The sequence below is a fragment of the Pseudorasbora parva genome, chromosome 4 (assembly GCF_024679245.1).
Source record: "Pseudorasbora parva isolate DD20220531a chromosome 4, ASM2467924v1, whole genome shotgun sequence".
NCBI classification, from domain to species: Eukaryota; Metazoa; Chordata; class Actinopteri; order Cypriniformes; family Gobionidae; genus Pseudorasbora; species Pseudorasbora parva.
The window spans coordinates 46418518-46490606 of NC_090175.1; the positions used below are offsets into that span (position 1 = coordinate 46418518).

Below are 72089 nucleotides of genomic sequence, written 5' to 3' on the forward strand. Positions count from 1 at the left end.
ACTGTTTTAGCAAAACAAATAAAAGCTGCATATTTCTGCTAAACCCTGGATAATGCCTTACCAATAGCTATTGTAACTGTGTTACTGTAAATGTTTTGTTTTTGCACACAAGTATTTATTGTCTATAATCGTCGACAAGACGCCACAGATGCGATTGACCATTCCTGTGAGGTTGTTTGTTTTGGGCGCGGATCTGTGTTTCGAAGTTGTTTTTTAATAATGACCCTGATATCATGTTCTGAAGGGCATGGGTCAGTATAAATGTTTTGAGGTGAAGATAAAGGGCTTAGGGTTAGGTTTATAGGGACATTGTGAGGGGAGGGAGAGCATCTGGCCTATCAGGAGGACTCCTAGCCTTCTGGTGCGACGGTCAAATCCCTAACAAGGTTGACCTCAGGCGGCAAATTAAGTTCCATAAATCGGATCAGAGGCCCGCCGTCGCTTTAGTGCCTAGAATATTGTAACACGTAATGGGACAGTCACCAGCTGGATGTACAGTGGGGTTCAAAAGTCTGAAACCAAATTTACATTATGAGATTTTTCCTTCTCATTCTCAAGTTACGTTTAAAATGCATAAACGCACACATATAGGATTCTGTGTTTAATATAATTATTAATATAAAGAACATATTTAGTACAAAAGCACACTGAGAGAAACGTTAGCTTTTGGTATGATGCAATACACAAATAATAACCCAAGCAAGTATGCAGCAACAAACACATTTGTGCCACCCCTAAATGAAAACTTGTTTATTGGCATAATAGGCAAAGGTGAAGGGTCTCTCTCTCTCTCTCTCTCTCTCTCTCTCTCTCTCTCTCTCTCTCTCTCTCTCTCTCTCTCTCTCTCTCTCTCTCTCTCTCTCTCTCTCTCTCTCTCTCTCTCTCTCTCTCTCTCTCTCTCTCTCTCTCTCTCTCTCTCTCTCCCCTCCCTTTGGGGGGTTTAAATTCTGTGTCCTTGTTACCTCTTTCTCTCTCTCTCACACCCTCTGGGAGGTTTAAATTGTTTGTCCTTGCTCTCTCTCGCTCTCTCAGTCATTGGCCTGGCTGTGTTTCTGTATCCCTAATGAGACAGTCCTGTCCTAACCTGACACAGCAACTTACTTCTGGCTAACCACTAATGAGCAATATGAGGTGCTCCACTCGTTTATTTACACCCTCGTTCTCTCTCTCAGTCTCTCTCACCCTTGCACTCTCTCTCTCCAGCATCACAGACCCTGCAGAGGTTTTGGTGTGAGGTCAGAGGGACAGGAAATAAAAGGAAGCTGAATAAATGACAGGGTAAGTGGAAGTACCCCAGCAGTCATTACCCATGAGTCTTCACTGATACAGTCATCTCTGATTGGCCTGCAGAGAACCCACTCACAAAATGACTTCTAGCGTGTTGTGTTGTTTTTTGTTTGGCAAGCACGAGGCAATAACTCATGCGTTTGCTTTGGCTTAGGGCGGAACTTCATTTGACATGTGGGAAAATTAATTTACTTAAGAAATCTACTTCGGGCTGCAGTAAACGCACACAGAGGGCTGTGTTTTGTTGATTGTGGAGTCTAAATGATATTGTCATTATAAGATTGACTTGAACATATTCATCTGTAAATGTGTGTTAGGGTTAGCTTTCTGAAAATGTGTAAGACAATGCATGCAAAAACAGACACTTGCCTTGATTCATTCAGGCTGAATCGCTCACTCTGCGAAATGTAAATATAGAACTCAAACTGGTCTGTCTGTTACTGCAGCTCTTGCTCTCTTTGAATGTTTGCATATTGAAGCTGGGTGAAAATACACTATATGGCCAAAAAGGATGTGGATACTAGCCTGACAATCCAGACCCACTTCAAGATGTTTGAAACTCACCATAGACAGGGCTCAATGCGAGAGGCGGGATAAACGGTTGTCTTTCAAACTCCCTCTGCACGCGATAGGATAGCGCTACCACCAACCAGAGCAACGAAGGTGAAGCAGAGCTAGTTGAAAGATTAAACATTCGCCGTGTCCGGTCGGCTAAACTCCAAACACATCTTCCTGTCAGTGCCTTTCTTTGTTCTTTTCTCAAAGAAAAGCTTAACGTCAAGTCAACTTCATTTATATAGCGCTTTTACAATGACGATTGTTTCAAAGCAGCTTCACAGTGTTAAACAGGACAATATTGCAACAAATTTGATTCGGCTGTACAGTCATTCTGGAGAAAACAGTGATGTCATCAGCTCAATTCAATTTATCATATACCGACAATGTGGGTAGATCAGTAATAAGGTTGATACAGGTAATTTAGTAATACATTTTATTTGGATATTTAGTTGAAAACTTTAGTTAAAATTTTAGCGTCCCCAACTGAGCAAGCCAATCAGGGCAAGCCAATCTCCATCAGGGCATGATGGAGAAAAATAAACCTTGGGAGAAACCAGGCTCAGTCGGGGTGCCAGTTCTCCTCTGGCCTATTATCAAACAGTGTATGATTATTATTCTGGCAACCTTACAGGTCAGAAATCATATTAGATTGGAATATTCGAAAGTTCGGAGTATCACGCCAGAGACGGGTTTATTGAGGATGATGCGTCAATTACACAAAAATATGAATATTTGAAGGATCTGAGTCATCGCGCCAGAGACGTTTTATTTAGGATGTTTAGATTTCTATGTGGATACCCTGATTAATGAGATTTGCTATTCCAGTCATTTTGGTGAAGTCAAATGTTAGCTTTCTATAGCTGCCACATTTTATGGAGGGTCATTTTCTGCTTCAAAGTGCATATATCTTTATTTCTCACAACTTTTTCCCTTTCTTTTTCTGGGTGAGAGTGAACTGTGTCTCAATAATGCAGCTGTGCAGGGAAGTCAAACGGCTGAGGTCAAGAATTTTGTTAAATAATACAGTACATTTTTTTACAGTCAAAACCCTATCGTATACACCCAAAAAACTTGGAATTTATGGCACGTTACATGAGAACACCACAAGCGTATGACGGAAATATAACACCCCTTGCCATAATTGCGAGCTTCAGGTTTAAAAGCAATTATAAAGACATGTAATAAGGTGTTTTCACTTTCACATAGACATGGCAGTGACAACACTTCTACGATAACTGAAGCCTCGCATTTTTCAGGGAGGGAGAATTCAATCGAGGCCTTTTAGCTTGGTCTGTAGCTGGATCTATCTTTTAGAGAGAATAAATCTTTTTGTGGGAGACTTCGAGCTTTGTAATTTTTCAGATCTTATACATGCACCAACAGGTACATAACACATAAAAGAAAAAGGAAAATATGAAAATGTAGCATACGACTCCTGCAATGATGCATTTATTTTACACAGTAAACCTGTGATTGTGTGCAATACTTTTATCACTTTAAATGTACAAAATGTAAATTAGAAAACTTTTTTTATACATATATTTATAAATTTTTTTATTAATTCGGTGATAGTAATGCTGAATTTTCAACATCATTACTCCAAACGCAATGTGTTTTATGCTATTTAGAGTTAGACAGATGTCAGTCTCCGAGCACCGCAACCAAAACATCAAGCCACCTTTTTACAGTTCCTTCTAAACCAAAACGAGCTTATGCTGCATTCACGCCACGACTACTGTGATTTGGAAGAGATAGAAAATAGCATATATCTGCTGAGAATGTGACTGTTCCCTTATGTCCAAAACACAGTCAGTCGCTAGAGCGTCTCTTGAGATCAGAGGAGTGAGGTTTACTCGCACAGTGACTACTAGCTGGCCTCTGTATATATCTTAAAATTATTTCTACAGAAACCATTATACATTTTTTGCAGGATTCTTTGATTCGAAAGAATAACAGCATTTATTTGAATAATATAAATATAAAAAATACATTATAAATGTCTATTGATTCATTAACCCCCTCCATAATATTAATAATAATAATATTAATAATAATAACAATGATATAGTATATGCCATAATATTTGTGTATGAGTTGTTAATATGTATGAAATGTGGTGTTGTTTTTCAGTCTAGAATGGGATGTAACTGACTAAAATTCTAAATAAAAAAAATCATGGCATGTTTTTCAAAGGTTTCAAGTGCTTTATTATTTGTATAAAAGAAAAAAAATATTAAATTGAATTACATCATTACAGCATTCAGCTAGAAGAAAATGCTTGTACACATTACCAGTGCTAACATTAGCTGGGGGATATTGTGCATTTTAGCATGACTGCATTGACCAATTAGCATCCGGGACAAGAACTACCAATTTTGAAATGTGTTTTGAACCAATTCTCAGAATTTTTTGAAAGAACTTGTTTGCTGAATGAGTGCACATGAATCACAGGATAAATATTATTATTATTTCTTTATTTTTTACTAAATTTGAAATCATAATGTTCACATTTTTATTTTAAATTGCCAGCAAAGTTGATATGAATGGTAAATATAGTGAGCATGATGCTGAGCACACACGCACACGCGCACACGCACACACACACACACACACACACACACACACACACACACACACACACACACACACACACACACACACACACACACACACACACAGAGCAGAGGGACAGAGGTGTGTGAACAACAATGCACAAACAAATCCATATACAAACACTTAAGCATTCCACTTACAGTAACTGTGATTCAGCCAAGACACTCAACAGAGCCCAAACCTCAAAAATGTGGCTATAAACTGCTTAAATCTTCTGGATTCAGCCAGATTTATTGAATTGAATTTTTGTGGCCTATTGCAGCTTTTAAAACTTCCTTTTCAATTTCCTAATAAGGTTATGGATAAACTAAAACAACATGTTCATTATCCATCCATCCAAAAATAAAAATTCAGGAAAAATATGTTTTAAAAAATTCCCTATATTCACAATGAAGCATGGACTGGAGAGCTTTGGGTTTTTATTTTTTTAAAATTTTTTTTATAAAAGTTAAAAATTAAATATGAACTGAACATGTTTGAAGTCGTTAACAAAAACTAAAACAACCTTTTCATAATCTGAAATAAAAATAAGGGGAATAAGGATAAATGAGTCATACTAAATACTGTATATATATATATATATATATTCAAGCTACAGACCACACTGAGATTCATATTTTGACTTTTGCATAACCTTTATACTCATCCTTAACTGGATGTGCACAGTTTTAGCAACACAGCGCAGATGCTGCAGAACATTGTGCTCTTACTAGCTGTTTAAGATTGTGTGTTATTATATTACTTCAGGCATTACTGGCTTGTACTTTTAAATTGTATTGTATTGTATTGTATTGCATTGTATTATAAATATACAGCTTATTGCTGTTCTGTGGTTTGGCAGTTTGACACGTGATCCAAAATGCTGAAATCATGTGACATTGGCAATCCGAATCATTGATCGATTCACTGATTCATAACCGTTTGAATCTTTATTTGAGGTTTGAACACAAACGCGGAAGAGAAGACTGATGCTGAATAAAGTCGTAGTTTTTGTTATTTTTCGACCAAAATGTATTTTCGATGCTTCAAGAGATTCTAATCAACCAACTGACGTCACATATGGACTACTTTGATGATGTTTTTATTAGCTTTCTGGACATGGACAGACTGCATATGCTCTCGGACTAAATATAAAATATCTTAAACTGTGTTCTGAAGATGAACGGAGGTCTTACGGGTGTGGAACGACATTAGGGTGAGTCATTAATGACATCAATTTAATTTGTGGGTGAACTAACCCTTTAATGGGAACAGGGGTGTGCTTAAAGGGTACAAACATGTACCTATTAAGCACAGCCTGACTTTTTGCATTTAACGATGTACATCGTAATTTAAAACGCTTTTGTAATATTTTCGCTTTTAACCTAATCTTTTAATGAGTCCTGAGTGTGTTTTAGGCATGATGTGCAATAAACCAATCAGAGTCTCATCTCCCATTCCCTTTAAAAGCCAGTTGTGCTTGCACCATGTCGGATTCACTATTTACATGGTGGCATTTGTGAGCGGAAAGGCACTCCTCCAGAGATGAATCCTTTTATTTTTAATATAATAAAATAAAAATTCTGCTGCTGCATTCGCATCGTGGTGTGTGTGTAATAAGTTGCATTATGTACCTTTCCCTTTGGGCACATATTACTAACGTGCTCTTTAAATAACACAAAAATACTGCGCTATTGATTTTAGACTGGGTTTTTGTTGGTCAATGGCGCAAGTTAATTTTAAATGCCTCAAAATAGCAAGTTGCCAACAATGCGCCTGAAAACACCTTGTTTTTCAGACGAGCATGTCCATGGGCAAAAAGATGGGCATTCTGGATGTGAAAATGCTATCTGTGTCAGGCTGAAACTAGCTCCGGGTATATGATAGGGCCAATCAAGTGGCAACCTCCCCAGTTTTTTTGAAGCCAATACAGAATTGGCATAAACTGCAATTCCTCGACTGGCCGCTAGGGACAGGCTCCAGGAGGCAGCAGAATCTCATTGAGCCCCATATTAAAATGGCCAACTTTACAGCAGAAAAAAACGTTTACAGCCTAGTACAAATTGTGTTGAATTTTTATATAGATATGTATATACTCATTTGTTTACATCATATAAAGCCTTAACGTTCTGCATAATTAAGGGTGTGGTCCATTAAGTGACAGGATAGCTGTTTATCCACTCGCTGTCTGTTAGTCATCACGTCACCTCAGCTCCGCCCACGTCCCGCCTCTTTGTCCATTTTCTGTTATCTGGGCGTGACATGCGATAATGCGCTGCCAAGATGCCATCTTTACTTTAACCTTCAAAACTGCCCTTCAGAATACTATGGGTGACGTCACAGACACTACGTCCATATTTTTTTACAGTCTATGTGGCCAACTGACCGTTCCTAAAGACCCGCTCCTTTAGTTACTGTTGTCATGTCCGACGAGCCATGGCGCTGTCACACCCCACACATTCTCATGTAGAGAACATACATCGCAGAGCAAAGAGGATACTGACAACATGCCGACAGACAGGACAGACCAAGTTACTTTCGATATGAAACAAAGTCTCAACTTTAAAAAAAAGACATTTAAACAATAAATACAGTTTGGGGGATCTTTAATGTGATTGCTGTAGCGCCTCAGTCAAAGCTGCTGTGAACCGATCATCTCTTCCTTCTAGTTCATTGATAAGCATCAAATAAACATGAATGAACACTAAAATAAATGTTGTGTTAACCGCGAAAAGATGTCAATAAACACCGTTTTTCAAGTTCAAGTCCTCCGACATTAAACTAGCCTATTAACTCTCCTGACTGCTTTGTCGGACAAAACAGCAGATTCGACGATGTGATTGGTCAGATCACCTGTCAATCAAACCTGCTGTGAAAGGTGTATTGTGTTCAAACCCACAAAACCATGACACAGACACATGATGTAAAATGCATAGAAATATACAAACATTTGCTATTTTATAACGCCATCCATTCCACATCCATACTTGAGCAAATTCCAATAGTTCTATTTTTTCCCAAAAGTGTGACATCAACAGGAGCTACATCTTCACACATGCATACACACACTCACAAACAAAGGGAAAATAAACAAGAAACAACAGGGGAATAGAGGAAAAAGAATGTGAGAGAAAAATCTGGGAGTCTTGCCTCCTTATGAAAGAACTAAAACTCCAACCACCTCTGACAGCTTTCCACAACGATTACACAACAAACAAAAAAGATACAAGACTTGTCTCTCTATTTAAACCTAATCCACTCATGCAATACTTTCACACACACAGCACATCTTCCTCCGAAAGATCCGATGTATGAAAGCCTGCCTACGTCTGTTAGCCTGACCAAAGCGGAGATTGTGGAGAACAGCAGTTCTGTGGGAGATACGGCAGGGTAGGGCAACCGCTGCGCTACTGTAGTAACTCTCAATCTGTTGAATGCACTTTAAATCATTCCATGCATATATTTGCATAGGAAAGAGAATGCACTGTGATACTGTCACAAAACAACACACACACGATGCAGAGCAGGAGATAAATGTTAACTCATAAACACACATTCATTACAATAACATTTATCAGTACATTTACACTTACCAGATGCTTTCATCCAAAGCAATTTACAGTACCTTCCCAGTAAATTTTATCATGATGGGTTTCCTGGGAATTAAACGCGTGGCTTTGGCATCACTAGCACCAGCTGAGTTACAGGAACATTTAAAATTATGCATTTAGCAGACACTTTATCCACTGTGACTTGCATAGTGTGTGTGTGTGTGTGTGTGTGTGTGTGTGTGTGTGTGTGTGTGTGTGTGTGTGTGTGTGTGTGTGTGTGTGTGTGTGTGTGTGTGTGTGTGTGTGTGTGTGTGTGTGTGTGTGTGTGTGTGTGTGTGTGTGTGTGTGAGACCTGGTAATCCCTACGTTATGGCAAAGATGGCAATATCCGAAATCCTTGTCCTTGTGGGGACATTTTCAGGTCCCCATGAGGAAAACATCTTATAAATCACACAGAAGGAGTTTTTTGAGAAAGTAAAAATGCAGAATGTTTCCTGTGATGGGTAGGTTTAGGGGCAGGGGCAGTGTAAGGGGATAGGATGTACAGTTTGTACAGTATGAAATCCATTACGCCTATGGAAAGTCCCCATAAAACATGGAAACATGACGTGTGCGTGTGTGTGTGTGTGTGTGTGTGTGTGTGTGTGTGTGTGTGTGTGTGTGTGTGTGCTTGTTTTTATTAAATATCAGGACACAAATGTGTATAATGACAATGGGTATGACATGGGTATTACAAGGAGAGGGTGAAATATGTGGACATTACCCATGTCCCCACTTTTCAAAATACTTATAAATCATACAGGATGAGTTTTTCAAATACGATTTGTACGGTATAAAAACCATTACACCTATGTAATGTCCCCACAATTCACAAAAACAAACGTGTGTGTGTGTGTGTGTGTGTGTGTGTGTGTGTGTGTGTGTGTGTGTGTGTGTGTGTGTGTGTGTGTGTGTGTGTGTGTGTGTGTGTGTGTGTGTGTGTGTGTGTGTGTGTGTGTGTGTGAGAGAGAGAGAGAGAGAGAGAGAGAGAGAGAGAGAGAGAGAGAGAGAGAGAGAGAGAGAGAGAGAGAGAGAGAGAGAGAGAGAGAGAGAGAGAGAGAGAGAGAGAGAGAGAGAGAGAGAGAGAGAGAAACACAGGCAGGTATGAAGCGAAGCCTTCAGACACTCATTACACATTAACTTGTACAAACAAGCCTTCTGTTCATTAGAGCATGTTGTCATTTTACTGCACGCACTGATCATTTACAGATGCACATCTGTGTTTTTGTGTCACAGAAATGCTTTATTCTTGTTCATGAATGACTCATACTTTTCTTTCAGCTAATGTTTAGTTGTTTTTCCTTGGGTGTGTTGGGTCTATCGACTATAGTAGTAATAAAAGGAAAGATAATTTAAAAATATTGTTTTGAAAACTCATTTTACTGTGTTAAGGTGGTGAGGTTTGCAAAATTATTGCAACACCATGTTTGTACTCTGAAACATAAGGCAATAATTTTATATTAACCAAGTTTGTAAGTTTTATGTTGTTTTGATATGATATATGATACCTATATGTATATGTATATCTCATAGCATTGTGTGTGCTTATTTTTACAGCCTGAAGAACTTTCTATCCCTCCATCACCATCCACAGTGAGGAAAAAGCACAAGTACAGCCAGACTCTCTCAGCATCTGCATTCAAACATGGAAGACATTCGTTCATCTTCGGAACATAAATTAAGATATTTACTTGGAGAGCTAACCCTACCACTTTAAAGGCCCAGAAAGGTAGGAAAGACATGTGGTTTAACCTTAGTTTTATTTATTTTTTTGTTTATTAATACTTTCTGTGGCCAAAACCAAAATAATAATAATAATGACTTTATTCAACAAATTCTCATTTTTTTTTTTTTTTTTTTTTTAAAGTGGTTATTCTACTGAACATGGCTGGTCATCATTGCACATCTCTTGTATACGCTCTTTCATAGATAACCCGTTTAAAAGCACTAATATAACAACGTATTATTAAATTACTTTATTCTAATTACTTTATATTTATGTAGCCTTTAGATTTAGGCCTATATATTACGTTACTCACGCAACACAATTGGTAAAACATTTAACCTTATGTTTAAGTCGATGTTAAAATCACAAACATTACAATAGACACAAATTCTTGTCTTTTATATCTTATTTTTTATTTATTTTATTTTTTTACAAGAAATCCAGCAGGCCATAGAAACGAGGAGGGACAAGTGCTATCCACTATGTCTCCTTATTTAGCTAAATGCCAAGTACGGTGTTGTTTTCTTGCTTTACATTCCTTGCTTTAGGCAAAAAGCCATGTGATGACTTTGAAACAGAGTAGAATTATAAATTATATTCAAATTATATTATGCATCTGTGGTGAAATTACTAGGTTTTCACATCAATATTTTTTTTTAAGGAGACCAATGCGCTGTCACTTTAATTCAGCGCATCCAGCACAGCAAAAAAAAAAAAAAAAGACTGCACCATATACGCACGGCTCCTGGAATGCATTGACGGACCGCATCCGCATGCAGTGTAAAAGCTGTAATCCGTTAACATGGGTACGGAAAAAAAATATGCACCGGAGTATGTGTAAAACGGCCATTATTCTCCTAAACCTGACTCTAACCTAACAGTCTACTAATTCTCTAATGAGAGTTACCTTGACATGACATTACTTTTTTTGCTCACAGTAGATAATTCTTTTCGAAAGTTACTAGCCACTCAACATTTTCACTGGCCTAAATGTTGACATCAATGTTTACTAGAAAACTGGCCAAGACCTGCATTTTGACATTGTTATGTGTATTTGACTGTTTAAAAGTATTACTTTCAGACCCTGCGACAACATTCATCCATAGCAAATAAATCGATTTAGTGAGGGGAGGCGGGTTTGTGTGTCATCTCAAAACAAGAAAGCACAGCTGGTATCATGTCTCTATTCTGTGGAAAATGATTATAGACCCTTTTCACAGACTGTGATAAAGTGCTTTAATGGTCATCAATAGCGTAAATCCAAAGACTCGTTTTGAAAGTTGTGAAATCCCGGAAATGTGAAAGGGTCCTTTGAGTGTTTTCAGATATTTCAATATCGATAAGCATTGAAAAATCTATATTTTGACAACACTGCATTGCAATTACTTTATTTCAGAAGCCTTTTTAAAAGACTACAATTAAACAAATACACACACATATATATATATATATATATATATATATATATATATATATATATATATATATATATATATATATATATATATATATATATATATATATATATATATATATATATATATATATAATTCATCCTGCTATAGTGGCAAGTGGGAGTGACTGGCAGATGTTAATGTAAAGGTTACTAGAATGTCTAGTGGACTATATAAATAAAGTGTAACCATATGTAATAGTACATGAGAGAGCTGGAAAAGTTCTTTATCTGCCGTTTTTCTGTCATCGCTTGGAGGTATAATTCAATGTCAATTCCAACTGGGATTTAACCTTGCGACCCTCTGATTTTGCTAACACAGAATCCTAAACTTCAGAGTTTCATCTAACACATTTTTCTGCCTTTAAATAAACCATTATTTAATCAGGTTGGTCCCTGTGAGAGTTCAGATGTCTTACAAGAGAGACCTCTGATTTCTGAGATCCACCGCGCAACAGCCTTTACCCTGCAGGAAGCTCTGGTCACCCACAACGCACTGCCTTTTATAGTATTTTAATTTGACAGCGCAGCGGGCAAGTGTTGTAATTTCATTTTGACTGTATAGCAAATTTTTACACTGAGTATGACTAGGTGGAGCTAGAATCAATGTTCAGCGACTGTGCGCTCACCAGCAGGTGTGTGTGAATTAGCTGATGTGTGGGGCCGCAGACTGACTCTGTCGGCACTCTTTCTGTGCTGCTGCTACAGTGCTTATTTCTGCTGCCTGCTCGCTATTCTTGTCCTTGGACAGGCACTGCATCATGGATCTGCTTGTATTTTCTCATGGGATGGCTAAAATACAATGTTCAAAGGTTCGTCTTTCTCCTGGATAGCTCTTTGCCTCTCTGTCCCTCATGTACTCAGTCAAGGTTTGCAAAAACATTGCAAACAACTTAATATTTTTGGAAAAGGGATGACAAGATAGCCACTCATAACTTTAAATCCATTAAAAAATGCAAGTATAAATATAGTACAGGTGACCCGTGCTGGCAAAATTAGTCAGAATGCGCACGGGATAATGTCGAGCTACAGGCAAACCAAGTGGAAAATGCAGATTTTGAGGTTTTCACAAAAAGCAGTTCATTAAGCACTCGTCTAGAGATCCCATTGCTGCAAATAGCAATTAAACATCAACAAAGTATTTTTATTTGTACGTTTTGTGAGAGGAGTACCATTTCTTTGTCCATGAAATGTATTAACTGACAGATCGCATGCACAAAGACCCCTCCGATAATGCAGAATCCCATTATAGTACTGAAGTATATTATCCCATTCCAAAAAAGTTGGGACATAATTGGGAATAAAAAAAGAATGCAATAATTTACAAATCTCATAAACTTATATTTTATTCATAATGTTGAAAGTGATACATTTTGAAATGGCATGCCAAATATTGGCTCATTTTGGAATTCATGAGAGCTACACATTGTAAAATAGTTGGGACAGGTAGCAATAAGAGGCCATAAAAGTTAAATGTACCTATAAGGAACAGCTGGAGGACCAATTTGCAACTTATTAGGTCTATTGGCAACATGATTGAGTATAAAAAGAGCCTCTCAGAGTGGCAGTGTCTCTCAGAACTCAAGATGGACAGAGGATCACCAGTTCCCCCAATGCTGCAGCAAAAAATAGTGGAGCAATATCAGAAAGGTTATTGAAGTTTTGAAGTTCTTTTTTGGAAAACTGGGACGCCATGTCATCTGATTTAAAGAGGACAAGGAGTTGTCAGCGCTCATTTCAGAAGCCTGCATCTCTGATGGTATGGGGTTGCATGAGTGTGTGTAGAATGGGCAGCTTACACATCTAGAAAGGCACCATCAATGCTGAAAGGTATATCCATGTTCTAGATCAATAAATGCTCCCATCCAGACATTGTCTCTTTCAGGAAGACCTTGCATTTTCCAACATGACAATGCCAGATCACATACTGCACAACATCATGGCTGTTTAGAAGAAGGATCCGGGTACTGAAATGGCCAGCCTGCAGTCTAGATCTTTCACCCATAGAAAACATTTGGTGCATCATAAAGAGGAAGATGCGACAAAGAAGAATGAAGACATTTGAGCATTTGAAGCCTGTATTAGACAAGGAGGTGACAACATTCCTATTCCTAAACTTGATCAACTGTCTTACTTGTCTTCTAAGTCCCCAGATGTTTGCAGACAGTTATAAAAAGAAAAGGGGATGCCACGCAGTGGTAAACATGGCCTTGTCCCAACTTTTTTGAGATGTGTTGATGCCATGAAATTTAAAATCATCTTATTTTTTCCTTAAATGTATGTATATTTACTTAACTGACTCTATTGACTTGAAACAGATCAAATGGTCATTTTTTGCCTGATTCAAACTTTTAAGATTTTTTATTTATTTTTTTATAGAGAATGCTAATTTTGCCAGCATGGGACACATACTAGCATTTAAGTTTTAAATTACTGCATTATTTATAATGGTAGTATGTAGACTGGAGTAATGACTGCTAAAAAGTCTATGGGATGTGCTGGAGAAGACTCTACAGAGTGTTTATTTCCATCAAGAGGTGCATACATTTGCATCTGCAAAGTCTCCTTCAGCACATCCAGGGCGGTGTATATTACATTGTAATAATAACTACATGGTAGTAGTTATTATAACCTATTATAACCCTAACCTACATGGTAACTAACCCTAAACAGCTGCCCTTTATCTCAAAAACAACACACACAAAAAACAAATGGGTGTTGAGGTGATTCTTGTACCATCCTAAAGGGTTTTGTTTTGAGATAATGACCAGCTGACTGTGCATTATCCAACTTATTACACAGCTACTTAGCTGATAAATAAATAAATTGACATGAAATATTGATTGAAGTCAAAATGAGAGAAGACAGAGACCGTAGGTTATTCAAGAGACTAGCAAGGACATGTAAAAAGTCTGTACATTATATAGTTTAACAATCATTATGCAAAATTGTTAGACCAGTCAGATATGAGTAGTCAAGAAAGCTGTGTACTCATAAATCATTTATCTATTAGTCTTCAGTGGTTACAAAGGCTTAGGTCTTTCTAGTGTTTGTTTTTTCTTAAGTTTATATTCTCCATTTCTGAAGTTCTTAGATGAGTCTGTTTTCATTTGCTGTTAATAGCGCACTTTCTATTATTAATACAGTGTTTGCTAGGAAAACACTGGATTGAAATCTCTACTTCACAGTAATCTCCATCTGGTGTTATGTAGATAATTTCAGCCTTATGTTTTATGTATGTTTGGTTTTTGTAAACTCTCTTGGCTTTTTAGCAAACTAAAATTAGTTATAACATCTCTTCGAATTCAACCAATAGAGTTTTCAGCACTGGCAGTGATCTTTTGGATGTGTGACCTTTGACCCGCCTGACTTCAACTGCTAATGTCTGCTGCCTTATGCGCGTTCTGAGAATATATTTGAATATAAGTCTCTCTCTCTCTCTCTCTCTCTCTCTCTCTCTCTCTCTCTCTCTCTCTCTCTCTCTCTCTCTCTCTCTCTCTCTCTCTCTCTCTCTCTCTCTCTCTCTCTCTCTCTCTCTCTCTCTCTCTCTCTCTCTCTCTCTCTCACTTATTCTCCGTAGAAATGAAGTCCACCCAGGTGTTCATTAAGGCCTGATCGATTCATCTCTGGCTAAGCTCATATCATATTTCCCTCAGAAAGTGCTCCTGATGAGTGGCATTATTGAATAGTGTAGATCTGAATGAGCAGCAGCAGGAGCCTTTTCTGTTTACAGTACAGCATAATGAATAATGTGATATTGCTTTATAAATATGTGCAAAGCCTAGCTGTGCTAGCTGATATGGGATTCTGTGTGGCAAACCATTGAGTTTCTGTCAATAATGTTGTGGTGGAGAGTAAAACAGGGTCGGATTTGTTTGACTCGTACTCATTGGGAATTGTAGCATTAAATGATGAAGGTATCAATCCTTGCCATAGGGCATTAGTGGTTGTATTCTCTGTTGTTTAGGTTTGTGCTGGTCTTATCTTGGTGTCTATATAATTAGACATGTATCAGTAAGTTGAGGTCTGGTTTTGTTGCTGGAGGTCATCACATTATAGCTCTGAGCTGCTGGAGAATAGAAAGACACTGATAAAAGGAACATACTGAACTGCTGGTGCTCAACAAGGCTGCACTTATTTGATCTGTTTTCTATTTGAATATATTTTAAATTGTAATTTATTCCTGTGATGGCAAAGCTGCATTTTCAACATCATCACTCCAGTCTTTAGTGTCACATTATGCATACATACATAGGCCCAGAGCACAAACGAGAAAATTACACCGAATAAACTGAACAGAAATAAACATACAGTGGCAAGAACAAGTATGTGAACCTCCTGCAGAATCTGTGAAAATGGGAATAATTTTAATATAACCACTTAAACTCTGTGGACCGTGTGCAGGGTCCGGAATGACATTGTCATGTATATACTTTCAATTTTAAATGTCTGTGGAGGAGCTATGACGTCATGTGTATGTGGTACAATTTAAAAGCTGAGAGTCTCTACTTTCTGAAGATATGCATCACTTTGGGATTTGTTTTAGACAAAGTAATGTATTTACATGAAATTACTCTGATGTCATTTCTGACTGGATTTGGCCTACCCAAATTGAAAAGCCTCCCATACACACATACAGTGGTCTAGGTTCAAACTTTTGGTGTCATTTTACAGGAAACCCTTTGAAGTTACATCAAACACTGCTAAAAGTGATAAACATGTAAGTATATGTTGTCTAAGCTGTAATAACCCCACCAAAAAAGTAGGCGCTTTTGGATATTTTTTTATAAATTCAGTTTTTGGTGTGTAACTCGGGCCCTGTGATTAGGACCCTGCAGACAGTTTGAGCTGTTTTCAGCATATCTAATTAATTTAATGACACTGGCATATTGCATTTATATCACTGTATATGGTGGTGGAGGGGGGTAGCAGGGTGGGGGAGGGGGGGTCCTCCCTTTCAGACCCATTTGAATAAATCTTGCATACACATGACACAGACAAACTTCTTTTTTCCACTATTTTCTGGAATTTAATGTAAACAGCCCAAACAGTTCCTAGAGCTCACAGTTACACACTTTCAAAAATTAATTTATATAAAAAAATCAAAAAGCGCCTACTTTTGGGGGGGTTATTACAGCTGTTTTATGTAACTTTAAAGGGTTTTCTGTAAAATGACACCAACATTTTGAACTTAGACGACGGGTGTATGGGAAGTTAAAAATGGCCCTGGAGTTTAAGCGGATAATAAGAGGGATCGTACAAAATGCATGTTATTTTTATTTAGTTTTGTTCTGAATAAGATTTTTTACATAAAATGTTTACATATAGTCCACAAGACACACACAAAATGTGAATTTATAAAAAATGATCCAGTTCAAAAGTTTATGAACCACTGATTGTTAACCAATTCAACTGTGCGATCCACCTGTGGATCCAATATGGCATTATCATTCAATTATTCAAAATATTCTGCAGAGCTGAAGTGTGTGGTCCCACTTTAAATGAAGTGGCCTTAACTGCTATGTAAACCAAGTTCAATATACTTATTCTGTTCATATTGTATTGCATAACACTTTTGTTGATTTTGAGGTGATACAGGTAAAGTTAGGCACAGATGTGGTGGTATGGGAAAGTTTAAAGGGTTAGTTCACCCAAAAATAAAATTTCTGTCAATAATTACTTACCCCCTTTTTTTTGCGCACAAAAACTATTCTCGTCGCTTCATAAAATGATTGTAGAGCCACTGTAGTGAGATGGGCTTTGTAACAACGTCTTTAGTGCCTTTATGGCTCTTGAGAGAGGAAATGACATTGGTGTCAATGAAGGCCTTTCTGAGTCATGAGATTTCAACAAAAAGATCTTAATTTGTGTTCCAAAGTTTTACGGGTGTCGAATGACATGAGGGTGAGTAATTAATGACTGAATTTTCATTTTTGGGTGAACAAACCCTTTAAGGGTAGGGTTAGGTCTAAGGGAAGTGTCAACAGTGTAATTATAAATGTAACTACAGAAATTAATCACAGATGTAATTACATGCAGGTCATTTTTAAAATGTAAGTACAATGTAAAAACTTGTGTTAACAGTTAAAAGTTTAGTACATAGTAGTTACGGCCAGCAAATATAAAGTGGTTCCCTGTGTATTGTTGCCTTGATTAATCCACAGCTGTTTTTTGTTTTTTTTGTTTTTTTGATGGTTGTTCTTGAGTCCCTTGTTTGTCCTGAGCAGTTAAGCCCAATGTTCTTCAGAAATATCTTTCAGATCCTGCAAATCCTTCAGATTTCTCTCTCTCTCTCTCTCTCTCTCTCTCTCTCTCTCTCTCTCTCTCTCTCTCTCTCTCTCTCTCTCTCTCTCTCTCTCTCTCTCTCTCTCTCTCTCTCTCTCTCTCTCTCTCTCTCTCTCTCTCTCCTCTCTCTCTCTGATCTCCACATTCTCCTTAATGCATCATGTTTCCTTCTGGAGCATCGTTGACTGTTTGAACCTTTAATAGTTACTTACAGTCACTGCTGGAAAGGGTTCAAATATGCAGAACATGCTGGAAAACTGAAGGATTTGCAGGAGCTGAAGGAAATAAGGGACTCAAGAACAACCATCACAAAACAAAGTAAAATGGCAATGCATGCATCATCCAGATAACAACTCAAGGGTTCATAAACTTTTAAACAGGGTCATTTTTATAAATTCAGCTTTTTTTGTCTTTTTTTTTTGTTGTCTTGTGGACTATATGTAAACACCTGTATTCAGTATTATTCTTGCCACTTTAACCGAGTACTATTTGTAGGTAATGTAAAAAAAGATCATGCCACAGATGACTCTCTTTTCTTAGAATAGCTTGTTGTGGGTATTGACCTGTGACATATTCTGTGGGACTCTTGTCTTTAAAAAAGTGGGGGAGAGGGAGGGGAATGACACATTATACAGGGCAAATCTGTTCTCCTTCACATTCCTCCCCCTATCATTCCATCACATGCTTTCACGCCGAAGATAGTCTTTCTAGTTAGTGGTTTGTCTTGTGACGAACTCCAGAATGAAAGGAGATAAGAAGAGCTCGACCTCCTACAATCACTTACTTGTTGGGATGATCTTCTCCAGCTCTGGCAGTGTGTGTGTGGCGCAGTCGGGCCCAGAGGAGGGGGCAGGTTGGCTGATAACATGTCTTTGTCTGTGGTCATTCAGTGTTTCGCTGATATCTCTTGACCTCGTTTTTATCTGGGTGCTATGCCTGTCTGACATTTCATGGTTCTGACCCCCTCTTTAACCCCCCCCCCCCATCCCCCTGCCGTGTGACTTGAGAGAAAGCAGACATCTTATTCTTGGTATGTGGAGAATTTTGAAAATGAACATAGTGGTTTCCACTGGTCACCATTACATACTCAAAATTACAGTGATGTGTGCAGACACGCCCGGAGACATAATAGCCAGAACCTCAAACAACACAGGCATGTCCTGAAAGAAATGATCATAAATGTAAATTGGTCACAGTTCATTAAAGGCCATTTCACCATCTCTAAACTTTTTACATCACTAGAATACTTCATTGATACATCTTACACATTTAGAAATACTACATTTTATTTAAAAATGTAGATAACCCTAATAATTATCAATATGCTATAGTTTAAATGTATTTAATTAATTATGTAATTATTTATTAATTCCCTGCATACACTAATTTACATAATAAATTGTGTTTTTAAGTTTAAGAAAGGTGGAAAACCTTTTATAAACGTTGCACAAAAGAAGTCGAACACCGCTCTCTCCGCAATAAATAGTATTTATAAAGCAAACTTGACTGGAAAATGTGCGGTCCTTCACGCAAGCTCTGACCCAGGCTTATGCACAAAAACGGATGAAAGGAGAAATGGCGACACCGGCAGAGGATGGAAGAAACACGTGAAAGTGTGTGAAACTGTAGACTGTTGTGTAAAAGAAATGGCAATACTGCCTCTCATAAATAACATTAAGACTTCACAAAGCATTTGAAACAGAAAAATTGAAACAGAAATGCAAAATAAAGGATGTGTATGTAAGATTGTGGCCAAAACTGGTCAAAAAAGGAAAACTTTTGAACAAGAAAATTCCTCTCTCAAGACCCATAAAGGCACTAAAGACGTCGTTACGAAGTCCATCACTACAGTGGCTCTACAATAATTTTATGAAGCGACGAGAATAGTTTTTGTGCGCAAAAAACCTCCCTAAATAACAACTTATATAGTGATGGCTCGATTTAATAAGGGCCAGCATGTAGGTGTTAAACGACTTCCATTTTTTTAAAGTTGTCACTTATGTGATGAAAGTCGAGTTGACGTCGACTAGTCGCTGATGACCAGAGTATGTGAGTGGAGTGGAGTGGCAGCAATATCCCCTCCACGCTCTTTGCATTCAAGACTCACTCCGCTCCAGCTCCGCTCCGGGTTCACAATTTCCAGCTCCCCACTCCACTCCTCCCTCACTGATATCAGAAACACTGCTCCGTCTTCGCTCCGGGGAAATTTGCGGATAACCGCTAAAGTATTTAAGTAAGCTCTGAAATATTACTATAAAGTTCGGTATATAACCTGCATTAAATTTAAAAAATAATAAAAAATAAACAATAGGTGATTAGAGGCCTTATTTCAACGTGGTTTATTGGAACATTAGTGTGCATTTCTATGTCACGATTAGTCTACTATTTGTTTATTATTTATTAAATACACGCAACTGGCCGAAGAAACCTTTATTAAAATTAAGAAACAATTTGTACAAAGCGAAAGAAAGGCTTTTTACAAAAAGAAAACTTCATATTAAGCTAAATATAACCACCAAAATCATTTCTGACCCACTAGCATCTTTGCACTGATATCATAATCAGATGAAATGTAAAAATAATATTATAATATTTAAACATAAATATGAAAAAAAAAACATTGTTTAATGGCTTCAACAAGTAGCCTATAGTAAGCTACAGATTTATGTCATGTCTAAGCTGGATTTGAACGAACATCCTTTTACCGTGAGCGGTTCATGAGCGCGCGTCTGCGGATTATTGAGCTGAGTCACACCGGCTTCACTCCGCTCATTAGTGAGGTCAGGCTATACCTCGCCCACGTATTAAAAATGGTCGGGTTTAAAACGGGCTCATAATTACAGTTAATGTGTCGGACAGGGCCGGTCTCTCGGGTGCACGGGCTTGGGTAGGGTCGGGCTTGATTTTTTGAGTCGATCTAAGCTCTAGTTCTGGCTAAAAATGTAGTTATTAAGTGCTGGCCGGTTTGCATGAATTGTAGGCTACTCATGATGGAGCGGTAGTGGAGCGCTCTCGGAGCGAGTGAAAACCACAACGCTCCGACTTTTAAAAAATCCGCTCCTCACTCCATTCAAAATCTTGCCGCTCCACTCCTCCCTCCACTCCCACTCCACTCCGCTCACATACTCTGCTGATGACGCCATTAATAGACAAATAAGCCTGAACCTTGAGCTGAGACGCGAACACAGGTTTTCTTGAGCACAGGACAGCTATGGCATATGACACAGCACTGCCCGTAAGGTTATTGGTCCTACATAACAGCTTTTGTTTCAGTTCTTTTGTCTTTTGGTCATTTAGCCTGAATGCCAGTGGAACTTAGCCCCGCCCACAAATGTTTAGGTCGGGCAGTTCGGTCTGGCCTCGCTCCATAGAGGAGTAATTATCCCCGAACAGAAACTGTTCAGACCAATGAAATCATCAGGGTGGGCTTTAGACGATGACGGACAGATGATAAACAGTATCGTAATCAGGCATGTCATCAAAGGGGCTTGGATTATATTTGTTCAAATCTTAAACGGAGAGCTTGTTTGTATCTGCATTCACCTTCACAATTTCTCTCAGAAATGATGATCATGTTAGGTAAGTACTCTGTGTATCATTTAATTATTTTTTTTTTTTTACAACACTGGCAAAGATTGTGTATTCCAGCCTGATTCCAGCGCGCGTGCAGACAGGGTTGCCAAGTTTTTACAACAAAACCTGCCAACTACTAGCCCTAAACAATAGCTTCTCGGGAGGTTCTGCGGAAAAACAATGGTGTTTGGGGGGTAAAATGTGTGTTATTTTGGCAAGATTGCCTCCTAAAATTCGCACTCATGGGTCTATATATCACATAATAGTCGCTTCAACCCGCGGACATAGAAAACAACCCGCGGGGGAAAAAACGCGGATGTGGCAACACAGTGCAGTTGAGCTCTGTTAACGTCGCTTCGTTGCTCTGATTGGTTGTAGATCTATCCAGTCTTTCCTGGTTCGGTTGAAACACGCCCCATAATCACAGCCCAATGGAGCAGTTTCAGACTCATATTCTGACTAGAATTGAGTATGACCACGTCAGGCTAATGGTCATTAATTTCTCACAGATTTCTGCTCGTTCTGAATAAGATACAGATAAAGTAGCACAATAAAGATTACACATATATTAATGCATTAGTGAGTGATTGCATGTGAATTAATTCTACCTGCAGCGTCTCTCTACTAATAGTGAAGCTGTGAGTTTTAATTATCAAGAAATATATGCTAGAACTGATCAGTTTCTAAGCTATTTTATTAATAAAACACAGAACAGTGTTGATACATTTCTGCGGTACTGAATGGTTTTGTGTGAGGCTCGCGCTATCTCCGCGACATGCGATCTGCTATGTGTGTGGGATCGGCTATGTGTGTGCGTTACAATGCAGCACTCATTAGTTTAGCGTGATCGTTAACTTACGTGTACAATAAGCGTGCATTCTCCCGATCAATTTTGAGCATCCAGATGGTATAATCAAACATGTCTCGTGGAGAGCTCTCGGAGTATGCATTTATTTGTCATTTTTAACTGTTGAAAACAGAGCCTGAGTGTCAGGAAATTGCTTATCCTGTTGCGCCCTCTATAGGCCAGCGACTAGTCGACGTCAAGCTTAAAGCGTCATGGCAGAGCATTAAAGTCAACTAGTCGGTGCAACCACTAGTAGGATGTGCGTGAGCATGGTTTTATAAATCTGAATATTTCTGTGCGTACGCACGTCCTACGTTTCATCCGTACACAACTTCTGACGCAAATCCTACTCAAAGTTTTATAAATGTTTTTTTTTCTGTTTCTATTTTAAATATTTATTTATTTATTTATTTATTTATTTATTTATTTATTTATTTATTTATTTATTTATTTATTTATTTATTTATTTATTTATTTATTTATTATTAAAAATAATTTTTATTTTAAATGAAATTCATTTGTGATGGCAAACCTGATCTTCTGTCTTCATTTCAAATGATCCGTCAGAAATCATTCTAATATGCTGATTTGATGATCAAGACAAAAATTTTTTTTTTATTATCAATGTGGAAAAATGTTTGCTGCTCTTTTTTTTCTCCTTTTTTAGGAAACTGTGATACACTACCATTTAATATTAAAATTAAAATTCTTAAAAAAGAAGGAAACCAATACTTTTTATTCAGAAGTAGACATTTAGACATTTAATGTATAAAAAGTTTCAGTAAGTGTGTGTGTGTGTGTGTGTGTGTGTGTGTGTGTGTGTGTGTGTGTGTGTTACAAAAGTTTTATATTTCAAATAATTGCTTTTCTTTTGAATGTTCTTTTCATCAAAGAATCATGTAAACATGACAGTTCTCACAAAAATATTAAGCAGCGAAACATTGATAGTTTTCAACATTGATAATGATGTAAGAAATTATGTTTCTTGAGCAAATCGGCATATTAGAATGATTGTGAAGGATCATGTGACACTAAAGACTGGGGTAATAGTGCTGAAAATTCAACTTTGCCATCACAGGAATAAATGGCCTTTTAAAATACATTAAATAGTAAAGTAAAATTAACAACCACAAGAAGAAGAAGAAAAAAAAACATACTTAATTATTAAAGATCTTATTATTCAGTGGTGTGGATAAACCCCACAGGGATGCTGGTCTAAATGGAGACCGCATCTTTACTTAAAAGGCCTCATTCTGTTATTGTGAGGACTCATTGGGTCCATTTTGTGCAAGTGAAAATAATTTCTTCCATATTTGTCCTCTTAGTAAAAGGAGTGCTTGATGTTTGTCTGTTGCTGATTATTCATGCAGGAGTTTTCAATTCAAAGCCTTGTTTTTACATGCTGATTTTACCCATGACATAAAACTGGTTGTTTTTTTCTTCTCTCTTTTCTAATGGCCAATCAGGAGTACTGGAGAAAAGGCCAGAGATGTTTAATGTTCAAAACAGCTCTCTAATCATAGTCAGTGTGGCAGGACTGAATAAACATCCGCAATCAAAGTCTTTCATACTCGTGCTTATCATTTCGGGCCAAGAAGTAAAAGATGTTCTGAATTGCTTTGAATGAAACTATGAAGCCTGTGAGCTAATGCGTGTTTATATGGAGACCGGGTGAGCTGTCACAAAAGACTGTATCTCAGTAAGTTTTGAGTCCAAAGTCTAATCACAAAAAAAAAAAAAAATAGTTAAAGGGTACATAACACACATAGTTTATGCCAATCTAATGTTAATCTTGAGTTCCTATAGAGTAGCACCGCATCCCTCATATTTTAGAAGAGTCTTTAGTTCAATCATATTATAAAATAGAGACTTGGTGTACCGATTCTTTCCAAACACAGCTGAGCTTGTGCAGGCGTGCAGGTGACGGAGAACACAAGCACAGACACAGACACACGCACACACACACACACACACACACACACACACACACACACACACACACACACACACACACACACACACACACACACACACACACACACACACACACACATATACACACACACATTTGTTTTTGTGAATTGTGGGGACATTCCATAGGCGTAATGGTTTTTATACTGTACAAACCGTATTTTCTATCCCCTTACACTGCCCCTGTCCCTAAACCTACCCATCACAGGAAACATTCTACATTTTTACTTTCTCAAAAAAACTCCTGTACGATTTATAAGCCTCACTCACTCACTCACTCACTCACTCACTCACTCACTCACTCACTCACTCACTCACTCACTCACTCACTCACTCACTCACTCACTCACTCACTCACTCACTCACTCACTCACTCACTCACACACACACACACACACACACACAATACATCATAGCATTACCCCTGGATAAATTTCGATTCACTTTTTGTTCATGTTTACATTATTTGCACTTAAGCGCTGATTTCCAACAAAACACAGACATTTGATGTAGCTTCACTCACCGCCTGCGGTTTCATGATGGGGACAGACAAACACACTTGCAGAACTCCATTGTTGCTCTGGAAAAAAAAACTGCATCCACTGTTTCCTTAATGCTGGAATTTGGGGATTTGAGAAGCTGGACAAGGTTATCTTTCCCTCACAACTAAAAACACATTTCTTTAGTGACATTGTTGATTTCGTGGTCCAAAAAACAAAATTCCAGCACTGCCGACGGCTCCTGTAACCCAAATGGAGTTCGTTGATGGGAGCACTCTTGCTCTCGCTCTCGCTCCGGTTGATGTGGGCACACGCTCATCCTGGAGAAATGCCCATACAAGCAATTCCACCCTTTATGATGTCATACAGGGCCATGCTTTCAGAAAAAAACTTTCAGAAACGTATTTGAATCCTGAAGAAGTGTATTTGACACATAAATACTCACAGAAAGGCTTTTTTTTTTCATGGCAATGTTTACCATGAGAATCCAACTCTCTAACAGTGTAAATAAGTCAGAATGCATGAAATAGCATTAGATCCCCCACCCTTTAAAGGACAAATTGTTTTATATATTGTATCTGTATACAAAAGCGGAAAAAAAACAAACATTATGTTTTCATCACTGGTTTACTGGTTAAGTTGTAGGGATGCCATGTGAATGTTTAACCGTATGAACGTAATTTGACAAGTAGTCCCGGTCTCACCTTTATATTGTATGTAATCTGCTCTGTATGTGTTTGAGAGATAATAATATCAAATGACTACAGCATAAAATAATTCTGCACTTACAGACAGAGAGGCCACACAATTTGAAGCCCCAATTTTAATGCAAGTCTTTTCAGCACTTTGTATTGGTTTATGGCAATATGGTGTTTAGGAAACTATCCAATGGGCTACACAGGTTCAGAAAAAAAGTATATTTATTTATTATATATATATATATATATATATATATATATATATATATATATATATATATATATATATATATATATATATATATATATATATATATATATATATATATATATATATATATATATATATATATATATATGTATGTGTGTGTGTGTGTGTGTTTATATATATATAGATTTATAGTTATTCGAAGCTTTAAAATAGAACAGTACACACTTGCACACGTGAAGATAACCACAATGTCAGATGAAGTATCCTTAGGCCAATGAGAGGACAGAATCGTCTTTTTTTTACTTTTTTTTTTTACTTTTTCCATTTTTTTGTCCCCTGCATTCACACTTTTTCTAAAGATAGTAACTTCAGAAGAACACTTGACCACACTGATTAAGAAGAAAAAAATAAACGACTATAGAAAACAGTCAAGTCTAAAACGGATAGTTGAGTTTATAATGCACATAGTTTGGGCTGCTCTTTGTACAGTACTTTTGTACACTTTGTGTGTGTGTGTGTGTGTGTGCGCATGTGTGTGTTGAAACGGGTAAAGGGCTCAGATAGTTGGTGTAGTTTACAGTGGACTGTAAACAGAGACACATTGATCACAGAGCGGAGAGACTGAGGAAACAACCATGTCCATTGATCATCCATTTTTCTCCTTTTGTCCCTCCATCACTCCTAATCTCCTTTTTGAGCTCTCTCCCTCTGTTCTTCCCTCTTCTCATCCAGCTTTTCGGAGAAGATTTGGCGAGGTTTCTCAGTCCTGCTGAGAATTCTCAGGGTTCTTACGTCATCGGATCGCATCCGATTTAATCTGTTTCAGACGTCCGACAGAGCTGGGAGCGACCAGATAGGCCGTGATTGAGTTCAGTAAAAAAAAAAGAAAAAAAAAAAAGAAGAAGAGACGAAGGAACTTTTAAAAAAGAAACCCTTGATGCTTTTGGCCGGTTGCATTACTGTGCAAACTCACGCTTTTTCAGGAATGTCCACGCGGAAGGTGCTAGGAAATCCTTTTGCGTGCTATAGGGCAAAGAACAGGCAGAGAACATATGGATCATTAAAATCATGTTCAATCCTTACATTTATTTTCCCAGAATGAGTCTGATCTCACAAGGAAAAGTATTGCTGTGGCTATGTTAATTAATGCACTATTAAAACATCGCTCTGGAAGTGTTTCATATTTCAGACAATCACATAAATCTATCTTTAGATCCTGTGTTTAAGTGAGAACTGTATATATAATATTTTGGTGAATTTTAAGTTTGTTTTCTGAGACATTACATCAAGTTATTAAATATAGCACATAAACACATGTAAAATGTGCCAGTGAGATGATTTACAGTAACTTTAACACTTATGTTATATTCATTTTAATGAAAATGTAATTGTAAAAAACTATTTAAAAAAATCATACATTTTAATTGCATGTAAAATGTTATCAAAATGTATTTATTATAAATAAATTTGGCTACACTTTATTTTAAAGTGACAGTTACATTGTATTTAGATAAGTATTGAGTAATATGAATGTACTTACTATAGAGTTAGGGTTTGGTTTAGGGTTAGTTACTTTGGTTTAGGGTTAATTATGTCGTCATCTGTCAACACAACAGATATTTTTGCTGAAATCTCATGGCTCAAAAAGGCCTTGATTGATACCAATGTCATTTCCTCTCTCAAGACCCATAAAGGCACTAAAGATGTCGTTACAAAGCTCATCTCACTACAGTGGCTCTACAATAATTTTATGAAGTGACAAGAATAGTTTCTGTGCACAAAAAAAGAAAAAAGACTTATGTAGTGATGGCTGATTTTAAAACAAAGCTTCGAGCCGTTATGAATCAGCGTATTGATTCAGGTTTTGGATCGTGTGTCAAACCACCAAACTGCTAAAATCACATGACATGTTTTGTTTTGTTTTGAAATCGGCCCATCACTATATAATTTAGTTTTTGTTTTTGTTTTTTTGCACACAAAAAACTATTCTCGTCGCTTCATAAAATGATTGTAGAGCCACTGTAGTTAGATTGGCCTTGTAACGACGTCTTTCGTGCCTTGTATGGGTCTTGAGAAAATGACATTGGTGTCAATGAAGGCCTTTCTGAGCCATCAGATTTCAACAAAAATATCTTCATTTGTGTTCTGAAGATGAACGGAGGTCTTACTGGTGTCGAATGGCATAAGGGTGAGTAATTAATGACAGAATTTTCATTTTTGGGTGAACTAACCCTTTAAAGTGTTACCATACATTTTAGTAATATATATTTAAATTTTCTTAATAATTTTATTTATACAAATACAATAAAATCACATGAAAAGACACACCTGGCATCAAAATGTAACTAAGGATTTACAGAACCTTCTAAAATACAGCGAAACATTTATAGAGCGACATTTTAGTGTTGTGCTGATATACATCAGCGTTGTGACGTTTTCTTGTGAGAGTGTTGCCCAAATTTCCTATATATAAAAAAAGTTATTTTGCATATAGGATAGAGGCGGGGCTTGTGGATATAAAGTCAGTCACCTTTTGTTGATCCTTGAACAACATTCCTGACCAAAAACATAGTCCTAACTATATCCCTACCCCTAAACCTAATCCTACCCATAATGTATCCCTAATATCAGAGGGAAATTATAGTTGAATAAGAATGCTGTAGAAGCACCTAATCTTTGTTGTAAGACTTGTCTGTAAACTTGTACCTCTGACTGGTTGATCATTGGTTGACATTTTTCAAAAGGAATAGAAGGATCAACAAAATATGTTGGTCCAGGAACACATTGTACTTGGCAAATTACGGTGACGTGTGATTCCACCAAGTAGAAAATGTTCTCGGATCAACATAATAATTGATCCTGGAACATTTTCTAATTCTACTAGAACTATTCCTGTCGAAAAATGTAGTCCTAACCTAACCCTAACCATAACTTATCCCTAAAATCAGAGGGATATGATCGGGGAATAAACAGTGATGTAGGAGCACATAAATCCAGGTTGTAAGCCTAAACTTGACATAAACCCTAAGCAGGTCCCTTAAATCTGATTGGTTTATTGGAATGTTGTCCTAGGATCAACTAATATATTGATCCAAGAATATTTTCTACTTGGTGAAATCACAGGTCACCATGATTTTGTCAAGTACAATGTGTTCCTGGATCAGCTTTTAAAAAAAATAGATGGCTTAACTTAAAAAAGTACCCTGGTTGCCTTTAAATTTTGAGTTAATGGAAATTAAAAAAAAATGAGTTGACACAATGAAGTAAATTGGTTTAATAAATAGAAACTCAAAATGTTATTTTATCTGAGCCACGTAAAAAATTAGATCAATTTGAATAAGCACAATTTGGCATGTTTCACTGCGTCATCACAAATAAAGCACACACAATTACCCAATATGCTTACAAAATCTTTTAATAATATTTGAATAAAGTTTGTCAACTCTCTCTCTCTATTAAACTTAAAATTTTAATTGCAATGAACTCAATTTTGAGGCAACCAGGTAACTTATTTTTTAAATATTTTTTTTATAGTGATATTAGTTTATCCTCGAACAATGTTCCTGTCGAAAAATGTAGTCCCCTACCTAACCCTACCCATAACTTATCCCCTAAAATCAGCAGAAATTATAGGGGAATACCAACATTCCTGTCCATAATATTCCAGGACAATATTCCTGTCAAAAAATGTGGTTCCTGGATCAACAATATGTCTGTCAAATGTTGACCTATCCCTAAACCTAACCCTACCCATAACTTATCCCTAAACTCAGAGAGAAATGATAACAATGATGTGATGTGTTAGAACTTAACCCAGGTTGTAAGCCTAAACTTGACCTAAACTCTAAACTTGTCCCTCAAATCGGATTGGTTAATTGGAATGTTGTTCGAGAATCAACAAAAATGTTGATCCAGGATCACGTACATGTAATCACATTCACCCATATCCACATCCGGAAGGATACATGCACATGCTCACTTAGTCTCCGCACAAAGGAGAACACACAGTGTACATTCACTTGCACTTGTTTTAGTGCAGTAGTAGCAATACATTAAAACAGTCGTAACAAAGGGCTGGATGTTTCAGTGACTGTCAGAGTTTACACCATTACAGTTTGCATGCTATAATCAGAGGCGAGGATGCAAGGCACTAAGACTGTCACAAGTGTGATTACAGTAGAACTGTGGCATATGGTGATTAAAAAAGACATGGATACTGTGCATGATGAAAGACACAGGTAGATAATGTAGGATTTTGTAAGATGTAAAGCTGTGAAATAACCGCAGCCGTTCCATATGGCATGCTGTGTATTTCTGTTTATTATGACAGAAACGTTCACCATGATGTGAGCAACCACTGAAATGTGCTAAATCGTGATTATAAGAGAGACAGAAGCATGTGATGAGATATAGGCATGTTGTACAGACATACAATGTGTCTAACATGATTATGATGAAGATAGATTTCAGCTTAAGGAAAAGTCACAGCACAAAAGTATGTGTTATGTAGGTTTGAATGACAAACTAGTTGCAAATTCAGCATTGATTTGCCAAATTTGTAATAAGATGTTTTCACCAGTGTCTTCAGATGCTTTCGGTGGGAGAATTTAGAGGGCAGGGGAAGGACAAAATGTTGAACACAACTCCACAATTTCACTCAAAAAAATCCTTTATTGATATGTCCATATATTATACATTTATTGTTTTGTTTTTTGTCTTTTTTTGCTTTTGAAGGAAGGGGGAAGCAAATTGGAAAGTGAGAGCATAGGTCAAGAAAGGGTGTTTTGAGAAATTGGAGTACATTTGTTTTAATAGAAATATAAATAGTTCTATACAAACAGAGTCATGGGTTAGATTTCTAACAGATGATGGCAGTGAATCAGATCTGGGGGGCGGGGCATGGGGGGGTCAGAAATCGTACATTTTGACCGAGTACTCACACAGATAGTTGGGTTTGTAAGGCGCTCGGGCGCTTGGTAAGAGTGTGTGTAGCTCGTGGCGTGTGAGCGTGCCGTGGTGTGACTTGTCTTTGCCAAACGTAGAGAATGATCTATCATCGGCCCGATTGCACGCATCGCCCGGAACCACGCTCTCCTGTACCTCAGTGTCCGGCACCGCATCCATCCCTGGAACATGCAGGTTGCTACGATAATCTGCACCCTGGCGACTATCACCAGGCATGAAGGAGGGCATCCAGCAACGGTCGGAGTGACCCAGAGCCTTGCACTCTTCAGTGCAGTTGGAGAAAAGATCAGCTCCTAAGGAAGACAGAAGAAAGATGGGAGGAAAAGTTAGCTTTATTCTAGTCAAATGTAATGTAGATTAGAATAAATAGAGTGATGTTACTATATTTACTATAATGAATATTCTCATTCCATCAGGGGTGTTCCCTCCGAGCAGGCAAGGGAGGCAGTGCCTCCTCAAAAAAACAGGGTGAGAAAATAATCCATATTACAAAAATAAAACAACGCAAATATTTTAAAAGTCCAACAGCGACGCCAGCAGGTAAAGTTACAGCGGGAGTCCTTGTCTCTCTTTTCTCCCCTGAGCCCATTAACTTTTAACAGACACCCTAAAGTGTGCAATGGTTTTGGAGAGGGGGTAACAGAAAATTAATGGAGGAAAGTCACATGAGAGGAGGCAGTGCCTCCATCATACTATGATTGGATGTGACTCGTTATAATTGGCTATGTAAATAATAAATCTCAATAAATCCTGCCTCTTGTTTTCATGTGTGTTCCACATTTGCGAATCAGTCTAAATGAACAAAGTGAAGGTGTTAATGGAAAGACATTAAAAAGTAAATAAACATCTCACCCACTTAAGATATCACTGCTTTATGTCATGTCAAAATCAAACTTGGGGCGGTTAGTGAGCAATCACTGTGGTGAAATTAAAGACACATCTCCCTGCTGTGACCAGTATTTGAACTCTCATGATCCAAAAGTATGTTGACTATTAAACGTGACCTGTTATTCACAATTCACTTTTACATTTATGCATTTAGCAGACGCTTTTATCCAAAGTGACTTACAACTCAGGAGTACAGGAAGCGATCTGTCAAGAAGAGGCAAAGAAACACAAAAAGTGCCCTAAATACCAAGATTTGTTTACTACTCAAAGTAGAAAAACGTCTCGGTTACGTATGTAACCCTAGTTCCCTGAGGGAACGAGACGCTGCGTCGAAACGCTGTGAGAACGCCTCTGTTTAAATGCGTCGTGAAGCGCCTGTAGAACCATTCCATCGGAAAAAAGATCGATCGTCGGCGTGATGACGTCATCGACCGGAAGCTATAAAACGTCCGTGAAAACAAACAGGAACTAACTTCTGATAAAGCCTGAAGTAAGTGATCACGGACACGCCGGGAGTATGGCAAAGCGACGCAGCGTCTCGTTCCCTCAGGGAACTAGGGTTACATACGTAACCGAGACGTTCCCTTTCGGGGAACTCGAGCTGCGTCGAAACGCTGTGAGAACGCTTATACCCACATCGCCATAGGACCAAGTGTCTCGTATGTGTGAAGCCGAAGCGCACACGGTTACGAGAGTACCTGTGCCCCTACAGAAGATGCCAGGTCTAGTTCGTAGAACCTGACAAAGGTAGAAGGAGACGACCAACCGGCCGCGTTACAGATATCATGGAGGGAAGCCCCCGACAAAAGTGCTTTAGAAGCAGCCATACCCCTGGTTGAGTGCGCCCGGACAGCCAGTGGAGACGGCTGCCCGGTAGCTTCATAAGCAAGTGAGATGGCCTCGACCACCCACTTGCTCATCCTCTGCTTGGATACTGGGGCCCCCTTCTTAGGGGGTCCAAAGCAAACAAACAATTGTTCAGTTTTTCTCCACAGGGCAGCTCTGTGGACATAAGTATCCAGTGCCCTCACAGGACACAGCAGATTTAATCTTTCCTGGTCTGACGTCATAAATGGAGGAGGACAGAAGGCTTGTAGAGTGATGGGGCCCCGTGGGCTCGTAGGAACCTTGGGGACATAACCCGGCCTGGGATGCAGAAATGCTTTCACCATCCCTGGCGCAAACTCTAGACATGAGGGCTCTACCGACAGAGACTGAATATCTCCTATCCTTTTAAGAGATGATATGGCCAAAAGGAAGATGGTTTTTAGAGTGAGGAACTTATCCGAAACCTCCTCCAGAGGTTCGAACGGAGGTCCGGACAAGCCCCTCAAAACAATGGCCAAGTCCCATGCCGGGACCCTCGAGTGCATAACTGGCCTCAACCTTAATGTGCCACGAAGGAAGCGTGTAATTAGAGGGTGTCTTCCCAAAGACACTCCACTGCAAGGGACGTGGACAGCACCCAAGGCCGCCACGTACACCTTAAGTGTGGAGGGGGTCAACCCTGCAGAGAACCTCTCCTGCAGGAACTCCAGCACTGTACCAACCGGGCAGTTAACTGGATCCCACTGGCGTTCTCTGCACCATGCTGAGAAAAGTCTCCATTTCAAAGCGTACAGCTTCCTTGTGGACGGAGCTCTGGAGTGTAGGATGGTCTCTACGACCTCGGCCGAGAGACCCTCCTCTATGAGCCTAGCCCCCTCAGAGGCCAGGCCCACAGTTTCCACATCTCTGGGCGTGGGTGCAGGAATCTCCCGCCCGCCTGAGAGAGTAGATCCCTCCTGGTCGGAATCTCCATCGGAGAGCCTTCCAGGAGAGATATCAGGTCCGCAAACCATACTCGGGTCGGCCAGTTCGGAGCCACTAGAAGTACCTGGGCCCCGTCCCGGCGTATCCTCTCCAGAACTCCCGGAAGCAGAACAATCGGGGGGAAGGCGTACAGAGGCAGCCTCGGCCACTCCTGTACCATGGCATCCAGCCCCAGCGGGGCCGGATGGGTCAGAGAAAACCACTGCGGGCAGTGAGAATTCTCCGCCGAAGCGAACAGGTCTATCTCTGCCTTCCCATAAACCTTCCAAAGGAGCTCCACCACCTCTGGATGGAGTCTCCATTCCCCGGGCCTCGGCCCCTGTCTCGACAGGCTGTCTGCTTCCTGATTCAGGGCCCCCGGGATATATACTGCCCTGACTGACAGCAACTTCCCTTGGGCCCACAGGAGGATCCGATGTGCCAATTTGTCCAACGGACGAGACTTCAGACCCCCCTGGTGGTTTATGTAGGCCACCACGGACGTGTTGTCTGTTCTGACTAGTACATGGTGGCCCCTGAGGTCGGGCAGGAACTGTTTCAATGCAAGAAACACTGCGAGCATCTCTAGCCGATTTATGTGCCAGTGCCGCTGATGCTCCTGCCATAGACCCTGGGACGAGCGACCACTCATGGTCGCCCCCCAGCCCGTGAGAGAGGCGTCTGTCGTTAGCGTTACGCGACGAACAAGAGCCCCCAACACGGGACCCTGAGATAAAAACCCCGGGTTTTTCCACATGACCAGAGCACGTAGGCATCGCCGCGTGACTTTGATCGTGCGGAGCGGATTTCCCCTCGGGGAGAACCCTTTTGTCTTGAGCCACCACTGCAGTGGCCTCATGTACAGTAGGCCAAAAGGTATCACGTTGGACGCTGCTGCCATGAGACCTAACAGTTTCTGGAACTGTTTCACAGTGACCGCTCGGCCTAGCTTCTGTTCTTTGGCGGCTGCCAGGATCGATGCTATGCGTGTTGGCGATAATTGCGCCCGCATAATTACCGAGTCCCAGTTCACACCCAGAAAAGTGGTTCTCTGAGCCGGAGAAAGCACACTCTTCTTGGCGTTCAGCCTCAACCCCAGCTTCGACATATGGGCGAGAACAGCATCTCGATGCTGAACCGCCATCTGCTCTGTATTCGCTAGAATCAGCCAGTCGTCGATATAGTTCAATATGCGGATGCCCTGAAGACGCAGCGGCGCCAGAGCTGCATCCACACACTTGGTGAACGTGCGGGGTGACAGTGCTAGACCGAAGGGAAGTACACGATATTGGTATGCCTCTCCCCCGAAGGCAAACCTCAGGAACTTCCTGTGATGTGGAAGGATGGAGACATGAAAATACGCATCTTTGAGGTCTATGGTGACAAACCAATCCTCCGATTTGACCTGCGCTACAATCTGTCTGAGTGTAAGCATCTTGAATTTGAGCTTGGCCACCGAGCGATTCAATAGCCGCAGATCTAATATCGGGCGTAAGCCCCCATCCTTCCTCGGCACGATGAAGTAACGGCTGTAAAAGCCAGACTCCCTGCTGGGAGGGGGAACCCTCTCTATAGCCCCTTTTTGCAGGAGTGTCTCTACTTCCTGTGCCATTACCAGAGCCTGCTCCGGGCCCACCTCTGTAGGCAGGACACCGCAGAAAGGAGGTGGCCGACTTCCGAATTGAATGGCGTACCCCCTTTCTATTATCTGCAGGACCCAACGAGATATATTTGGTAGACGTTTCCACTCGTCTAGAAAATCTACTAAGGGAACCAGCCTCTCGAGGCTGGCCTCTGGTGTATTTTGAGCAACAAGCACAGTGCCCTGAAGCGGCGGACCGGCAGGGAACAACTGACTTGACTGCTCGGGGACCCCCCGAAGGGGGTGCGGACCACCCTCGGGTGGCCCGCGGAGACCGACTGCGCCCCGGCATTGCGGCAGGGTTGGCAGCGCGGCCCCCCGAGGGTGCCGTAGGGAAACGGGTACCGTAGGCAGGGGTAAGCACCGTTTCCCTACGGGGGGAACCACCCTCAGCGTCCTGACGCTTCTGGCGTCAGGAACGCTTCGACGAGGCCTTCTTGGCGATCAGGACTGTCCGCAGATCAGCCCTGCCCCTCGAAGGCCTCGTCTGAGAGCGCCGCCCCTCGTCCCCACGCTGAGGGGGAGCTCGGGCAGCGACGCTCTGTTTCTGCTGAGCCCTGTAGGAGGAGCTCGTACTCGGCTTGGGCTGCTTGGTGGTATCAGCAGCAGCCCCAGGGACCTGGACCCGGAGAGGGAGGAACTGCTTGAGCGCCGCAGAAAGGCTTTCTCCCTCTCCTTGATGTCTGTGGGGTTCAACCATAGATGCCTCTCCGTAGCCACCAATGCTGCCATGGAGCGGCCCACACATCTGGCCGTCTCCTTGGTGGCCCGGAGAGCTAGATCGGCTGACGATCTTAATTCAGCGATAATATCACCCCCCACAGCATCACTACCGTCCAAATCCCTTAGCAGGTCAGCCTGGTATGCCTGCACGATAGCCATCGTGTGCAGGCATGCAGCCGCTTGACCCGCCGCCGAGTACGCTTTACCCACCATCGCCGACGTTGTCTTTAGAGGTCTGGTGGGTAAAGTCGGGGCCTTCAGGGACGATGCCGAGGAAGGCGAGAGATGGCTCGCAAGCGTCTCTTCAACCTTTGGCATCGCCCCATAACCATACTGTCTCAGCCCGCAAATGTTGCTGTAGACCGAAGTCTGCGGGCTGAAGACACGATATGAAGCCGGTCTCTTCCACGATCTTGCCACCTCGGTGTGCAAATCGTGGAAGAACGGCAGGCCCCGTCGCTGAGGTTCTGAAGCGCGAGACGGCAGGAAGCGTTCGTCTAGCTTACTATGACGTTTTCTTCCTGCCTCAGATCTTTCAGTGGGCCAGTCGATGTTTAATCTGGCCACTGCTCGCGTCAAAACCTCAACTAGCTCCTCACTAGCAGGGGACTGAAGTGGCGAATCTTCAGTATCGATACTTTCAACGTCCACCTCCTCAGAGCTGGACAGATGAAGTACCGGCGGCTCTCTCGGGGGGGAAGAAACCGCCATGCGTGCTTCCATGCCCCGAGAAGAACCGCTGGATGGAGCAGGTGAGGGCAGAGATAAGGCAGCGCCCGTCTCTAACCCCTCTGCAACATCCAATTGTGATCCCCACGACTGCAGCCTCCGCTCCGCCTCGGCGGCAGCGGGACCAGAGCCGCGGGGAACACGAGCCGAGGCACCCTCCTCGAAGAGTGCCCGGCGGGAGCGCAGCGTTCTCAGTGGCATACGCTCACAGTGCTCGCAAGCAGCCCCCTCGAGGGCTGCCTGGGCATGCTGCGCTCCCAAGCATGCAACACAGAGAAGATGTGTGTCCCCGCCCGTGATGTAGCGTGGGCAGGGAGGAACACACTTTCTGAAATTGCTGCTTTCACTCGCCATTTCTATCTATTTATTTTCTCTTTTTTCTGTTAATATATGTAATATTTAACAAAAAGGGTGGAAAATCTCTGCTTTCTTGTATAATAGACAGACAAAAACACCAAATAGACAGACAGGTTCACACAGATCGCTTGCTGAAGGCTCAGAAGCTAGTTCCTGTTTGTTTTCACGGACGTTTTATAGCTTCCGGTCGATGACGTCATCACGCCGACGATCGATCTTTTTTCCGATGGAATGGTTCTACAGGCGCTTCACGACGCATTTAAACAGAGGCGTTCTCACAGCGTTTCGACGCAGCTCGAGTTCCCCGAAAGGGAACAGACAAAGGGAAGAAGAAAAGAGAAATAGAGAAGGAAGGTTATTATTATTTTTTATGATAAGATTAAGTGCTCATGGAAGAGATGAGTTTTTACCTGTCTTTTAAATGAAGCGAGTGATTCTGTCGTGCGTAGCAAACATGTAGTTTTAATATACATGTGTTGGCAATGTGTGTACACAATCACCCTATAATGGAAAAAAATCCCCTCACTTCTCTTTTTGAAATACCAATAAACCATAAGCAGTGTCTCAGAACAAGCCATCTACATATTCTAGCAGTGATGTCATACATGCGTAGGCCCCGCCCATAACTGCTGATGGACTCCGCCCTATTAGCATAGACCACGCCCTGAATGAACTGTACACATTCCATCATGTTTTTCTCCTTGCCAGAGCATTTAACAGCAGCATTTAACATATATATATTATTATTAAAGCTACTAAAGTTATTTAATGAAGAGCAGTGTTATTTTTCCTTTTTCTTTTGTTGTTTGATTCATATTAACAGCATATATGGAAGTAGGCACTGTATATTACACTGCTTTCACTTTAATACACAGATCTAATATACATGTGCTATTTCTTTCCCTGCCGTTTATGTTCACAGACATAACCGATAACCTGTGTTTATGTGAACTTTATATGTTTTACATAACTTTGCATGCATTTGACAGTTTAAGCACAATAAGAGGTGAAAGAGAACTTAGTTTAATACTGAAAGCCAGCTTTCTGTGTGTGTGCTTTGGATGTGCGTGTAGGAAACCACATATCAGAAGCTTAGATTGATATGGCTTTAAAACTCATGCAGATAATAAACTTTCATGTTGATGGAGATCTGCGATGTCACATGAGTGTGACTGCGATAGAGATAATCAAAACCAAACAGATGTTTTAGTTTTTGGCAGAGAATCCGAGGCACAAGCTGTAAAGGCTCCGCTTTCTTCTTGTAAGCGGCTGGGTAGCAGCAGCTCATTTGCATTTAAAGACACATGCACAAAAACAGCATGTTTTTACTTCGACTCAAAAAACGGGCATTAACAGCATGGTATAATAAATAATTTTGGGGGTATTTTGTACTGAAACTTCACAGACACATTCTGGGGACACCTGAGACTTATATTACATCTTGTAAAAAAAGGCATAATAGGTGCCCATTAAAAAGAAAAGCTGAAAATCAGTTCACAAATAAAACATTATTTATATTGTTACTGCCGTGGGTGTGGGTGTGTGTGAGCGGCAATGTCCTTGTGTTCGCGTTCCGAGATCAATTTAACAAAAAAGGTTTTGTGGAGACTACATACTTCTTCACACTCTGAGATCTTCTGCTTTCCCTTCATCCGCTGCTCTTCTACGTAACAATCCAACGTCAACAGTAACACAAAGGCAAAATTACTATGAATTATCCAGAGCGCGGAGTCTGAAATTATTCATATTTGAATGAAGATGATTATTTAACCAGACAGATTGCGAGCTTTTTACTCGTTTTATAATCAGCTTCAGTCATTGTCAGGCTTCAGCAAAGCATGGTAATTGACTGGAAGGCGGCCCACTGAAAGAAGGATAGTTATATACACAAAGCAGTGAACTCTCCAGCCCTTTGTTTCTCCATCTCTTTCTCTCCATGCCCCCCCCCCCACCCACCCACCCACCAACCGATATTAAACGAATCTGCTGTGATGTTTTCATGCTCTTTTCATGCTGTTAATTTCAATGTCTCTCTCATCGTCCGTTCTCTCAAGTCCTTCTTACAAACACTAGGCAAGGCAACCAAAACCAACAACAGGAAAAACCGTCCTCCAAACACACACGCTTGCACGTACACACTCTTGCTTTCTGACTAATGACTACACAGAGCATGATAATTAGCCGGTTTCAGAGGAAAAGAACGAGCGCAGAGCATGAAAGGGAAATAAATGAAAGAGAAGGGCAGAGAGCAGTGTGGCGTCACACTGAACTCTAATAAAGGCCTCTGGATGCAGCCCCAACATGAGGCTCAGTGTTTTAAGAATTAGGAAGCAGAAGAATATCACCACGTGAATAAAAAAATCACAGTCATGGCTTATGGTTATGTGCTTGATAGCATAATCTGATGACAATTTGTAACTATTTAAAATTTTGTCTAATTGATGGCTAATTAATTAGAATTTGTATTTGTCCTCCTCCTTTGTATGATCTGCGACAGACGGTTATGTTTTTTTTAATGATTTAAATTGTATGATTCCACACAGATTCTCCCCACAGATGGTTATGTTTAGGGGTGGATCTTATTGCTTCCTTATTTTCAAAACAACATGCCTTTTTATACAGTTCGTATTACAAAATCATACTTTCAAAAAGTATCAAATCATAGCTTTGGTGATCATGTGGGCAGCAAATTGTCATAAACAACTGATTTCAATGGGGTAGTCAATGGTTATGTACAGACTATCGACAGACTAGGAACAACACTATAGTAAAATGTGAGCTAAGTTTGGAATCAAGGCTAGGGATTTGAAAGTTTGAACTAGGAGAAAAGGTGCGTAGTAATCAGGGTTAAGCCTTGTTTACATTGACGCATTCAGCCTGCCGTGAACATCCCAGATGCACATGCAAATCCGTGTTTAAACTTCATGTGCACTGCAATTCACAGTACGGGTGGAAATGTGGTGCTTTTAAAATGATTTGCAGTCATTGTCTGCTTCAAAAAATCAGGTCCATCTTCTTACAACCTTTCCTCAAGTTTGGAATTGCCACAAAAATTTCAAGCACTGTGATGATCGTGGTCTGCACTCTTTTTTACTTGATAATACTAAAACAATATTCCACGAGTAAAATCACAGTCAACGTGAGCAGGATAATATGGTATTGTATGATCTATTATGCAGCACCTGTATGCCCTGTCTTAATATATTACATGAAATATTAAACTCCCATTTTTCATTAAAGATGGGGATCTTATTAGTTTTTTTTCACAATTAAATAAGGCATTACTATGTCACTAGGTGGTCTGCACTAATATCTAATGGTAATGAATTATTTCATAGTTTTTGCCTCTGTTTATAATATCACTTTCCATCATTTTAGTCGTTTTTTTATGGACTCTATTCCTAATGATTACGTTTTCCTGCTAAAAGTTACATGAGCTTCCAGTATGTTACTAGCAAACAATTTCTGTCATATTTCTAGTAAGTTTCGAGCTCAACAAACTATATTATAATTTAGTAGGCTATAATCTATATTATTAACTATAGTAAACATAAAATTAAGGTCAAGAAGCTTTAAGTACCTTAGCGTAAAGGTGGATGGAAACAATATTGCTTCGTCCTGTCATGTGATACTTCCTCAAAATTGATTTTTTTCATAATTTCCATCCACCTTGAAGCACCAGAAATTGTGGTGACCACCAAGGTTTTGTATTGGTTCATAGTCCATAAAAAAAGCCAGGTAATGATTTTAGGATGATATTGTCTTGATATTATATATTCAGTAAATTACTTAATTTTGGTAAGAAAACAGTAGCACAAACATCAGTAAGTATTAGCAATGAATTTGATGTTTTGTGGCATTCATTTTAATTTCAAATATTATTTTCTGTTTGATAAATTTGCAGAAATCATTGATTTAATATATCTTTTAGGTTTAGATAAATAGATAGATAGATAGATAGATAGATAGATAGATAGATAGATAGATAGATAGATAGATAGATAGATAGATAGATAGATAGATAGATAGATAGATAGATAGATAGATAGATAGATAGATAGATAGATAGATAGATAGATAGATAGATAGATAGCGATGAGCGATGAGCGATGACTAACCTTCATTCTGTTGCGTAATAAATAATTAAGTTATAATTGACAAAAGTGCCTGATCCTGACCAGAGTGTTTCTTAAAATTCAACACGAGTTTATTCATTTTGTAAAATTTACAGAGTTCCATAAGAGAAATGCCCTATATAAGAGTGAAGGAAAGGGAGCAGATACAGTACTGTTGATAAGAGTGATGCACCAAGGTCAAATTTCAAACAAGTGCAATGAGGGAGAGCAATGCAATAAAAAAAAAGGACATGTGAAGTGAAGGAAAAAAGAGGAGAGGATGAAAGAGTCTGTAGGTTGATATAAAAAAATTGAGACCAAGGTAAAGACAAAGGCCCACAGAGAAGGAGAAGGTGGGGGTGGATGCATGTCAGGCCAATCTCTAATCTCTAATTCCTTGTGGCAGAAGCTTTTCTGAGTGAGATCAAAGGACAGATCTTTGCTACGGATAAACCTGACCATGCTATACATGTGTGTGTGTTGATGCTTAAATGAACACACAGGGGAATAATGTTTTATTAGTCTAGAGCTGTTGTAATGATTTGCATAAGTGACCAGGAAACATGTTATTAGTGTGGCTTTGGGACCTGCAAATGTATGCATAAAAGGATGTAGATTAAATGCACTGACCCACAATACCTGCGCTTATTAGAATCGCTATAGGGGGCTTTGATAGACGATGACTTGTTATTGAGTGATCAAAGTGTCTAGTTATGTTGAGCACAGAGAAAATCAGCTGGTTTGCAACGCCTCCTTCATTTACCGGACAGCACAGAAAACTGAAGATACACCTGATAATGGCTGCTGGCTTGTTTGTATCAAGATACACTTAAAAATAAAGGATCAAAAAGGGGTTTTCTCAGCGATGCCATAAAAGAACCATTTTTGGTACCCCAAAAAACCTTTTAAGAACATCTTAAGACATCTTTTCCACCACAAACAACACTTTGTGGAATGAAAAGTCTCAAATGTTAATTGATTCTAAAAAAAATAATAATAATAATAATTTAAAATGAAATTTAAAAAAATATATTTTTTTTGAGAGCAAGACATGATACACCGTTGCCTGCATTTTATTGCTCATAGGTTGATCTTTTAATGCTCAAGCTACATCAAAGTTATGAAAAGCATCAAAAAATGTATCAGGTTTGCCTCAAATCTCCTAAATAAGTCACAATAGAGCTATAAAGTTAAAACACTTTGGTTCTTCTCAAAATTTTTGAATGCAGACATTGGTGCCTAAGCAGTTTTTGACATTGCCGAGATCTCTTCTGAAACTCTAGAGGAGACGTGAGATTACTAGTGTATTTCTTTCATGAGAGATCTGAGCAGCTTAAGCAAAAGTCTCCATTTTCTCTATGTATCATTGCTGTCAAGGATAAGCAAAGTTAAAGAGATTTCTTATGTGATTCTTCTTTCCTACGTGCTGCTCAGGGCTTCTAATCTTACAGACTCAACATCTGAATCCACACTCAGCTCACATCTCTGCTCAGATGTTTTGTGAAATCCATGGATCACTTCCACAAGCTGTCCACTTTGTTATTCCACTATTATATCATGGTGATATATATGGACAGAGATACGCGGGTGTACGCGGAGGCATAAATCTCATTAAAGCAGGGATCCAAGGCCATTGTGACATCATCAATATTAAGTACGCAGATAAACCTGACTGCGTACAATCAAACTCAATGTAATTAGAACAGCGGCCTCTAAATAGCCCCAACCGAGCGAGTAGACAGAAGCTCACAGCATGATTTTCACATCGATATCACAGTCACATGCAGAGACTCGTGTAGAACATGTTGGACATGATACCGTCTCATATGACTGAGGTCTGCTTTTGTATGTGAAAACAACCTCTGAATAGCACAGAAAAACTACTAGACTGGCATGTCTTGAATGCAGTGCTTGCCAGACAGAAAAGTAATAAAGACATCTTTATTTCTATAGCGATCATACAATATTTCAAATGAAACAGTGTTATTATCAACACTTGAATGTGGGGGTAAGTTTCATAAAAATGCAACATTTTAAACTAAAAGCTGCCTAAATCGCATTTTTTGTCAAAGACTGCGTCCGGATCGGATTCAGAACAATGATCAAAACATTGGTAGGTTGAGTCCGTCAACATCCCCAAAGCTTCACGGTCCAATACCTCACACTGGGTTCGACATTTCATTCGGTAACGTTATATACTGGTTCATTTTTTATTTTTTAGTTATTTTACACATGCATAAGCAATGCTTCCATCGCTTGTTTCTGCTTCTTCTTATTCGCCTGTTTTGATCTGGAGATTCTGCACTCTTACAGAAAATGCGTATAAAATTGCCTCATGAATTACTCATCCTCAAGCCACTCACCTCGCCTTCTTTCAGACAAATACAATCTGGGCTATATAAAAAAAATGCCTTGGCTAATCCATGCTTTACAATGCCGGTAAATGGCATCTTCAATTTGAGCATAAAGTGTAATGCCTCTCGCGTCCGAAATCATACGCCATGTCAGTTACGCTTTTTACCCAAACTCTATCAGGTAACAGTAATGTTGGTAAAAAAAAAATAAATAAAAAAATAACCTTGACTTAGCTTGACTCAATAATAGGATTGTTTTGTTAATGTAACAGCTATGAATTGATGTGATTTAGTGGTAGAATAATAACCTTTAATGTAATCTTTAAGCTTCAGATCCTAGACACTGCACCCAAATTTGGTGGAGAATTTTTTTCTTCTTTTTTACAATTATTTACACAAAACACCTGTGATTTAATGTATTGATTTGGGCAGGATTGGAATCTTTGTAGCTTTAACTTCTATTTAAAACCCATTAAAACTAGAATAGAATTATATATCTAAATCGTTATTAAAGTTATAGGTACATGTGCAGCAAAATGTAGCTATGGTATTAGAGGTTTAAAATTAAAATAAAAAATGAAGAGAAACATAGTGAAAAGGTAATATACCTCAATCACAGATGTTCCTAAACAAACTAGATTAAATTTCTCAAAGGACCCTGAGTTCACTTTAAAACAGCAATGGTTGATGAAGAAAAAAAGACATTTTCAATTTAAATGGGATTAAAGTCACAAAGTATGCCCGAGAAACACAAAATTACCATCCTTGGGGAAAGCGAGTCCTATTGGAATAAGGATTCAGGTTAAAATGAGCTAGAAAACATAGTTTGAATGCAGTCATTAAATGGTTCAATCTGAGTTAAATGCTGAAATGTGGGCCGATAGTTCAGCATTAGTGTTCTTTGGATAAAAAGAACATGACAATGTGGCATCTATTATGCATTGCAAGCGCTAGACCTTACGGATTTTCAAGATTTTTTAGCCGTCGAGAGAAAAATTAGCTGTCAGAAAAATTCTGTTTAAAACCTTAAAATGATATGGTTCATAAAATTGCATTTGCACAGTTCATTCCATTGTTCTGCAATACAATACATCCTCGCAGTGACAATATTAGTGTAGCATGTTGTATGCTACAGTTTAACACCTTCAGTGGCCCAGTTCAGTTCAGCTCATAAAAATATAAAGAAATAAAAATATCTGCACAATTGCCCATGAAACCCTATAATTGCAGACCTGTATTCGATTAGACATTAGATAGCCTCAGTGCCTCTGGGGGATTTATTGAAAACATTAATGATCTAAGATGCTGGACACTGGGGTTACTTCTAGAGAGAGAGAAAAAAGGATGCTGTGTTGAGTACAAGCGCACTGACTAACTAAGCTGTTCTCTATCAGGAAGCGCTCTGCATCCTACTGTGTGTGTTATTTTCGTCTCTTTCCGCTTCTCTTGCATTTTCTCTTCTGGAGACCTCATCACATCTTTTATCAATGGTGTGCAAAAGCATCAGAATGAAAAGGAAAAACACTGCCAAAGCCCTGATGAGCAGAATTTTCCTTCAGAACACCTGTCGTCGGGCTGACCAAAGACCTGAGCTCACATGCTGAGGACAAGCATTTTTTGCTAAGGTTAGGAGAAAACTATGGAAAATTTGCTTGGAAGAACAAGAGTGGAAGTAATGATGATTTGCTGAACACCTGGGTGGGCTTTCACTCAAATCGACTAGCCACCATATGAAATGACCTATGTAGTCACTACTGTCTTGGGAAGTGATTAACTAGCAACGTTACTAATTTAACTGCATTTTACAGTAATGTGTGTATCTTAGCTGTTAGATACCAAGATAACAAGCTTTTTCAAATGAGTACTGATGTAGTGTGACAAAACCCTGCATCACTGCTTTTTGTCAGATTGTATTGAACACAGAACTTCATAGTGAGCGAACTGAGGCAATAATGCAAACAATAAACAGCTGTTCGGATGATTCATGTATACAAATCTTTTTTATTATTATTATTATTATTACTGATTCATTTAAGTTGTTGCATGTTATTTTCCCCCCATAGCAAAACATGTTGAATGCTGTTGTTTATGACTATTCTGAAATGACAAAATTGAAATGATATTACTCCCTGAAATAGCCTCAGTTTATTTTGGCTTCCTTTTGTTAGTAGCTTGTAGCAAAGCTTACAATTTCAAGATGGTAGCTTTACTCTACTTTAAATTATCAATAGCTTGAAACTACAGTTTCAAATGTTCTAGTGACTGATCGCATCTAAATTTTTCAGTTGACCAAATTGAAATTCTGTGAATTGATGCAATTTAATTCACAGAAATTCAGAGACCTGATTTACTTTTACAGTGTAGCTACAAGCTGTGTGTGTGTGTGCGTGTGTGCGTGTGAGCGTGTGAGCGTGTGTGCGTGTGTGTGTGTGTGCGTGTGTGCGTGTGTGCGTGCGTGCGTGCGTGCGTGTGTGTGTGTGTGTGTATGCTTGTTTTTTTGTGTGTGAAATATTAGGACACAAATGTTTTTACATAGGTATGACATAGGTACTACAAGGAGAGGGTGAAATATAAAGATATTACCCATGTCCCCACTTTTCAAAAGGCTTATAAATCAATCAAACTATTACGCCTATGCAATGTCCCCACATTTCACAAAAACAAATTGTGTGTGTGTGTGTGTGTGTGTGTGTGTGTGTGTGTGTGTGTGTGTGTGTGTGTGTGTGTGCTTGTTTTTGTGACATATCAGGACAAAAATGTGTATAATGACATGTGTATGACATAGGTATTACAGAAAAGGAGGACATTACCCCATGTCCCCACTTTTCAAAATGCTTATAAATCATACAGGATGAGTTTTTTTTAAAAGTAATAATGCAGAATGTTTCCTATGATGGGTAGGTTTAGGGGCAGGGGCAGTGTAAGGAGATAGAAAATACGGTTTGTACAGTATAAAAACCATTACGCCTATGGAATGTCCCCACAATTCACAAAAACAAACGTGTGTGTGTGTGTGTGTGTGTGTGTGTGTGTGTGTGTGTGTGTGTGTGTGTGTGTGTGTGTGTGTGTGTGTGTGTGCGCGCGTCTGCGTGTGTGTGTGTGTGTGTGTGCGTCTGTGCACGCAGAGCAAATGGAGTTGCTCTGATTGGGATCTGATAGCATTAAATTACAGCGACAGGAGTGATTTGATTAACGTCATCATCACACATCCCTCATTTATAGATAATCATCAATCTATCGCTCACTCATGTTAATCTAATTGTGCAATTTGTCACGCCTCTGTCTCTTTGCAAACAAATACAGATGTAACAGTCTAAATCATGTAAAAGGGCCGTTCTCTGACCCCAGCTCTTCTAGTTTGACCCTCATGCTCATTTGAGAGGCAATTTAAATAGCTTGAAAGGTTTACTTTAAAGTACTGTGCTTCAAACACCCCCCTTAACCCCACCCCCACCCCCCAATGTAAAGGTTCTACATTGAACCATAGATTGCAATAAATAAAATCTAAAATATTAATGAGAATAATGTCTGTTTTTAATGAGGTCCAATGTATCTCCAAGATATGAAGATATGTTTTTTTTTTTTTTTTTTTTTTTTTTTTTAAATGACTGTTATTTGGTGACACTTTTAAAGAGCAATAAAAGTATTAATTATTTATTAATCTTTGTTAGCATTAATTTAAAAAAACAATTGTTCACTGTAGTCCATGTTAGCTCCATTCCATTAAAATAACAGATATAACATTTGAAGTTAATAATATGTTAATCATTTGGTGTATTACTAAATGTTGTCATTAAGATCAATAAATGCATAAGGAGGATTTTTCATCATTAGTTCATTTAAGCAGGACCGTTTTAGGCATAGACGAACTATCATGGGGGATAAGGGCATATCTGGCATTAGATTTTTGTATGTGTATGGTGTTATTGCCGCCCCACTAGTTCCCCCACACTATTGGATCAGAGAACTGTCAATCTGATGATTCATGTATGCCATTGGATCAGAGTACTGTCAAATACTGTCAAAAAGTTTGCATTTGGAGGGAGCATTCAACAACACCATTAGACCAAAGAGCTCGATGTTTTAGCAAGGTAACGCTTTGCTTTCTGTGTTTTGTGGCAGTTGAGAAATCACGCTGTGAAATGGGCAGATAGCATTTGTGTATGTTAGAGTCAATGAAATGCTGAAGTGAGTGTGCAGTTTATATTTTGACTTTATAAAGCTTTCTTCTCTTGCACCTCCAAAAGGTTTTTGCGCCAATGAATCAGTCTTTTGTGATTGTCCTATATAAAACTTTAACGGCACATTTAAAAATATTTTAATAAAATGTGGTTTTATTGGTCACAACAATAATACAAAAAATGTGGTCACAACATTAATACATGCTTTATTAAATCATGTTTTTGAATTTAACTCATCTTTACATGAATGCTAAATTGATTCATCGATTTCTAACAGTGCTTAATGCATGTCGCGTTATTTAAAGGGGAAGTTCAAGCATCAAAGTGTAAACAAAACCAATTATTTATTCGTATTACTTTCATGTGAAATGTAATAATAACACGTAATAATTATGTAGTTATGTCTGAGAACAATTTCTTAGCAACTAGGGATTGCTTATAGCCTGGACGCCAGCGGAACTTAGCCCCGCCCACAAAAATTTTAGGTCGGGCAGTTCGGTCTGGCCTCGCTCCATAGAGGAGTAATTATCCCCGAACAGAAACTGTTCAGACCAATGAAATCATCAGGGCGGTCTTTAGACGATGACGGACAGATGATAAACAGTAACGTAATCATCACGTCATCAAAGGGGCTTGGATTATATTTGTTTGAATCCAATACGGAGAGCTTGTTTGTATATGCATTCACCTTCACAATTTCTGTCAGAAATGATGATCATGTTGGGTAAGTACTCTGTGTATCATTCAATTATTTTATTTTTTTACAACACCGGAAAAATCGTTTATTCCAGGGCGTGCAGACAGGGTTGCCAAGTTTTTACAACAATATCCGCTAACTATTAGCCCTAAACAATAGCTTCTCGGGGGGTTCTCCAGAAAAAAATGGCGTTTGGGAAGTAAAATGTGTGTTATTTTGGCAAGGTTGCCTGCTAAAATTCACACTCATGGGTCTATATATCACATAATAGTCGCTTCATCCCGCGGACATAGAAGACAACCCGCGGGGGGGAAAACGCGGACGTGGCAACACAGTGCAGTTGAGCTCTGTTGACGTCGCTTCGTTGCTCTGATTGGTTGTAGCTCTATCCAATTGAGGTCTTTCCTGGTTCGGTTGAAACACACCCCATAATGACAGCCCAATGGAGCAGTTTCAGACTCATATTCTGACTAGAATTGAGTATGTCCACGTCAGGCTAGATTGCATATATGGCCTACATAATGGTATAACTGGTATTAATTTTAATCCTTGTTAACAAATATATACAAATATAGTTTGGAATGTTTGCATGTATGTATTTATTATTTAATACCAATGTTGCTTTTTAAAATTTGTCTGTGGGGGCATGAAGAAACGGCCCTGCATGCAAGTTAATATATTGAACTGCTAACAAATGGAACTTTATTGTAAAGTTTATATGAGGGTTATAAGGGTTAACACACATCTTTGTCCTCCTATCTTTTGGCTAGGCTTTTCTTAATTTAGACTAATATCTCCAAATTGACGTTGTAAGAACAAAAGGAGGCGAGGTAGGGATGTGTGAAGGAGATTGTGTGTGTGTGTGTGTGTGTGTGTGTGTGCGTGTGTGCGTGTGCGTGTGTGCGTGTGCGTGTGTGTGCGTGTCTGTGTGTAAGTGGTTGTTAATGCAGTGGTGCTACCCCTGTCAGTGTCCCAGGCCTTCATCTTAACCTTGCTGTGATAATTGGCTATGCGGAGACAGCCACTGAAATGGGAGTGCAGAAACTGCGGGCTTGCCAACACACAACTAGAGGAGAGCAGGGAAGGAAAGGGCACACACACACACACACACATATATCTTCTCATTCTACCTATTTGATGCTCTAATAAGTTTTCAAAAATATCTCAATCCCTCTGCATCTTTCCCTTCCTCCTTCTGTGATTTTCCCCCCATAAAGAATCATATCAAAGGCTGTTCTACAGTAGTCCCTTCATGCTTTAGTTACCTAGAATGCAAAACCATGATCGTTTCAAAAATTTGTATTCCATTGTGTGCAGCGCATACGTAATATCTGGCAACCCGTCATCTAACTGTTTGCCAAACCGAAGGCTGAATGTCACGATTCTTTGGAGAGAAAGGTCAGAGCCTTATCCAGTCGAAGCCATAAGGCTCCACCTTGATCAATAAACCAGCAGAAATTAAATATAGAACTTGAAAGTAGAAAAGCTCATCAAATAGTATACAAATAAAGAATAAACAAAATGAAATCAAATTAATCTCCAACGAACTATTGCCATTTCGCCGTGCTTGACTCAAACGTTTATGGCATTTGATATGAATGGAAAAATAATTGTGTGGGGGGGTGTGGGTGGGGTGGTGGGTAGCTGTTTGGGTTTGTTACCTTGGAAGCTTTCAAATACTCATTAAATGCTTCAGAAAGCCTGTCCATCAGACAAGTCGGACCCGTTCGCGGCATTGACTGAAATCCGTTTAGCTCTGGTGACAGATGTATAATTTCCACGCAATCCCTACATTGATCCACTGTTGGAATCGGTTGAAGGCTTGTCGCGTTGCTTTCAAAGCCAAAATGAGAACAATTTCCCAATGTCTATCGCAGCCTATGTTTCTCCTCAGCATTCATTCCCCAGAGAGCCTCTCACCCGTCTAAACTTCTTTCAGATCTACTGAGAGGTCGATAGTAGGTGAGAAACGCGTAATCAACTCACCTGCTGTGTGGCCCCGGTTGGTGGCGTCATGGTCGCTGTCTCCCTGCTCGCTATCTCCATGTCCGCTGTCTTTAGAACTGACGATATCTGCCTCTTGAAACGCTGAACTATAAAGAAATTTTCATTGTTCAGTAGTCATTTGGTAATTGGAGCTTTGTACTTTTCCCATTAGAAGTATTGATTGTTTTGGTTATTTAACACTTTTGGCACAGTTTTACATTTGACACTGCTGATTAAATTCGATATCAGACCTGTCCTGTGTAGTTTGAAACATTACCATGGCACAAGCGACGCTGAGTCAAATTTGGGGATTTTGGCAATAGGTGCCTCATCAATGAAACTGCTCTTTCTTAATACCAGTGTGTCTGTATTTAACCATATCTTGGGCACAAATTTGTACATAGAAGTTAGCTAAATCTGTCATTTTGGGGACATCCTCATTTGAAAACAAACAAACAAACAAAACTAAAAAAACTAAAAAAATGCAAGTTTTCTGAAAATTATAAAAATGCGGAACGATTTCTGTTAGAGGTAGGGTGTGGGCTAGGTGTAGGTCGTAGTATATAATGTATATAGAAATAATACAAATTCAAAGTCTATGTAATGTTCCTATTTAGAAAGCTGTGTGTGTGTGTGTGCGTGTGCGTGTGCGTGTGCGTGTGCGCGTGCGCGTGCGCGTGTGCGTGCAGTCTGTCCTGCTAAACACTATGTTATGGGAACAAAATGTCTCCACAAAGATGACAGTATAATCCCTGTCCTTGCAGGGGCATTTTTGGGTCCCCATGAGGAAAACAGCTTATAAATCATACAGAATTATTTTTTTTTGAAAAATGTAAAAATGCTGAAAGTTGTGTGTGATGGGAAGGTTTAGGGGTATGGTTAGTGTAAGGGGATATAATATACAGTCTTTAAAGTACATAATTCATTATGTGTGTGTGTGTGTGTGTGTGTGTGTGTGTGTGTGTGTGTGTGTGTGTGACCTGGTAATCCCTACGTTATGGGGACAAAATGTCCCCACAAAGATGGCAATATCCGAAATTCTTGTCCTTGTGGGGACATTTTTAGGTCCCCATGAGGAAAACATCTTATAAATCACACAGAAGGAGTTTTTTTGAGAAAGTAAAAATGCAGAATGTTTCCTGTGATGGGTAGGTTTAGGGGCAGGGGCAGTGTAGGGGGATAGGATGTATGGTTTGTCCAGTATGAAATCCATTACGCCTATGGAAAGTCCCCATAAAACATGGAAACACGACTGTGTGTGTGTGTGTGTGTGTGTGTGTGTGTGTGTGTGTGTGTGTGTGTGTGTGTGTGTGTGTGTGTGTACAGTGAATTTGAAAATTCATCTCACCTGTTAACACGACGGGGTCTATCCACCAGGTAGCTGAGCTCAGTTCTCTGGTGCTTGGTCTAAAATACATAAACAATAATAATAATGACATTCTACATTTGTCATTAAAACACTGGTCAGGCTTCTGTTCTGCTCTGTCCATGCACTAGAGCACCTCAACCATAGAACCGCCTTTGTTCCACTGATACCCAGCGACTGTGTGCTTAGCATACTTAAACCCTTGTCCAATACACTCCCCCCTCCCTACTCAGTCTTGATTCCAGAGGGCTACACCCTTTCAGAGAATTCCAGGGGATAGTAAAGTATAGCTGTTTGGATGGCAGGAGCTCACATAAGATAAAATGGCTTGTCTCAGAGGCAAAAGGCAAAGACGTAGAAAGATAAGAGTACAAATGTAACCACCATCAATATTCCCTTTCTTCAAATATTTCAATTATTGGTCAGTCGATGTAGTATTTCCATATATCTTTTCTGAAATCTTTACATTTGGATTCCCTCCAGTCTTGACTATGTGGTTACATCCTATGTAACTGACCCTAAAGTGTTGTAGTGTAATTAAAGGATCTGAAAAAGCACTACAGCTCCGAGCTACCTTTAAAAGCACTATGTGAGTCATAAGCAAGAAGATGATTACAGTCTGACATTACAAACACAGGAAGCTGAAAGATCATGACTGAAGAGACTTCTAAGGAGCAGAGAGATATGCAGGTGCATCGTTTCCATCCACTGAACTTTCAAAATAATTTCTATCATTTTGACTCAATTTTATGAGTTTTCGCAATCCTAGTTTTCTTTATCAGTAATTACAGTTGAAGTGGTTGAAAAAGTGCAATGATGATAAGAGTGAATGTTGTATATATATATATATATATATATATATATATATATATATATATATATATATATATATAATGCTTAACACATTAGCAGTTGATTTGAATTCCTATATGAATATAGAAACATTAAGTTATAAAAATCAAAGATTTTGAAGTTTCTCGAAATTTTGAGCATGTTAATGAATTATGTTAATATGGTAATGAGATACTACTGATGTAAGCATTACATACTGAACTCATATAAAGTGTTGCCCGTACAGGTAATAAAATGTGTTTTCACCTCGCTCGATAAAATGCTCCCGTTTGAGATGATATCTGGTTGCTGATCCGCGTATCCGGTAACGATTGCCCCGCACGGGTTGTGCTCTGTGTCTGTGCTCCGGGATGGGCTGCAGGGTTTAAGAAACATCAGGTCGGTTTTGGCAGACTCCGGTGTCAGGCACACCTGGTAGCAGTAGTTCTGGTTTTGATGGTGCGAGCCGAAGCTGCCCGACTCTTCCACCGGCACCTGTGCAGTACTGGCCACATTAGTGCTCTGCACGAGCATGATGTCCGATTTACTGAGCTTCTTCTTGCGCCCGCGCGCTTGGCGGCTGCAGCACTGACAGCACGAGTCTCCGGCCATGCACGTGTAGATGTTCAGTTTCTTCTCCTTCTGACAGCGCACCGCCAGCACGATCATGGCGAGGAGGAAGATGAAGGACACGGAGCCGAGAGCGATGATGAGGATGAGTGTGAGGTCCAGCGAGCCCTCTTTGGACTTCACCGACCCTCGGTCGCCGCTCCGGCCCTCCACTACGCTGTCCACGAGCAATACGTTGATGCTCGCGGAGGACGAGAGCGGTGGCTGGCCGTGGTCGCGCACCTCGATCAACAGGTCGTACGGGTGCGGCGGGTCCCGTTTGCTGGATACCCGGCGCGCGGTGCGTAGCTCGCCGGTTCTCCAGTCCATCCGGAACATTCCGAGTTCGTTTCCCCGGAGGATGCTGTACGACAGGCGCGCGTTCTCACCATCATCAGCATCCGTGGCAACAATACGAGTCACCAGGTATCCCGGCTCGGCTGAGCGGGGCAAATGTTCCCTCGCGGTGCCGTTTTTGCCCAAAGGTGCAATTATAGACGGGGCATTGTCGTTCTGGTCCACTATGATGACATTAACGGTGGCGTTGGCAGTTAACTCAGGCGCACCGGAGTCTTTCGCGTGCACCATGAAACTGAACTCTTTTATTTGCTCGTAATCAAAAGAGCGCAGAGCGTACAAGTAGCCGTTCTCGGAGTTGATTGACACGTAGGTTAAGATGGACATACCCTGTATTTCGCACTCCAATATGGAGTAAGTGACATAGGCGTTCTGTCCAACATCGGGGTCCACGGCGCTCACCGCGTAAATGTAAGCGCCCGGGACATTATTCTCTGTCACGTACACGTCGTAAACCGACTGCATGAATCTAGGCGCATTGTCGTTTTCGTCCGAAACGTGCACTTTGATAGATTTGCTCGTGGAGAGAGAGGGTACCCCCTTGTCTTTGGCGACCACCGTGAGCGTGTACGACTCCGCTTTCTCGCGGTCCAGCGGACCGTCCGTGACGATCGTGTAATAGTTTTTGAAAGACGACTTGAGTTTGAACGGAACCTCGCCGTGCAGTTCGCAGGTCATCTGTCCGTTCTCGCCGGAGTCCCGGTCAGTGACACTTAGCAGAGCGATCACCGTGCCCGGGGTAGCCTGCTCGCTTACCGACTCCGTTACCGTGCTGAAACTAATCTCGGGCGTGTTGTCGTTCACGTCGATGAGTTTGACCAGAACTTTGCAGTGCGCGGGCACGGCGTTCGGCCCCATGTCTTTCGCCTGCACGTAGATCTGATGCGTGCTGCTCTCCTCGTAATCCACCTCGCCGGTCACTTCAATCCTCCCGGTGCGCGAGTCGATGTTAAACAGATCCCGAATACGCGGCGGATTGTGACTACTTAGAGAGTAAACAATCTCTCCATTCTGGCCCTCGTCCATATCGGTGGCATTGAGCTGAATAACGAGCGTGCCAACTGGAGAGTTCTCGCGCAAGCTCACAGAGTAAACGGACTGATCGAACGTGGGCGCGTTGTCGTTTGAGTCCAGTACTTTAACCACTAGCAGTGCGGTGCCGGTCCTCTGCGGCTGCCCTCCGTCCACGGCGGTGAGCACGTACCTGTGCACCGCCTGCTGCTCTCGGTCCAAGGGTTTATCCAGCACGAGCTCCGCGAAGCGGTTGCCGTCGCCCTGCGTCTGTACGTCCAAATAAAAGTAGTTGTTGGTGGTGATGGCGTATGTGTTCAAGGCATTAGTCCCCACATCAGGGTCGAAGGCGTTCTCCACCGGGAAGCGGGTGCCCGGTGTGGCGCTTTCGGTGATCTCCACGGTGATGTCCGTCTCTGGGAAACTCGGCGGATTGTCGTTTATATCCATGACCTCGATCTCGACGCGGAACAGCTCGAGCGGGCTCTCCAAAAACACTTCGAGGTGCAGGAGGCACGGGACGGTCTGGCGACATATCTCCTCTCGGTCGATGCGCTCGTTCACCACCAGCGCTCCGTTCTCTAAGTTGACCTCCAGGTACGGCGTGCGCGAGCTAGGCACGGTCTGGAAACGGCGCGCGGAAAGTTTGGTGATGTCCAGCCCCAGATCTTCGGCGATATTTCCCACAACCGTCCCGCGCTCCTGCTCCTCCGGTACCGAGAAGTGCAGCTGCGACAACCCTCCATCCAAGATAGAGAAAAAGAGAAATATCAAAATCATCTCCAAACAACAAGTGCACTCCTCTTTATTCCCTCGCTCTGTCTTGACACCGTTTTTCTCCAGTCACAGCTTAGGAATTACCCATCGCTTTGGTCTAAGAAAACATATGCACTGTGCAATTTCCCAAGTGAACATTAAAGCTCCTGTGTTGCACGGTGTCAGCCGGAAACCATGTCGCCATATGCGCAAGATCTATAGCCATTTGATATAATGCTGTCTCAAGGAGAGCAGAATTTAGTAGTCCGTGCGTCACAGAAAGACATTGCAGAACCTACAGATACCCGATCCTTAATACTTAAAAGCAAAACCTCACCAAAACTCTTTTGCTTAACAAGTGGATAAGCTAGATCAATTTAAAATAAAATCCTGAACACGACCTATTGCAGACAAATAACGCTTTTCTACATGTAGTTGTCTAATGGTCCATAATAACTGCGGGATGCTTAGAAATCCGTAGGTCCCCTCTTCTCGAGTTCTGCAAGGAGAGTGAGCATCAGTGCGTTGTTTAGCGCAGAGCTCTTGCCATCAGCAGCCAATGGACGCTCCGGACTGCCAGCGCTGCGTCACCTGATTCGAGCGTGGGGATGCCAATCAAACGCTCCCGCCCTCCTCAGTGCGCCCTTACATCCCCACTCCAGCTCACTTTATAAGACATGTGAATCAATTCTCATTCTCTCGTTTAAAGTCAAACAGTCGCATTCAAGGTAAATATTAGCACGGGAGAACACGATTCACGGCGTTCTGAATTCTTTCTACCGTTGTTTTTGTCTGTCAGTCTTGACCAATTCATTCAGTTGTCTATTTGGCCTTTTATTATAATTGTGATGTGTATTTGACGAAATGAGGAATGTAGGCTATAACTTATATAAGGATCAATTCCTAATGTTTACATCTGAATGTTTTGAATCTGAATCACTCAAAGTGCATGCTACTCTTTAGTATGCAGTTCACGAGCGCGCATGCTGAGAGCGCGTGTATGTGGAGTAATCTCTGGGAAAAAAACATGCTAGTAATTTCAAAAGGGAAAAAGGATAAAACAATTCTTCAGTAAAAACATGTTACCTAGAAGTCGCCTTACAGTAGGCTATAAGGTAAAAAATATGCTTATTAAGGTAAAATGTTTTACATGTAGGAATAATGTCTGCATGTATGGGGAAATGTGTGTATAGGCCAGGCCTACATTTACAGTAGCCTACAGCGTTGTTGAAAGTATATGCTTTTAAGTAAAATTTGTGAATCTACTTATAATTGATCAGCCAAGGCGCATTCCCAGGATTTCATGCGTGAACAATCATGTTTTGTTTTTTTACATTTTGTACATTTTTAATGCTATTCAGTTCGTGTTTTGCGTTATTCAAGCGTCATGTCCGTTACTCTGACGGTGTCTTGTGTTATTGAGTAACTCTGGGCTGTCTTTGTTATTGGTTTTAATAAGCCGACTTTGAGTGAGGTGGTCTTCTATTATACCACCAGTTCCTCATTTGTCCTCTGTACATTTTACAGCAACGAACAGGTCAAATTGATTGGGTATACTGTCATTAACTACACCGTTTCATAACACAGGCCTGCATACTACATGCAATTACTGTTTCCAGCAAAGAATGCAGGGTTTTAAAACGAAAATCTAACATTTCACAGCGTGGCTACTTGTGGCGGACCCGTTCGCAGCTAATGAGATTTTGTCATCCGATTGTTTACCAGCGAGCCTCATATCAGCAACAAGATTTATCTCTCCGTCTTTCTTTCCGTTTTATCTCCTTCTCTAGACTGCAGTATGCCTGCGACAGGCTAAACTGGTTGTTTGATAACAAGAAACAAACTCTCATTTCAGAATGCAGTCCTCTCTTTCCCTCTGTCATTGACGGTGCTGTGTTAAGCTCTTGTCACACGGCTACCAAGTTCTCTTCGTGTCGCAATGAGTTGAAAGCTCTCGCGCTGTTCGTCTCTTCTATTCTACGTGCACTATGCGCCCTCTAGCGGAAGTACAGCGAACTAGTACTGGTCTGTCATGTAGCCTAACTGAAAGGAGATTTTGGGGACAAGACCGATGCCGTTTTATTATTTATTTTAATCGTCACATCAAGGGTAAATGTACTAAATAATGCATATTATAATGTTGTATTGATCTGAGCTACGGTTTTGTTGACTATATTGTAACCAACCGACAGTGTTTTGCTCCCAGTAGTGATTTTGACTGGACTCTCTCATCAACAAGAAGACACTGGAATATTTAAAAACAGCATTTATATTTCTGAAACGTGTAACATGACACGAGAGTTTGCTTTTTGCCCTTTATAATTTACGATTATCCTCACAACAGACAACTCCTCACAGGAGTCAGTTTGTCGACATCAGAGGAATTTCTGCAAACAACAGCGCCTCCAAGCGGCTTGTAAATTCTTCTGATTATCCGTCATGCTTCTGAAGATGATTATCTGGGCTATGAGGAGTTGTGTATAATTAAGAAGCTTTATTGCCAAAGTAATTTTGAGGAGCTGTTAAAATAAGCATTTATGATTAACACTGTAACTCTGCTAGTGCGGAGATATAGCTGCAGTTTTAAGATAGATACAGATACAGGAACAGATACAGATACAGGAACCCTTTGATGGTAAAAATGAGTTATTTCTTTAACTCAACACAACTGGGATTAACACAACTGGGATTTTGATTTGCACAAAATTGGTAATGGATAATGTACATTATAGTCATTAACCAACATATGGTCTTTATCTGTTCGGACCCCATTTGATGTTTAAGTTTATTATATAAAAAAAAAATGTTACATTATTTTAAAACTTCTAAAAACATTCACACAGAAATTAGTGTCAGGTTGTAGAGAACAAATGCCATGTGGAACAAACATGCTCACTCACACACAAACACACAGAATGGTGACTGCAACAAACAGCATTTGTATCGATTTTGGGAAACAAAATCATGCACGTACACACAAACACTTTTACGCACACACACACACACACACACACACACACACACACACACACACACACACACACACACACACACACACACACACACACTCTCTCTCTCTCTCTCTCTCTCTCTCTCTCTCTCTCTCCTAAAAATAAGCATTTCTGCTTATTGGTTCTATTTACATACTTAAAATAATATAATAAGTTCTTATACTAAAGTTCGTGATTGCTTACATTTGGTTTATTGAAATAAGGTGTGAATACAATCTGCCTTAATTTTTTTTGGTATTAGTTATATTTTTGCAAATTTATATGACATAAAAACAACACAAAAACAACTAAGTCTAACCTTTCACGAAAATACAGATTTTAATGTATTTCATACTGTTTAAATATGCAGTATATTCACAAAATATATATCTTTTTAAAAGTCGTGAAGTTGGCCACGTCCAGCCAAATAAATGGATCTATATGGCCCTCTGTTGGATATATATTGTTAGCATACTTTATTTCTAAAACTGTAATTCCTACTTGTTTTCTTCTAAACAGCAGGTGGCAGAATTCTACCTCTAATACCTAAAATTAATAAAAACAATTGCTATAATAAAATAGTGTAGTCTGATTAAAGCTGCAGTCTGTAACTTTTTGGGGGGTTAAAAATTATCCAAAATATTTTTTTTGAGCAAGTACATAACCAGCCAGTGTCCAAAACTATCTGCTTACCGTAGCTCGATTTACAGCAGTAAGCTTGTAATAATGTTTTTGATTCCAGTGGTACTGGTGGATTTCCGCAGAAAATTCAAGCATATCTTTGCGTCATTACGTCACATCTATACACATAAAGAAGGTGTCCTGGCAAGTAGGCTATATTTACATGTGAGGATGTTAGAGGTAGAAATTGTATAGCCTTTTCTCATTGCTTTTGATTTAATTAAACTTATCAATTTTCGAACTTTGGAGGGGCTACAGTACAGACGGTAACAGTAACAGCAGCACACTTGTTCGCTTAATTCATAGCTATGGAGTTTTCTTTGTTGTGTCTTTCTCATTTCGCTATGTGCATTATAGTAATTATCATTTATTTTGTGCTAGCTTTGAGAGGGAGCAGTTGACCTCTACTCAACATTCATTTGTTGGTATGACAATTAGAAATTAGACTGCACAGAAATGGGATCTGAACTACAGGTAGCCCTAATACACATTCAATGTAGTCACACAATTCTGATGTTAACATTGACAATTAAAAAAAACAGTGTAGCCTACGCACGGATAAGCGTTCGTTAAATTTTATCATTGCGATTCATTTAAATGCAATGCTTTTAACAAAAGTTGGTGTTAGCTATATTTACTTGTTTAGATGACACTCTTATGTCGGTCATACTTTCAAACAGTAGAGTCACCAGCGCCGGTGACTGACAGCCGCATATTCTCCTCAAAACATTGGATTCATCCGCACTGTCATGCCGAGGCACAACTCACGTATCCGCTAATAACTGCAATTCCAGATTTCCAACCGAGATGATGACGAAGAGGATAAACTATGGACTGCAGCTTTAAATGATATGTAAAATAAAAAAGTTTATATATATATATATATATATATATATATATATATATATATATATATATATATATATATATATATATATATATATAAAGTTTATATTTATATATTTATATATATATATATATATATATATATATATATATATATATATATATATATATATACAATCGCTCTGTAAATGTGTGGGGTCCAAATTGAAAATTCTGTATTATATTCTGTATAATAATTTAGCCCTACTCATTTCAGTCCTGAATGTCTGACTTATTTTCTGTACAAACTAGTTTTTGTCTATATAGTGAAAATCAATGGGTTTCAACACATCTGATATGGACAAAACAAAAATCAAAAAACAGGTTTAGAAAGACGTGTTTGAGTAATTGTGAAATGATTTTCATTTTTCGTATTCTATTCATCAATCAGCACGCCACAGCAGGAGGATGATGGGTGTCGGACTGTGCAACTCTTTCCCTTCCTCCTTGACCTTACACACTAAAAACACGTATTATTTAAAATCAGTGTGCGTGTGTGTTTGTATCAGAGAGGAGGACAGAGGTAATGATATTGTGCCAGTTTGAGAAATGAAATGACGGTTGCCAGGATATGACATGATGAGCATCTGCCGATTCTGCCGGCAGCCAACTGATAATTGTTCTCTTTTCATCTCTGTCTCACTTTCTCTTTCTCAGCAACATTACTGTGCGAACGATGCCTGGAATGAGATGGGCCTTGGCGTGTTTGATTTTGTGCAGCGACTATCAAACTCTTTAAAAGATTTAAACCTCACTCATCCCTCCCAAATCCCACCTCACACTACCCAACGTGGAATAACGCTGTTGTTCAAATATGATGTGAGAACAATGAGATTGAAGTCAAAGTTTACTGACACTAAGCCGGACCAATTCTCTGTTAAATGGGCTATTACACACACAACTGCCAGCGAGTGTTTGACCGGGTAAGACTTCATTACAGATTTCATTCTCGCTCAAGGTGTAGGATCTGTATAGCTGTCATTGATTGCATGAATGTGCGGGTTAATTGGAGTGGGTTCTCTGTGATTTCGCTCGGCATAAGAGAGATGTCGATGAATAGCGAATCCTTTTTTGGAAGCGTGCTGGTGTAGGCACGGGAGTGTGGGTGAGCTTGATGCTTAAAATGACTGTTGAGCCATTGTGATTCCTACACAGTGACCCTGAACACCCACCAATTAGCGGAATTAGTGTGGATCAAGAATGAATGTAACCAATGATTAACATGTAGCTCAAGGTCATCGGTCATCTGATAAGCATGCATGGTACTTTTAGGTAAATATGGGAGTTTTTATTCCAGGTGATTTGACACTTTCCCTTTGAAGTGGTCTTTGTTATTTGAAAGGCTCAAGTTTCTGTCTGTAAATTTAAGAATGTAACTGGGTCATTCCTAATGGATTTTGGACTGAGCCAGAACATGTTCTAATATATTTGTGTCAATATCTGTCTGTGAGAGACAATGGTCATGCTCAATCCTTATATTTCAAGGAAATTTGTCCACTGCTGTTTCATGGCGTTTTTAAAGTGCAGTTTGTAACAGAGTGGGCGTTTAAAGATAATGAATCTCATTATGAAATAACAATATTTAGGAAGGATTTTAATAGATATATAAAATCTATATAAACAAACGTGTCCGTGTCCAGTGTAAATTGACACAACAGATATTATGCTACAATATTCAATATTTTAAAGTTGCTTTCCCTCCAAGCAAATTACTTCTAGCAAGCTGTGTGATTTAGAGCATACTTGGTAAGATTTTATAGGGGCAAGTAAATATAATAAATTGAATTTTCTGTCAAGAAAAAAAAAATCCCCCTTAATTATTCATATACTCATCATTATAAATGTGTGTTAATGGGGCACATTTGTGCATTGAAAACCATGTGGCATGAAAGTTACCATTTCATGTAAAACATATAGACTATGGTTGCATGGGAGCATAAAATCTACCAAACTGAAGGAATGCTATAGGCCTATAAAAATCATAAATTCCAAATAGCTTCCAAACTCCTGGTAAACCTTATGATAGGACAAAATGTCCCCACAAAGATGGCAAAAACCTAGTTTATGGGATAAAATATACAGTGTAAAATTTATTACACCTATGGAAAGTCCCCACAATTCACAAAAGTGTGTGTGTGTGTGTGTGTGTGTGTGTGTGTGTGTGTGTGTGTGTGTGTGTTAATGTTTTTCCATCCCAGTGAGTACTTAATCCTCAATGCACACTGACTCATGGGGACTCTTATCACTGTGGGAACCTAAATTGAGGTCCCCATGAGGAAACAAGCTTATAAATCATACAGAATTCGGCTTTTTTTTTTTTTGGGAAATGTAGAAATGCAGAAAGTTTTCTGTGATGGGCAGGGTTAGTGTAAGGGGATATGCACTTTGTAAAATATAAAAAACACAGCCGGATCTCACGAAAAATGTGTATAAATAGTACGAGTGTGCAATGTCGTGGAATGTATTCGCAAAAACTCATTTTGGCGTGCATATGATACGCTGTTTTTTGCATGCATATGATACGCATTTTATGGCGTATTATACATACGAACCCCCCACCACACTACCCTAAACCTACCCAAGAGAGCGTGTCATATATATGCCATAAAGTGCGCATCATATGCACGCCAAAATGAGTTTTGGCGTATACATTCCACGACATTGCACACTCGTACTATTTATACGCATTTATGTGTGGGAGAGTCCCCACAAAGTCTGTGTGTGTGTGTGTGTGTGTGTGTGTGTGTGTGTGTGTGTGTGTGTGTGTGTGTGTGTGTGTGTGTGTGTGTGTGTGTGTGTGTGTGTGTGTGTGTGTGTGTGTGTGTGTCCATTTTTTATGTTATTCTTTAATGAATTGACTCCAGCTTTAAGTCTCTTAGAGACGTCGATGCTAACGTGACAATAAATATATAGAGAGTGAGGCAAGTGGCTTCAGGGGGAAATGCTACTCTGCGCCGCAGCTGTAACAAACAAGAAGGAACAATCCATCAAGCGTCAACGCCTCTCCAGAATTTAATTAATTACACTAACTTAAGACAAGGTCAGGGGCGCGCTGCGGGAGCAGCAGGGGGATGGATCGATTCGAGCATGCGCGACCCCGACCCCGAGACGCAGAGCTTTTGGCTGAAGTCATTAAGAAGTTTGAGTCCTTTTGTGTCCAGCTTTTGTTCCAGGCACCCCACCGTTTAATTATCCCACGTAGGCATGGAGGTGGATTTAATGCTTGCACATAATACAAACATATTCATCGAGTTTAACATCTCCATTATGATGAAACAATGCACTTTTTGCGTCCAGATCCTGTGTGTGCTGCAGGGAAGACAAAGCGAAGGAGAGGCAGGAAGAGCGCTTGAAAAACATTTTTCATGCTATTGGAAGGAACTCTAAGCAATCGACTTAATGGAAATACGATTCTTATCTTTGGCCTACGGAGACTCACTCTTCAATTTACTCATAGATCATTGTGCTACGCAGACTACCCCCTATTTACTCCCATTGCTAAGTACAGTCATAATGTAGAAGACTCCCTCATACACCACTAGATTAAACAGACAAAACATTAACACGCTTTGTGGACACTCCCCGACAACATGAGAGCGGCGATTAAAATTACAGCACCAGCAGACATGTTAAACAGAGCAATATTGGCATATTAATCCATATATTGAACTGTAAGTGAAGGAAATTCTAAATTTCCCCAAACAGTTCACAGTTCATGCAAATTTATTTTCATGCAAATTTGTGTCATTGTTGACAGGTTAGATATGTTCCAAACCTGTATGACAAAATAATACATTTTGAAGAATCCTGGTAGTTTTGGGTACCATTGACTTCCATTGGAGGGAGGCAGGGAGGCAGGGAGGGAGGGAGGGAGGGAGGGAGGGAGAGAGATTGATTGTTCAAAATATGTTCTGTTATGTTTCCACAGATCAAAGAAACTTGTACCATCTTGGAACCACATGATGGTCAATAAATGATGATATCATTTTTATTCCCAAATTTTGGAAAGTGTACTCTGAAAAAAGTGTTTCAATCCATGTTTGGGTCAAATATGGTCAAACCCAACCGTTGTTTTACATTTTTTTTATTAAAATTTCAAACCCAACAGTTTGGTTGTTCCATATTTGACCCAATCTCTGAAGCTGTCAGCATTACTTATAAATACAAAATTTAAAAAGGGATTATAAAATGTTGTTTTTGTGAAATATCAGGACACAAATGTGTATAATGACATAGGTATGACAGAGGTATTACAAGGAGAGGGTGAAATATGAGGACATTGGCGATGTCCCCACTTTTCAAAAGGCTTAAAAAATCATACAGGATGAGTTTTTTTGAGAAAGTAAAAATGCAGAATGTTTCCTGTGATGGGTAGGTTTAGGGGCAGGGGCAGTGTAGGGGGATATTTACACTGTAAAAAATACAGTGAATTGGTTGTTTTAACCCACCAGTTGGGTTAAATGTTTGCTTAAAAGAACCCAATTGTTGGGTTAAAAGAACAAAATCACTAGGTTGAAACAACCCAATCGCTGGGTTAAAATTAACAAAAAGCCGGGTTTGTTCATTTTCAACCAAGCAGTTTTTATCGTGTAAGGACTTCAACTACATTAATTCTTGCGATATCGTTACTTAGAACAAATTGCACTCTATGCTTTCTTACAAATGCAATGACATTCATACATTTTACATGGGCCATGGGTGTCACTGCATGTCACTCATGGATGTGCTAAGTTAAACCAGAAACAGTACTGTTTGTTTGCCATTTATTATCAACACCGTTTGTGCAATGTGATTTACTGAACAGTTTATAAAATGATCATTTTAGCAAAGACGCACGGTAAAAATGTGGAGTCATAGAAAAGCAGACAATATTTACTGTATGTAGTCAGAGAAAATCCTTTTGCACTGAAGATCTCATGCCACATATGGAAGAGAGGGGGGGGGGAGTCCTTTGATCCCACAGGATGAAGAGGTGGTGTGTAGGTGGACCACGGTAAAAAGAACACAGTGTTGGCACACACAATAACACACAACGTGAACAATTCCAGGCAGCGCACACCAAGCACACTGTATTCACTGTAGCAATAAATCAATTTATGAATAAAATAATAAAAAGTGGCTGTTTCACGGATTTCCTCAAATGCCAGACCAGGTAACTCTCACACAGAGAATATCAGAGAAGTGCACACTTACTAATGCATGTTCTGTGGATCAGTTTGACCAAGACAGATGATAGATAGATATACTCTATAACCAATCAATATTGTATTGATTTCTGAGTGGAAGTTCGGGTGCAAAGCAGCGGCAATACCAAATATGAAGTGTGCCGCATTTAAACACACATAACAGTGCAAGTCATTATGCAAAGAGCAAGACATACACAGATTACAGAATGCAAATAATGTTCAGCATATTTGAAATAAATTAGAAATTAATTAGACAGGCTCAACAGATTGCAGTGAATATAAATGAGGGCATGACAACCAGGAACATGTATTAACTGCAGAAAAATGTGCCTGCAATCACATTTCAGATAAGCACAGTGCTCTGAGGTGTCTCCATATACTCTTTTATGTGGATTATATGAAAGTATTATGAATCCCCACATCGATAACTACATTTTTAGAATAAAACTATGTCCCTATGTGGCCAGCCCTGAGGCACACTGTATTATCTTCAAGAATGTGTTTTGAACAGTACGTGTGAGACTCAAATTCGCTTTTTAAGCAGTTGGAGTGTTGAGGTGCTCTGTGCGTCATGCCACACATTGAATACGTAAACACATATTTACAGCAGCATCCGAATGTCGGCATCAATTTATTTCATTTTTCATTTCTGACAAACCTCACTAAACGAATGATTTCTCAGCTCTGTGGAGCTTTAGATTGAGGAGACACCATATAAGAAGTTCTTCATTACCCCTGGTGTTTTGGAAAAGTCATATTTAAGCCTTACTTCTGTGTGTGGATTTTATTTTTGAAGACTGCATGAAAATATTAAATGAACCCTGTTTTCTTGTCTATGTTGATGTTTGTCCTATTGAAGTAGGAAGTTAGGGTGAGACGAATTGATGGGCTTGTCATTTATTTGAATATAGCCAATAGCCTTTAGTTTATGTCGCAGCTTGACTAAGCCACTATTTTATAGAATTGCTACTGGAGGTATTATTTCTGAGAGAATTGTATATTTGTATACACTATTGCCAACAAGATGAGTCATCAATATTTTGGGGCCTATATTTTCCCAGAAGATAAAGCATGTAAAATGGTGTATGCTTTCACAAATGGCTCGTTTTAGATTTTCATGCGAGCAGATTGAGACTCTGTTTGTCAATTCTGACTAACAGTAAGTATTTTATGTTATTTATGTTGTTTAGCACTACCCTGAAGGTGTGCTATGGTATCTGGCACAAATATGTTAGCAGCGCAGATCCTTTAAGTCCTGTAATTTGCGAGATTGCCTAAAGCATCACATTGCCTTGACCAGCTTGCCTTCTTCCCATAGTGCATTCTGCTGCCATGTGTTCCCCAGGTAAGCGACACACACTCACCCGGCCATACATGTGATTTAAAAGAAAGCTTGATTCATCATACCAGACCACCTTCTTTCATTGCTCCGTGGTCCAGTGGTGTATTACAGAAAGACCTTAGGTTTAGATTCGTATCTTATCTGTTTGGTAACCATGGCAATTTCAGTTTGGACTGAAATTAGGACAAAGGCTATAACAGAATGACATTTCTTAAATGCATAATCCTATCTTAAAAGTGCATTCTTCGCGTGTTTTTAAAGCTTTGATTATGTTTACAGTGTGCAATATAACATGAGTTTATGTTTCGCGTGTAAAAAAAACAGTATTTTTCACACAATTGACTTATCTGTACACCGCTGTTTCCTCTGTCCTAAAAACGGCCTGATGATTTCCTTGTTGTATGAAGTCCCTCCTTCAGAAACACGTAACGAGTTCTGATTGAGCCAGCGCTTCCTGTGTTGTGATTGGACAGCAGCTTAGCGCACTTTGGCTGGAAAGGTCCTGCCTCTTACCATAATGGGGAGATGAAAGCGCTGAATGCGCGCTCTTCTCCACGTGGGAGAGCAACAAGACCACGCCCCCTTTTTTGCGTGTTCTTTTGGGCGGAGGGTTAGTCAACAAACGGTTTTAGTGACGTCATTACATCCCTGCACTTCCTGCTGTAGTCCAAACCGGCCGTTCGCTGTAGGCTTTGAAAGGGGACTTGTGTTAAATAAAATATCTCACTTTGCATTGAACTTTGAGCTTTATAATTTTACAGGTATTATTTATGCTCTAACAGCAACATTACACACTAACTAAAGTTTGAAAGATGGAATCGCGAAGAACGGGACCTTTAACTATGGATAGGAAACGGGTATTACAGAAGCATCCTAACTCGACAAAAAATCCTAAAAGACAACCCCACTGGTGTCCTAACTTCAAACCTTTTAGAAATCCAGCGGTAAAAATCACAGTACACACAAATCCTTTTTCGAGAGAGCGTTACATTTATTAATTATATAATATGAAGAGCAATGACATTTTGATGGGGGAGGTACTTTTGGAAGACCCAGTTAGCGCTGTGCTTTGATGATAAAATGCTTGTAAATATAATACAGACTCCCACAACACATGATTTTGCAGTTAGTTGACAAATTGCAAACCAACATTACTGAGCCCAACGAGCCGTCACGGAGCATTAGCCTACCAGTCCACTGTGACATAAAGTCGCTGGACATTGGTATTCACAAATTTAAGGACCGTCTCTAAAGTTACATACTACATTGGTATACTACACATTTCTTACTTTAATAGCGTTTGAACGGGCTATGTAAAAGGTGTGCATCATAGCTCACACATAGATGAACACTTTACAGTTGTTTTTAATACCGTCATTCCGTTCAAATGCTATTAAAGTCAGAAATGTGTGTAACTTAGCAATGTCATATGCAACTTTAGAGATAGCGCTACATTTGCGAATATCGAACGTTTTCTTTTCTTTTTTCTTTTTTTTTTTAAAAGGCGATTTATAAAACAGTCTTTAACTGTTCAATGGAGCTTATCAAAATATAAATTTCTTCCGCACTGGAATTAAAAGCACGTCGTTGTTTCTCCTTTTTGATTTTAGGTAACAGACCTGAGAGTTGATTACCAAAACTCGATTGAGCTGTTTTAGATTTCCTAACTACAGATAAGATGAGATTTTATAAGATAGGATAAGAATCCTAAATCAAGTTAAGATTTGCTTCTGTAATACGAAATTGTGAAAAATCCTAAATTCACTTATCATATTTTAAGATAAGACCTAAGATAGAACATTTCTGTAATACGCCCCCAAATGCTCAAGTGCCCACTGTTGGTACTTTCGGCAGTAGACAGGGGTCAGCATGTGCACCCTGATTGGTCTAAGGCGTTATAGCTCCATATGCCATTAACTGTAGTGCACTATGTATTCTGACACCTTTCTATCAGAACCAGCATTAACTTCTTGAGCAATTTCAGCTACAGTCACTCGTCTATTTGATCTGACCACATGGGCCAGCCGTCTCTCCCCACGTGCACCAGTGAGCCTTGGCCACCCATGACCCTGTTGTGGTTCACCACTGTTCCTTCTTGGACCACATTTAATAGGTACTGACCACTGCAGACCAGGAACATGAGGACACAAAGTTCACGTTCTACCTAACATATCCCACCCGTTAACAGGTACCGTGATAGAGATGATCAGTTATTCACTTCATCATCTGATCGCTGTGTTTCTGCTAAATGTTTAATTTGTCAACTTTGTTGGAACCCAGTAGCATTTACTAAAACGTACTGAAAGCCCCCCAAAAAAGTTTCTTTGGGACATTTCTTTGAGCATGACTGATGTACAATGCTTTTGTCAACATCATCTCAGAGTCCAATAATCTGTCATTTGAGCACATTTCATCCTTGTGCAAACCACCTATACTGCAGATCAGCACTTTAAGGTTCTTGCCAAGGGATTGGAAGAAAGTCAGTTTGCAGAACAAACTGTAAAAGAATTTATACCTCAGGTCAGAAGCAGTCCCCACACCTACAGAAGGAAATAAGAGTGAGTGGGGATAATTATGCTTTCAGGGATGGATTAAAACCCCACATGCCACTGTAAATGCTCTCCAACACATGTAATTTCATAAAGTGATATGGCAGCATTACGGAACCCTAAATGCTCAGCTTCTAAAGATGATAAACTGGAGGCGTTCCGCATTAGTTGTAGGTTTAGGGGTATAGCTGAAGTTTCCGGTGAGGAATGTTGGGTGGATTATAGGATACTATAGATTGTGATGGATGATAAGAGGTGTTATCATGTAAATATGGTATAAGTTTTTCAGCTTGAGTGTATAAACTGGCTCGGCGATCTCTCTCTTATTGCTATCGCTTCCTCTTCTCTACTTCCCTTGAAATGACAGGGTAAAAAAACAAGTACATGGCACAATAGAAGAGGTCATCTGCTATTCGCCAAAAATTCAATCCTTTTTTTCTGTATATAAATGCTTGCTGCTACCTCACCCTGTCTCTCTCTCTCTCTCTCTCTCTCTCTCTCTCTCTCTCTCTCTCTCTCTCTCTCTCTCTCTCTCTCTCTCTCTCTCTCTCTCTCTCTCTCTCTCTCTCTCTCTCTCTCTCTCCCTCGCTCTCGCTCTCGTGTTGGTATGGATGAGTGGCCAGCCCATTTAAACTGCGTGAAGGACGCTGCACGCATGAAAGGTGGCCTTGTTCTGCATGTAGCTTTTCTTTCTTTCAACCTGCTTTTATTTAATTCACTCTCTCATTCCAGCCCCTCTTCAACTGACTCTAATATAAGCATTGGCAAGAACGTTCACACTCTTTTCCATTCTCTTCCCCTCTTTTCTTCTCTTCTGAAAGAAGGGAGAAAAGGTAGAGAACATTATTGATGGAGGGTGATTTCACTTTTGTAGAGCTAATCCTATAGGCTAATAATTTGCCTAATTTGGCCTAATTTGGCTAATCCAAATTTACTTTGAAATCATTGTACGTTATATACGCTACTGTATTTTAATTTATTTACGTATTATTTGTAAATTCAGTCGATCAATGTGGAAAAGTTATTAGCTTTATTAACCTATCAAGTTATTAACCTTGTTTCCCTTTGTGTATACAGTGCTTCTCTTTTTCTCTGTCTTGCGTTACCCATACATGGTTGGAAAATGTATACTACAACAAAGAAAAAACTTCAATAAAGAAAAATATGTTTTTCTTTTAATAATTTGGTGAACAGGGTTGAATACACAAAGAATAATGAATGCAGTCAAAACTACAATTTGGGCAATTTAGAAAATGGGATTTGTCCCTTATTTGTAAAAAAATAATAATATGGGATTTGTGCCTCTAATGGCTTTAAAATATATTCTTGAAATTGAAACAGCTTAAGTGGTTTCCTGCCATATTGTATCAGACACTATTTATACAACTATTTATTTCATGCTGTGTGTTGGGAAAATATGGGTATATTAGGTGAATTCGTTTACATGTATGTATGTGCATGGAATTCAAAAAGAAAGCCATAACGAGAAAGAATTGACTGTACTATAACATAGTCTTATTATATAATGCATTATTTGTCAATTGTCACATAAAGTGATAATGATGCACAAACGATTAATAAGGTTTAGCCAATAGACAGTTTGCATTTTACACATTAATTTGAGCTGATTAAGTCTGAACTTCACTGCTTCATGCTTGTGTTTAAACATAAATTAGAAAAAGGGCTCACACTTATGCCTTCACTATGGAGAGAGAAAGAAAAAAGACAACCAGGAAAATTAATATTATGGACCATTTCCCAGGCAATTTAAAAAAAAAAAAAAAAAAAAGGTATGTGATTTTTAAACACTTTCTCCTATCCCAGCTTAAAATGTAGAAGCAACTATAATTAAGTTCTTCGAATAAATCTAAATAAAAACTTTGAGCATTTCAGCATGCTTAATAAAACTCTTCTGCACTCTTAATAAAAATTCTTCAAAAGTGCACCACAAGAGAATCTGTTTTAGGTGCTCAATAGGGAAATGATCTATACCACCTGCAGTTGATTTTGATATTCTATCTGTTATCCTGGAATATGCGGTTCATATAATCTGTCAATGCTCTGCATACCCAAGCCATTCATAGAGTGAGTCGCTCATTAACATTAACATTAACATTAACATTAACATTAACATTAACATTAACATTAACGTTTCCACCAAAATTACCAGGAAAAATTTGTCCCAGGAATTTTTTCTCCCCAGACTTGTTGCTGTCTGTGTTTCCATCGCAGTCTATGACTTTCCAGTTTCACAGTGGATTCCGTCCTCCTCATGTAAGTTTAATAAAGCCAGAATCATGTTGTCGAGCCATCTTATTTTTTAAAACTATATTGTTGATTCACATAACAAAGAACTCTTACTGCACACACTGCAACAGACTTTAAAAATGGTGGTTGAAATAAAATGCTGTGTGAACTCAACCAATCATGTTCAGTGCCCATGTCTCACCCTCAAAAGCTCCTGAACTTTGAGAAAGTACTACTATAAAAGTACTATATTAAAATGTATGTAATGGTTAAGGTGGAGCCAATGTTGACAGAACCGAGCTAATACAGTCATACTTCCTAATTCGAGTTAGAACTGTAGCTGCTGTGTTTTGGACAAGCTGGAGTTTGTTTATTAAGCATGCAGGGCAACCACCCAGTAGAGCTTACAATAATCTAGCATTGAGGTCATGAATGCATGAACAAACTTTTCTACATTTGTCACTGAAAGCATATAGATATATTTTTAGGATAAATGCGATTTTACAGATGCTAGAAATGTGGCTTTCAAATAAAAGATTGGTATCAAAGAGTACATCCAAAGACTTGACAAAGCAGCCATCCAAGTGCTGCTGTGGACATGACAAATGCATTCAAAGTTTTGTTTTTAGTTGAAAACTGTGTCATGTAAATGTTCCCTCAATGAAATTTAATCAAGCATAAAAATAATTTCAAATAATTGTGAGAACAATAAATGTTTCAGAATAGCACATTACCATACCACTCCTCCACTCATTTACCTGAACTGCCAAGAATTAAGACGTTTATATGAAATTAGATTCAAATACAAAAAATGTCCGTTTTAATTTCTGATATGATGCATCTTGCTGAATTAAAAATGCTGCGTGACAACAATGTAGAAAATAATGTAGCATACTACTTTTGCACAATATATTCTGTTTCGTATGCTATATGAAAATAGCCAGTATATACAGTTTACTGCATAATATAAGGTAGCATTTTATTCTTAATATGCCAATAATGTGTTAATTGTGTATGTGAAATTTAGGTGGTTGCAGCATTTTTGCATGTTTTAATCTGCACAGTAAATTCCAACTTGCTAACCAGGAAGTTGACATCAGGTCTTCTCCTCTCAACCCACCCACTAAATCACCAGCTTTTTATTGGGCTAATTAACCTCCAGCGGTCACCTCAATTACACCTGTGTTTCCGTGGTGACACAACCTTCCTTGCGGTTCATTTGCACTTGAGCATTAACAAGCAGTGACCTGCAGGCGACTGCAAATACCATGGCACACACACACACACACACACATTTGTTTTGGTGACATATGGGGACATTCCATAGTTGTAATGGTTTTTATACTGTACAAACCATATTTTCTATCCCCTTACACTGCCCCTGCCCCTAAACCTACCCATCACAGGAAACATTCTGCATTTTTACTTTCTCAAAAAAACTCATCCTGTATGATTTATAAGCCTTTTGAAAAGTGGGGACATGGCCAATGTCCTCATATGTCACCCTCTCCTTGTAATACCTCTGTCATACCTATGTCATTATACACATTTGTGTCCTGA

General features: G+C 39.6%; 1 protein-coding gene across 3 annotated transcripts; it reads right to left on the bottom strand.

The window, feature by feature from the left end:
* Window positions 1-25444: 25444 nt before the first annotated feature.
* Window positions 25445-55170, bottom strand: pcdh10a (protocadherin 10a). 3 transcript variants are annotated; one of them, XM_067441988.1, is made up of 5 exons: window positions 52184-55170; window positions 51068-51126; window positions 49720-49826; window positions 30392-30549; window positions 25445-26314 (listed from the first exon to the last, which is right to left on the bottom strand). In XM_067441988.1, the coding sequence occupies exons 1-5, from the start codon at window positions 54671-54673 to the stop codon at window positions 26261-26263; spliced, it is 2868 nt and encodes a 955-aa protein (XP_067298089.1). In that variant the 5' UTR covers window positions 54674-55170; the 3' UTR covers window positions 25445-26260. The 3 variants fall into 3 exon arrangements, with proteins under 3 accessions (XP_067298089.1, XP_067298088.1, XP_067298087.1); XM_067441987.1 differs by having other exon boundaries at window positions 30232-30549; XM_067441986.1 differs by lacking the exon at window positions 25445-26314 and having other exon boundaries at window positions 28849-30549.
* Between the last annotated feature and the right edge of the window lie 16919 nt (window positions 55171-72089).

Coding starts and splice junctions, on each gene's coding strand:
- pcdh10a (XM_067441986.1), bottom strand. CDS start 54,673: ATGATTTTGATATTTCTCTTTTTCTCTATCTTGGATGGAGGGTTGTCG. Junction 51,127..52,183: donor GGAGCATTTTATCGAGCGAG/GTGAAAACACAT, acceptor TATGTATTTTAG/ACCAAGCACCAGAGAACTGA. Junction 30,550..49,719: donor CAACCGGGGCCACACAGCAG/GTGAGTTGATTA, acceptor TGTCTTCCTTAG/GAGCTGATCTTTTCTCCAAC.